The following is a 72,089-nucleotide window of genomic DNA, read 5'->3' on the forward strand; positions in this document are numbered from 1 at the left end:
GAAGTGGTTAAGTAAAATTGATGACTGGCACCTTAATATGAACTTAAGAATTATTAATAATTCCTAAAGTTCTTATTAAGTAAGTATACTCGACAGAGTGTACCCAATGCGTTTCAAGTTACAGCATTGATCCTCTTAATCAGGGGTGAGAGGTTATGGAAAAAGCATTTATGTCTATAATCGACAAAAACAAATAATATAAGAATTCTTCCTAAATTAAATTCACAATGTAATAGACATTCAACAACAGTATTGATATACACTGACCGTGTGGTTTGTGTAAAATATTATTGGTATTGCATCATATTAAAAACCAAGGAATATTTGTTGCCATGAGCCATTCAGAGAAGTCCGAAGGGTGATGCACATGATGGATCAGGCCGAGACCATCCACAGAGGGCACTCAGCTCAGGCCCCAGTGGAAGCACCACACCATAGACTGGTACAATAGATGTTTCGAGAGAAAAAAAATGTCTATTAGAATAGATGGATGAAGCAGATAGCAAACATGCCAACTATACTCTGTATTATGTGGTTATTAGTCAGCCATTACATTAGATAATAATATCCAGCGTTTCCCACCAACAAGATGGCCACCGCATCCCAGCATACACCAGCGTCACATCGCCGACTCCTCCTAGGGATGGATTAACCTATGGTGGTCATTGCTGGAGTATCTGGATAAGGAAAGCCGAGACCGGGGTTGTTACATCTGTGTTCCTATGCACTGGTCCTGATTGAGACGCATGGAGATTGAACCCCCTTTGATGAGAAGTATGCTGAACACCGTCTTTGGATTTATTTCTTATGGACATATTGATTTGGTAAGCGCTGCACCACCTTTACAACTGTATAAACATACCAAGAGATATTAGCAAAATATTATACATAAAATGACAGTGCCCTTCAAAAAATCTCAAACAACCCTTAATATGAAATGAAAAAAGAAAACACAAATCCCATGAAGTGCAAATACATAACGTGGTATTTAAACCATATTATTTATATATATAATGCACACTCATATAATATAACACCAAACTTAACACCAAAATGGTTTAACTAGTTGCAAATCCATCCACTGTATCAGTGTCCATATAATAAATTCCACAGCTGGACAAGTGAACAAAATTCCACTTTCAGGGAAAATAAAGTGCTTGTGCTTCACAGCCTTCCAGATGCACCCCAGTGGCTCAAAACACTCAACAAATTTATTTGACCCCTTTTTTCAAAGATGCACACAGTAGCAAATGCCCAATATTCAGAGGACAGTCGGCTCCTTAAATGCTTTCACATACCCCTATTAAAGGGGTTGCAAACCCTCGTGTCTTTTCACCTTAATCCATCCCATGCATTAAGGTGAAAAAAATTCTGTCAGTGACCAGCCCCCCATTTTACTCACCTGAGCCCCGTAACTCCTCCGCTGGAGATGCGCTCACCTTCTCTGTCTGTTGTCTCAGCTCTTGATTGGATAGATTGATAGCAGCACAGCCATTGGCTCCCACTGCTGTCAATCAAATCCAATGATGTGGGCTCCGGGGGTGGGGCCGAGTTTGGCATTCTGTGTCTATGGACACAAATGCTGGACTCGGGAGCACGCCCGCACGGGGACCCCTAAGAAGAGTGCTTCTCCTAGGTGGTTTCCCAATGTGGGAAGGAGCTGTTGGGGGACCCCAGAGGATGAGGATTGGGGCCATTCTATGCAAAACAATCTGCACAGTTGAGGTAAGTATGATATGTTTGTGATTTAAAAAAAAAAAAAAATCAAGGGCTTATTAACCCTTTAAGGAAAGCACAGAGAAAGAAAGGCGCATTGACTGTATATCAGGGATCCTCAAACTACGGCCCTCCAGCTGTTGCGGAACTACACATCCCATGAGGCATTGTAAAACTCTGACATTCACAGACATGGCTAGGCATGATGGGAATTGTAGTTCTTGAACTACTGGAGGGCCGTAGTTTGGAGACCCTTGCTGTATACTGTATCTTTATTAAAACCATCAATGATAAAAACAATCCAGTTTACCTGGTATGGTCATTCATTCCCATGACTGGCAAATGGCGCTTATGCTTATACTAAAAAGCCAGAACACTCCAGTCACCATTCAGATGGTATGAAGATATCCACATGTGGAGGAAAATAGAGATAACGCCTCCAATAGTGTAAAAACCTTAAGGTAGCCACTTTTTTTAAAATTAATGCACTTACATCAAGACTCCAAAAAAAAAAAAACATGCCCATAATTGAAATCAGTGTCAGGCGTCACAGTACTGCGATCTCAGCGATCCCTCATGGATCAGAGCGGACGCTCGCACTTCCTGAATCAACGTCCTGACGTCACATATGGTTGCCGCGTAGCCACACCCCATGCAAAAAAAAAAAAGAAAAGATGTGAGCCCCCCCAATGCTATACTAGACCATTTGAAAAAAGCAAAGAGTGAGGCCCTCCCAAAAATCTACACTAGACCCTTTTCCGAGCATACATCCTAGCAGACCAGGAAAGGAGGAGATTTTTTTTTATTATCGGAGCATGCGTAGAAATACAGTATAGTAGAGAGTTGTCTTTTTAGAATAAACAATTTTTTTAGACTTTTTTTTCTTGTTCAAATATTATATTGAGTAACAAATATGCCACCACATGTGTATATAGTACAGAAAAACAAAAAAACTTGCACATAGGGAGAAGTCTCATTAGAGTTCACAATTTACAGTGCATAATGTCATAAAAATCCCCTCTGAGGACTGTAGGCAGGTCAAGGTCAATTGGAGTCTGCAAGGTGATGGCCTATGTAAACAAGGCAGACCGCCGTTCTGTGAGAGAGGAATGTACTGACCCTGTGTTCCTGCTAAGCAGGAACACGGATCTTTACATTTCCCCAGTCAAAGCACCTTCCCCACACAGTTAGCAAGCACTCCTAGGGAACACATTTAACCCTTTGATCGCCCCTGATGTTAACCCCTTCTCTGCCAGTGTCATTAGTACAGTGACAGTGTATATTTTTTAGCACTGATCACTGTATTTGTGCCACTGGTCCCCAAAAAGTGTCAAAAGTGTCAGTTACAGCTCTAAAATGTGCCCCTTTTTAACAAATCAAACCACCAAGTTCCTCATTCACTCCCTTGTTATCTCTCGCCTTGACTATTGCAACTCCCTTCTCATTGGCCTGCCTCTCCATAGGCTATCCCCTCTTTAGTCTCTCATGAATGCTGCTGCCAGACTTATACACCTTACCAACCGCTCAGTGTCTGCCAACCCTCTCCTCCAATCCCTACACTGGCTCCCAATCACCCAGTGAATTAAATTCAAAATACTAACCATAACTACATAACTACAGAAGATTTTTTAATTTTTCCCTCACCTTGCCGGGTTCATCTGGCCAGCCGAATAGGTTCAGCCTCTTTCCTGTAGCGAAGCCCCTCTGTTCGGTTGTTAATCATCCATAAGAGGGAGCCCCCCTCCAGACCCAGGTGCTGGAGGGGCCAGGATACTGGTCTCTAGGACAGGTAGGACACAACCCCCCCCATACGCTCAGGCAGCATGGTTCCCCTGTTGCTGGCACTTTACTCCATAAACAGGACATCATTCTGGTAAAAACAAGCACTGTTGGACATTCACTGAATGGCCAGGAAGCAAACTACAGCAGAAACATGAAAACATGAAAATGAGGGCAGCGCCCTCTTTCAAAATGGCGGTTCAAAACTACCGGTCGGCGGAGGTGAACCAAGATGGCGTCAAGGCTGACTTCCTGTTAGCTAGGAGAGAAGCTGTAAGTAATCAAGGAACACCTGAGAGAGGTAGAAATCCTCCCCCCATGCACTTCTAACTAGAGAGATACAACAGTATGGTGTACAAACAGGAGAGAGTGCACACAGCAGACACCAGGTAAGGGGAAACCAAAGGCTGCAGAGGGGAGGAGATGGGAACTGTAACACTGCATAGCAAAGCATTGAAATGTCATTATCTAACAGGTTGCCGGTTTGTGCTGTGTATGGGTCATTACATCTACAGAGGTAGAACACACTCCTAAAACTTACTAATGTTGCAGCAGTATTAGAATCTATAGCACAAATGTCTGTGTATTGCAGTTTCCTCAGAAACAACATGAGTTCTCCCAGAGACCAGCCACACAATATAAGGTGAGTGTTAGGTAAGTAGGGAATACATAATTAAAGAGAGCACTTGGGGTAATCAAATGTAAATCTTTGCAGCCCCCACAGCCCATACCGTTCCTCAAAGAGGACAGATAGAAGCCCAAGCTCAGCAACAGCCCATTTAAAGACCTGCCAAGAGAGCCGGCATAGAATGGAGGATATGCAGGCTGAGGAAGATACAGAGGTCCAATGTCTAGGATGCAGTTTTAAGGCATTACCACAAAAGGTTTTTTACGCTGGGCATGCCTGCTGGAAGCCGCAGGAGATAAGGAGACAGAAAAGGCTGACATGATTGCATTAATCAAACAGACAATACGAGACTCCCTGCAGGACACAGCCAGGGGCAGTGTCCAGCCCATCATTAGCACAGAGAAATACCACAAGAGAACCTTCACTAGCGTCAGGCTCAGAGGATGAATCTCCAGCAGGAGAAGAGTCATTTGCTGGAGTTGACTTTGCTCTAGTACAACCACTGGTAAAGGCAGTAAGAGAAGCCCTTGAGTGGGAGGAGGAAATCGCACAACCTGTGAAAACCAGGAAATACTATCCACAATTAAAAAAGACAATACTCTCATTTCCCTTGTCGTGTATGACGAGTGGAAGAAATTTTGACAGAAAGCCATCTCTATCAAACAGGTTTGAGAAAATGTACCCCTTCAAGGAGGAGGATGTCCAGGCATGGGAAGAACCACCATTAGTGGACGCAGCTGTCATCAGACTAGCTAGGCACGTTACAATGTCGATGGATGATGCAGTCTCCTTCAATGATGTGTCAGAAAGGAAGATAGACATAGAAATAAAGAAAGTCTATATGGTCGCAGGGATTGCCTGTAAGCCAGCACTGGCACTAACGTCAGTAGCCAAAGCCATAACAGCATTGGCAGAGAATGGGGAGGCAGAACTGATGACAGACACAGGAAACACGTTAGTAACAAAGGTACAAAGATGGCAGGCGACTTCGTTGGCAAAGCTGCGATCGATATGCTGCGGAGAGCAGGCAGAATAATGTTGTCATCAGCAATGGCGAGGAGAGCGTTATGGCTCAAGCCTTGGACGGCAGACGGGTCATCGAAAACCAATTGGTGCCGTATTCCCTTTGATGGGAAACCCTTATTCGGTAGCAAACTAGAAGCTTCTATCTGAAAAATTAACAGGTGGTAAGTCAGGGTTGATCCCGCAAGACCTGAAAACCATACGTCAGCGATAACCAGAAAGAAGACAATTTACAAATAAATCAAGAGACAGAAGGTCATTTGGAGCAAACAGAAACATCAGAAGAAATTGGAGAAACCCACAAACATCAGTAACACGGGTGAACAAAGATAAACAAAGCACGACGCAAAAACCTTTTTGAGGATCCCTCCGCCCAAACTGGCCCGGTTGGTACCCGACTGTGCCACTATGCGCAAGTTTGGGCTGAGCAGATCCAGGACCCTCGGGTCATGAAAATAATTCAGGAGGGCCATCGTTGGCAATTTCTGAATCCTCCAGAGCTACCCCGGTTTACCCGCACAAAACTTTCCTGATGCAAACACAAAACACTTATGCCCTGTACACACGGTCGGATTTTCAGACGGAAAATGTGTGATAGGACCTCGTTGTCAGAAATTCCGACCGTGTGTGGGCTCCATCACACATTTTCCATCAGAATTTCCGACACACAAAGTTTAAGAGCTTGCTATAAAATTTTCCAATAACAAAATCCGTTGTCGGAAATTCCGATCGTGTGTACACAAAGTGCCACGCATGCTCAAAATAAATTAAGAGACGAAAGCTATTGGCTACTGCCCCGTTTATAGTCCCGATGTACGTGTTTTACGTCACCGCGTTCAGAATGATCGGATTTTCCGACAACTTTGTGTGACCCTGTGTATGCAAGACAAGTTTGAACCAACATCCGTCGGAAAAAATCCATTGGATTTTGTTGCCGGAATGTCCGATCAATGTCCAACCATGTGTACAGGGCATAATAATTCTCGAATATGTTCAAACACTTACAGAAAAGAGCAATAGAACCAGTGCCGGACCGAGAAAGATACCAGGCATTCTATTCTCCTCTTTTCTTAATCGAGAAAAAAGCAGGTGATTTAAGGCTGGTATTAGATCTCTGAGAATTGAACCAGTACATAACAGTGCAGAAATTCCAAATGGAATCTCTACAATCAATCATACAAGCTATCGGCCAGGGGGAGTGGATGTTGTCCTTGGACTTGAAGGACGCATATCTACATGTTCCGGTCCATCAACAATGCCACAAATATTTGCGCTTTGCGATAATGAAATACCACTTTCAGTTTGTATGCTTACCATTCGGCCTATCGACATCCCCAAGAATATTTTCCAAGGTACTACTCCCGGCCATATCCAAATTACACAAACAAGGCCTGCGTGTGTTCCATTACTTGGACGACGTCCTACTAGTAGCCCCAACACCTCAAGTCTTAGTGGAACATCGGGAAATCCTAGTCAGAACCTTGCTAGGTCTAGGTTGAAAGAAGAGTCAACCAATGCCCACACGAAGAATGTTATTTTTGGGGGCCATTCTGGACACCGAGAAAAACATTGTGGAATTCCCTCTAGAGAAGGCAACAGCGTTAATCTCCTGACTAGAAAGAACAGCAGCTCAATCATGCATCTCACAGCCTCAGACTACTAGGATCATTAGCAGCCACTAGGGATGAGCTTCGTGTTCGAGTCGAACCTATGTTTGACTTGAACATCGTCTGTTCGCCTGTTCGCCGAATTGCGAACGATATGGGTCGTTCGCACCAAATTCGTGTGGCGCGTCACGGCCCATAATTCACTGCGGCATCGCAGTGCATTGCTGGCTGATGATTGGCCAAGCATGCACTATGACCCCCATGCTTGGCCAATCACAGCGCCGTCTGTAGAGAGAGATGTAATTGGCCAAAACCAGGGTGGCTTTGGCCAATTATGGCTCAGGGGTTTTAGTACACGCCCCACACTGTACGGCGGCCCTGTGTAGTGTGTTCCGGCATTGAGAGACTGAGACAGAGAGACAGTGTCATTTGATTTAAGTTAGATTAGGCAGGACAGTCAGTCAGTTAGCTGCACTTACAGTGTATTGTGTATATATATGCATCCCAGGTGTTGTGTGTGTGTGTGTGTGTGTATATATATATATATATATATATATATATATATATACACACTGTATTCAGTGCATCCCAGGTGTTGTGTGTGTGTATATATATATATATATATATATATATATATATATATATATATATATATACTGTATTCAGTTTAGCTAGATCCATTCCTGCTATTATCTTCCTACTGACAGGCAGGCTTGTGTTGTTACAGTATTTATAGCTACCTGAAGAAAAATGCTGGTGTTCTTCTGATCCTATTAGTACCACAGTCAGGCAGCTAGACTATTTACAGTTAGCGTAGTGCGTCCTCCTCACAGTGTTCAGCTAAAGCTACAAGTTGGTTTAGTTCGTCCTCCTCACAGTGTTCAGCTAAAGCTACAAGTTAGTGTAGTGTGACCTCTGCACAGTGTTTAGCTAAAGCTACAAGTTAGTGTAGTGCATCCCCTGAACAGTGTTCAGCTAAAGCTACAATTTAGTGTAGTGCAACCTCTGCACAGTGTTCAGCTAAAGCTACCTGTAGAAGGTTGGTGGTGTTTTCCTGATCCTATCACTACCGCAGGCAGCTACATTATTTACATGTTAGTGTAGTGCGACCTCTGCTCAGTGTTCAGCTAAAGCAACCTGTAGAAGCTTCTAATCCACTCCCTGGTCATCTCCCGCCTCGACTACTGCAACTCCCTCCTCATTGGTTTACCTCTAAATAGGCTATCCCCACTTCAATCCATCATGAACGCTGCTGCCAGGCTCATCCACCACACAAACCGCTCAGCGTCTGCTACACCCCTCTGCCAATCCCTCCATTGGCTGCCAGTCACCAAATTAAATTCAAGATACTAACTATAACTTACAAAGCCATCCCCAACCTGGCCCCCAGCTACATCTCTAACCTAGTCACAAAAAATCGTTCTCTTCGCTCCTCCCAAGACCTCCTGCTCTCAAACTCCCTTGTCACCTCATTCCATGCTCGCCTTCATGACTTCTCCAGAGCCTCCCCCATCCTCCGGAATGCTCTACCCCAATCCGTCCGATTTTCTCCTACTTTTTCCACTTTCAGACGATCCCTGAAAACTCATCTCTTCAGAGAAGCCTATCTGGCCCCCACCTAACAACTGTACATTTATCTTCTCAATCAGCACATCACCCACAGTTATTACCTCTTGTATCTTTTGACCTTCCCTCTTAGATTGTAAGCTCTAAGGAGCAGGGCCCTCTGATTCCTACTGTATCAAAGTGTATTGTATTTGTACTGTCTACCCTCAAGTTGTAAAGCGCTACATAAACTGTTGGCGCTATATAAATCCTGTATAATTATAATAATAATAATAATAATAGAAGGTTGGTGGTGTTTTCCTGATCCTATCACTACCGCAGGCAGCTACATTAATTTAACGTTAGTGTAGTGCGTCCTCTTCGCAGTGTTCAGCTAAAGCTATCTGTAGAAGGTTGGTGGTGTTTTCCTGATCCTATCACTACCGCAGGCAGCTACATTATTTACACGTTAGTGTAGTGCGACCTCTGCACAGTGTTCAGCTAAAGCTACCTGTAGAAGGTTGGTGGTGTTTTCCTGAAGCTATCACTACCGCAGGCAGCTACATTAATTTAACGTTAGTGTAGTGCGTCCTCTTCATAGTGTTTAGCTAAAGCTATCTGTAGAAGGTTGGTGGTGTTTTCCTGAACCTATCACTACCGTAGGCAGCTACATTATTTACTCGTTAGTGTAGTGCAACCTCTGCACAGTGTTCAGCTAAAGCTACCTGTAGAAGGTTGGTGGTGTTTTCCTGATCCTATCACTACCGCAGGCAGCTACATTATTTTAACATTAGTGTAGTGCGTCCTCTTCACAGTGTTCAGCTAAAGCTATCTGTAAAAAGTTGGTGGTGTTTTCCTGATCCTATCACTACCGCAGGCAGCTACATTATTTACACTTTAGTGTAGTGCAACCTCTGCACAGTGTTCAGCTAAAGCTACAAGTTAGTGTAGTGCGACCTCTGCACAGTGTTCATCTAAAGCTACCTGTAGAAGATTGGTGGTGTTCTCATACTACAGGCAGGCAGTTGATTTTGCTAGCTGCAGTATCAGTATATATCTACGTGCAATGCTATAAATCTATTGATTTATAGCATTGCTTTCATAATATTGTGAGCACTTTCTGCTGGCACTGCATTCCTTTTGTCACAGACATTGTGTAATACTTGAGCATTGGTTATCACATTGTATTTTTGGTTTTAATTTATTTAATTTATTCTTTTTATATTTATTTTTGCACCACAAGCCAAGTATTTACATTGCATATACTTATGTTGATATTCAACATATAGCTTTATTTAGGATTATTTAGGTGAGCTTGACTCTTTCTTATTGTTTATGTACATACTGTTTGAGCACAACACAGTGTTACACCTTCTGTTTGTTTGAGACTACTACCATATGCTTGATTTAGGGCAGGAGATAAGTCCCCCGCCAAGTAAATTGTAACACACCTGCACCTAGTTATTAGAGCTTATTTTAGGATTAGCACAGCACCATTCCCACTTGTCAGTGGATTTGAGAGCCGCTGGCAACTTTATGGACTGGAGAACTGCATCTTCCATGAACCTTACCCTTTTACCCCTCACCACTCCATTGATGGTCTCAGCGATTGATGGCACTGTTCTTCCAGGGGGCCCTATCCGCTTCCAGACCCCTCCTGTTAAGATGTCGGTAGGGATATTCCACCAGGAGTGGATATCCTTTCTTATGCTTTCTAAGGTCTCAACCCCTATCGTATTGGGGCTTCCTTGGTTGCAGCTCCACTCTCCACACATTGACTGGACTTCTGGGCAGATCCTGGCTTGGGGTCCCTCCTGTTTCTCTTCCTGCCTACTCAAGGTTGCCCCTAAGGGGAGACTTCCCATGGCTACCACCTCAGTATCCTCTGCCCTTCCCACTGCATATAGCGATTTACGGGATGTGTTCTGTAAAAAGTCAGCTGAGGTGCTTCCTCCTCACAGGTCCTTTGACTGTGCCATTGACCTTGTTCCCAGAGCAGCTCTACCCAGGGGTCATACCTACCCTCTGTCCATCCCAGAGACCCAGGCCATGTCTGGGTATGTTGCGGAAAATCTAGAAAAGGGATTCATCCAGAAATCCTCATTGTCTGCAGGAGCAGGGTTCTTTTTTGTTGCCAAAAAGGATGGTACCCTAAGACCCTGCATTGACTACCGAGGCCTAAACGCAGTAAGGATCAAAAATCGATACCTCCTACCCCTAATATCAGAACTATTTGACAGGTTGAAAAGTGCCTCCATTTTTAACAAGTTGGATCTCAGGGGTGCATACAATTTGATCCGAATACGGGAAGGGGATGAATGGAAAACGGCGTTTAGCACTGGAGATGGGCATTATGAGTACTTGGTCATGCCCTTTGGTTTGTGTAACGCCCCAGTGGTGTTCCAAAACTTTGTTAAGGAAATCTTCAGGAATCTGCTTTACCAATTTGTTGTCATCTACCTGGATGACATTCTCATCTTTTCCGATAGTCTGTCGGTTCACAGAGACCATGTCCAGATTGTACTTCAGCGCCAACGAGAAAAAAATCTGTACGCCAAGCTGGAGAAATGTTCTTTTGAATGTTCTGAAGTCCTGTTTCTGGGATGCTTCGTCTCAAACTTCGGTCTTCGTATGGATCCTGGGAAGGTCTCAGCCATTACCAACTGGCCTCTTCCTGCCGGCCTCAAGGCCACGCAGCGCTTTCTTGGGTTCACTAATTATTACAGGCAGTTCACTAGGAATTACTCCTCTATTGCTAGGCCAATTATCACCTTGACCAAGAAGGGTGCTAATGCCAAGGAGTGGTCCCCCGAAGCTGTCTCTGTCTTTCATGATTTGAAACAGGCCTTCATTTCTGGACCTTTGTTGAGGCGACCTGATCTGGGATATCCATTTTTTATTGAAGTGGACGCTTCCTCAAATGGGGTGGGAGCTGTGCTTCTTCATTCCTTTGGGAAAAAATGTCTACAATGTGCGTTTTTCTCCAGAAAATTTTCTCAGGCGGAGAAGAATTACACTATTGGCGATCGGGAACTTCTTGCGATTAAATTGGCATTGGAGGAGTGGCATCATCTCTTGGAGGGTTCCCCACATTCCATAACAATTTTCACTGACCATAAAAATCTGCAGTACTTACAGAATGCCAAAAGATTGAATCCCAGACAAGCGGGGTGGAGTCTCTTCTTTTCCCGTTTTAACTTCAACATTACATTCAAACCTGGTTCCTGCAACAGTCGGGCTGATGCACTCTCTAGATCTTTTGACATGCAAGATGAGGAGCCTACCATTAAACCTGAGCCGATTATCCCTACTTCATGCATCCTTGCCCATTCTACCACCCTGAAGTCAAAAATTCCTCCTGGCAAGACCTTCGTCCCCACTGAGCTAAGAGCGAAGATCTTTCATTGGGGACATGACTCCAAGGTGGCAGGTCATGCTGGGTTTCTTTGATCCTTCCTCCTCATCAGTCGCCACTACTGGTGGCCTACTCTCCGTTTGGATGTCAAAGACTATGTTAAGGCTTGTCATGTCTGTGCCCAGTCTAAGTCCTCCACGCAGGCTCCTGCTGGTCTTCTCATGCCCTTGCCCATTCCCAAGGAGCCCTGGTCTCACATAGCCATGGACTTCATCACAGATCTTCCACCCTTTGAGAAGAATACGGTCATTTGGGTGGTAATTGATTGATTCTCCAAGATGGCCCATTTTGTTCCTCTTCCTGGTCTCCCTTCTGCTCCTGCCTTGGTTCCCATTTTCGTACAAGAGATTTTCCATCTTCATGGTGTCCCTTCCCATGTCGTTTCAGACAGGGGTGTTCAGTTTACTTCTCGCTTTTGGAGAGCCTTTTGCAAATTCCTCATCATTACCTTGGATTCTACCTCTTCTTACCATCCCCAATCCAATGGCCAGACTGAAAGGGTTAATCAGGAGATGGAGGTCTTTCTCTGTACCTTGGTCTTTGCTCATCATGATGATTGGGCATCATTACTCCCGTGGGCAGAGTTCTCCCACAACAATCATATCAACGTCAGTTCTCAGAAGACACCCTTTGTCACTGTTTATGGAAGACAGCCTCAGCTCCCTCTTCCTATGACCTGTTCTTCTGACATCCCAGCTTTGGCTACTGTTCAGGAATCATTCAATTCCATGTGGGTTGACGTTTATCATTCCCTCCAGAAAGCTGCCAGCAAGTTCAAAAGTTTTGCTGACCGTCGCAGGCGTAAGCCGCCTTCTCTACAGCCAGGAGACAAAGTCTGGCTTTCTACCAGGAACATCAGACTCTGGGTTCCTCCTCTCAAGTTTGCCCCGAGATTCATTGGTCCTTACAATATAATTTCTAAGCTGAATCCTGTTTGTTTTAAACTCCAGATCCCTAAAAGCCTCAGGATCTCAAACTCCTTTCATGTATCCCTTCTGAAACCTTTAGTTTTCAATAAGTTCTCTCGTCCTCTCCCTACCTTGGCTCCAGTCTCCGAAGATGATCAGGAGTACGAGGTTAGTCAAATTTTGGATTCTCGCTTCTGTAAAGGTGTCCTTCAATATCTCGTGGTTTGGAAAGGTTTCAGTCCTGAGGAGAGATCGTGGATTTCTGCATCTGAAGTCTTCGCAACTCGTCTTCTGAGGAAGTTCCATTTGAAGTTCCCCTCCAAGCCTGGTCCAAAGCGGGGGAGGGGGAGGCCTCATAAGAGGGGGGGTACTGTCATGACCTTGCAGTAATACATTCATGACCTGTCTGTCTCTTACCTGGTCTGTGTATCAGCCTTGAGGCTTGTACTCTCACGCCTGCATGCTTAAGTAATCTTCCCTCAGCATGGCTCCACCCTAGCCTCAACAGGAACCACTATTTAACACCGTATTCTCCAAGCCTGCCTTGCCGTGCAATATTGTGTGTTTGGCTTCCTGTTTGCCGTGTGCTCCAAGTTTGTCTCTGTTACCTATCTTGGCGTGTTCCCGACTATCCCTGTCTGCTTGAGACCCTGACCTTTGGTGGGTTCTCGACTATCCCTGTTTGCCTGTGACCCTGACCTTTTGCGTGTTCTCTGTTATCCTTGTCTGCTAGTTGCCCCCACATTTGGCTACCTCCTTACTATCCCTTGCTGTCCTGGGCTACTGTTTCCTCTCCATCGTCCTGTAGCCTACCGTGAGCATGAGCTGGGAGACCCTGGGGGCCGCCACCTGGAGCCAGTTGCAGCCCAGTCCATCCTCACCACTAGAGGCTCTGGTGAACACCTGCTGGCTCTTAGACTCCGCGCCCCAGGGAATCTATGCTCTAACTCCCTGTGGGATCCTTGTTGGTGCTCCAGGGGACCTGCCTTCCTGAACCACCCCGAGTTCCATCCGCAACAGTCAGCCTTAGGGTCCGCTATCTTAGTGGTGCACTCCTGACCCCAACAGGGTGCATCTGTCACCTGGACTCAGGTGACCTGACATCTAACAGCCATATACATTCCGGCCCCAAAGAACTACCTAGCTGATACACTGAGCCGGAAAACTTTGGACAACAATGAGTGGGCACTAGACCAGATGGTCTTTCAATGGATCTGCGATCAGTGGGGTCAACCAGGCCTCGACTTAATGGCATCTCTGACCAACAGCAAATGCAAACGATTCCTGGCAAGGGTGAAGTTTCTGCAGGTGGAAGCAGTGGATGCACTCAGCTCCAAATGGATCTGCACACTGGCATAGGCATTTCCACCAATAGCGATAATTCCCAGACTACTGAACAGAATATGCAACCATCCAGGAACAGTGATAGCAGTCATACCTATGTGGCCACGCAGACCATGGTTCCCATTACGACTAACAAAACGTATTCTAGAATATGGGAAAGATTTGACGCCTTTTCAAAATCCACAGGATTCGATCCTCTGGTGCCTCAGGAAGCGCAGGTGTTGGAGTTTTTACAGGCAGGCCTGGAAAAGGGCCTACAAACCAACACATTGAGGGTGCAGATATCAGCACTGACAGGAGTGAGATGGGCTACCCACCAGTTAGTACAACTATTTTTGAAGGCCTGTGACAGACTCTGACCTCAAGCAAGATCATTTGTGCCCCCATGGGACCTACAAGTAGTGCTGGAGATGTTTTCCCAGTCATCATCTTTAGAGACTCAAACAACTTCACTATTGGACATTACAATGAAGGCAGTCTTTCTCACTACCATCACATCGGGCAGAAGGATGTCAGACATCCAACCTTTACGGTACAAACTCCCTTACTGTTGTCACCTACCCAACAGAGTGGTATTAAGGACGTTACCACAACATCGACCGAAGGTAAATAAACAATTTCACAGAAAACAGGACATTGTCCTCCCAACAATGCAGAAAGAAGCATCCAATCAAAAACATGAGTTAGTCGGGGTCACTCTAAAAACATACATACAGAAAACGGCCTCTTTCAGAAGGGCTGAAAATCTGTTCATTATTCCAAATGGGAAAAGAAAAGGGCTAGCAGCATCCACAAAGACTCTGGCAGTGTGGCTGGTCAGGACCATAGTTACATAGTTACATAGTTACATAGTAGGTGAGGTTGAAAAAAGGCACACGTCCATCAAGTCCAACCTATGTGTGTGATTATGTGTCAGTATTACCTTACATATCCCTGTATGTTGCGGTCATTCAGGTGATTATCTAATAGTTTCTTGAAGCTATCAATGCTCCCCGCTGAGACCACCGCCTGTGGAAGGGAATTCCACATCCTTATCGCTCTTACAGTAAAGAACCCTCTACGTAGTTTAAGGTTAAACCTCTTTTCTTCTAATTGTAATGAGTGGCCCCGAGTCTTATTAAACTCTCTTCTGCGAAAAAGTTTTATCCCTATTGTGGGGTCACCAGTACAGTATTTGTAAATTGAAATCATATCCCCTCTCAAGCGTCTCTTCTCCAGAGAGAATAAGTTCAACGCTCGCAACCTTTCCTCATAACTAAGATCCTCCAGATTCTTAGCTTTGTTGCCCTTCTTTGTACTCGCTCCATTTCCAGTACATCCTTCCTGAGGACTGGTGCCCAGAACTGGACAGCATACTCCAGGTGCGGCCGGACCAGAGTCTTGTAGAGCGGGAGAATTATCGTTTTATCTCTGGAGTTGATCCCCCTTTTAATGCATGCCAATATTCTGTTTGCCTTATTAGCAGCAGCTTGGCATTGCATGCCATTGCTGAGCCTATCATCTACTAGGACCCCCAGGTCCTTTTCCATCCTAGATTCCCCCAGAGGTTCTCCCCCCAGTCTATAGACTGCATTCATATTTTTGCCACCCAAATGCATTATTTTACATTTTTCTACATTGAACCTCATTTGCCATGTAGTCGCCCACCCCATTAATTTGTTCAGGTCTTTTTGCAAGGTTTCCACATCCTGCGGAGAAGTTATTGCCCTACTTAGCTTAGTATCGTCTGCCAATACAGAGATTGAACTGTTTATCCCATCCTCAAGATCGTTTATAAACAAATTAAATAGGATTGGTCCCAGCACAGAACCCTGGGGAACCCACTACCCACCCCTGACCATTCTGAGTACTCCCCATTTATCACCACCCTCTGAACACGCCCTTGTAGCCAGTTTTCAATCCAGGTACTCACCCTATGGTCCATGCCAACGGACCCTATTTTGTACAGTAAACGTTTATGGGGAACTGTGTCAAATGCTTTTGCAAAATCCAGATACACCACGTCTACGGGCCTTCCTTTATCTAGATGGCAACTCACCTCCTCATAGAAGGTTAATAGATTGGTTTGGCAAGAACGATTCTTCATGAATCCATGCTGATTACTGCTAATGATATCATTCTTATTACTAAAATCTTGTATATAGTCCCTTATCATCCCCTCCAAGATTTTACATACTATTGATGTTAGGCTAACTGGTCTGTAATTCCCAGGGATATTTTTTGGGCCCTTTTTAAATATTGGTGCTACATTGGCTTTTCTCCAATCAGCTGGTACCATTCCAGTCAATAGACTGTCTGTAAAAAATTAGGAACAACGGTCTGGCAATCACCTGACTGAGTTCCCTAAGTACCCTCGGATGCAAGCCATCTGGTCCCGGTGATTTATTAATGTTAAGTTTCTCAAGTCTAATTTTAATTCCGTCCTCTGTTAACCATGGAGGTGCTTCCTGTGTTGTGTCATGAGGATAAACACTGCACTTTTCTTCTTCTCCTCAGACCATCAAGAGATCTTATGAAACAAGAGGCCTGGAGCCTCCAACAAATGTAAACCTGGCAGCATCATGGGCAGAATTCAAGGGTGTATCCCCAGAAATTATTCGCAGAGCCGCAACATGGTCAACATATGATACATTCCTGACTCACTATAAAGTGGATCCAGCAGCGTTAACGACCATAGAGTTCGGTCGTTCTGTACTAAGCAGAGTAGATAACTAATAAATTTTCTTTTGCTTCAGCATACCCTCCCTTGTGGTCCTTTTAGGGCGTGCTACATCCCATACGTGTATGCTTTCATGCTTTGTGTCAGGAAAATGGAAAATTTTATACTTACCTTACGGTAATTTTCCTTTCCTGTTGCAAAGCATGACCACATAGATGTCCTTCCATTGTGGGTCTCGCATTTGAGTAAAGTTACTAGAATGCCGTCTAGGGGGAGGCGACTTATTTAAATATAGTATAACCAGTCCTGATTGGGCGAGAGGCGAAACCTATCCTATACGTGTATGCTGTCATGCTTTGCATCAAGAATGGAAAAATACCGTCGGGTAAGTATAAAATTTGACATTTTGTTTCTCCTTTTGTTTATCTCCTGTGTAATCCCCCCCCCCCCCAGTGTTATCCCTGCAGTGTAATCCTCATAGTGTAATCCCCTCAGTGTAATCCCCCCAGTGTAACCCCCTAGTGTAATAACCCCAGTGTAATCCCCTCAGTGTACTCCCCACAGTGTAATCCCGCTAGTGTATTCCCCCCTCTGAAATACCCCAGTGTAATCCCCACAGTGTAATCCCTCAGTGTACTCCCTGCAGTGTACTCTCCCTAGTGTAATTCCCATAGGGTAATTCCCTCAGTTTACTCCCTCTCAGTGTAACCCCCCTAGTGTACTCCCTGCAGTGTAATCCCCCTAGTGTACTCCCTGCAGTGTAATCCCCTAGTGTAACCCCCCCAGTGTAATTCCCATAGTGTAATCCCCTCAATGTACTCCCCCCCCCCCGTGTAATCCTCTCAGTGTAATCCCCCTAGAGTACTTCCTGCACTGTAAACCCCCTAGTGTAATTCCCCTAGTGTAATCCCCCCAGTGTAATTCCCATAGTGTAATCCCCTCAGTGTACTCCCCCCCAGTGTAATCCTCTCAGTGTAATCCACCTACTGTACTCCCTGCAGTGTAAACCCCCTAGTGTAATCCCACCACTGAAAACCTCCCAGCGTAATCCCCCCAGTGTAATCCTCCCAATGTAATCCCCTCAGTGTAATCCCCTCAGTGTACTCCCCACAGTGTACTCCCCGAAGTATAATCCACCCAGTATACTCCCTGCATTGTAATCCCCCCAGTGTACTCCCCCAGTGTAAATCCCCCAATGTGTGATCCTCCCAGTGTAATCTCCCCAGTTTACCCCTACAGTCTACTCCCCCCAGGTTAATTTCCCCAGTGTACTCTCTGCAGTGTACTCTCCGCATTATAATCCCCCCAGTGTACTCCCTGCAGTGTAATCCCTCTAGTGTAAATCCCCCAGTTTGTACTAATAAATATATTATATACACTGCATTTATATGTATATACATATATATATACATTATCTCACAAAAGTGAGTACACCCCTCACATGCTTGTAAATATTTTCTTCTATCTTTTCATGTGACAACACTGAAGAAATGACACTTTGCTACAATGTAAAGTAGTGAGTGTACAGCTTGTATAACAGTGTAAATTTGCTGTCCCCTCAAAATAACTCAACCCACAGCCATTAATGTCTAAACCGCTGGCAACAAAAGTGAGTACACCCCTAAGTGAAAATGTCCAAATTGGGCCCAATTAGCCATTTTCCCTCCCCGGTGTCATGTGACTTGTTAGTGTTACAAGGTCTCAGGTGTGAATGGGGAGCAGGTGTGTTAAATTTGGTGTTATAGCTCTCACTATCTCATACTGGTCACTGGAAGTTCAGCATGGCAACTCGGCTATAAGAAGATTGCCAAGAAACTGAGCTGCAGCACGGTGTCCAAGACCATACAACAGTTTAACAGGAGAGGTTCCACTCAGAACAGGCTTAGCCATGGTCGACCAAAGAAGTTGAGTGTACATGCTCAGTGTCATATCCAGAGGTTGTCTTTGGGAAATAGACGTATGAGTGCTGCCAGCATTGCTGCAGAGGTTAAAGGAGTGGGATGGTCAGCCTGTCAGTGCTCAGACCATCCACCACACACTGCATCAAATTGGTCTGCATGGCTGTCGTCCCAGAAGGAAGGCTCTTCTAAAGATGATGCACAAGAAAGCCCGCAAACAGTTTGCTGAAGACAAGCAGACTAAGGGCATGGATTACTGGAACCATGTCATGTGGTCTGATGAGACTAAGATAAATATATTTAGTTCAGATGGTGTCAAGCGTGTGTGGCGGCAACCAGGTGAGGAGTATAAAGGCAAGTGTGTCTTGCCTACAGTCAAGCATGGTGGTGGGAATGTCATAGTCTGCAGCTACATGAGTGCTGCCGGCACTGGGGAGCTACAGTTCATTGAGGGAACATGAATGCCAACATGTATTGTGACATACTGAAGCAGAGCATGATCCCCTCCCTTCAGAGACTGGGCCGCAGGGCAGTATTCCAACATGATAACTACCCCAAACACACCTCTAAGATGACCACTGCCTTGCTAAAGAAGCTGAGGGTAAAGGTGATGGACTGGCCAAGCATGTCTCCAGACCTAAACCCTATTGAGCATCTGGGACATCCTCAAATGGAAGGTGGAGGAGCACAAGGTCTCTAACATCCACCAGCTCCGTGATGTTGTCATGGAGGAGTGGAAGAGGACTCCAATGGCAACCTGTGAAGCTCTGGTGAACTCCATGCCCAAGAGGGTTAAGACAGTGCTGGAAAATAATAGTGGCCACACAAAATATTGACACTTTGTGCCAAATTTGGACATTTTCACTTAGGGGTGTACTCACTTTTGTTGCCAGCGGTTTAGATATTAATGGCTGTGTGTTGAGTTATTTTGAGGGGACAGCAAATTTACACTGTTATACAAGCTGTACACTCACTACTTTATGTTGTAGCAAAGTGTCATTTCTTCAGTGTTGTCACATGAAAAGATATAATAAAATATTTATAAAGATGTGAGGGGTGTACTCACTTTTGTGAGATACTGTGTGTGTGTGTGTATATATATATATATATTGTATGGATAAATTAATCTATTATCTTTTCTTAAGGCAAAGTATGATAAAGTCACTGGTGAACAAACAGCTCAAACAGCAGAAATGTAAGAACTGCTCTGGTCCATAGGGGGTGTAAAGATGTGAGAGCCAAAATTGTTAAGGATCATTGTGTGTTTATGCTAATAAATAATATTTTTTATATGTATTGCTAAAAAAAAGAATGAAATAAAATAGAGAAGATTTAAAATGATGTATTTTTGGAAAGTTCAGCAAGAAAAACAGCTCAAAGTAGAAGGAGAATAAAAAAACATATTCAGTACAATGAGAAATTGAAATACATAAAAAGAGAGAGGAGAGGAGAGATGATTACATTGTCACTAACTTACTGTGGGAATGTCACTAATTAATGTTCAGCATCAGGTCACAGAATTATGTACACAGTCTGTGATATTCAGAATGGCAGAGATTGTTTTATTTTCTATGTATATGAAGAACAAAACCTTATCTTCCTCTAATTCCTATAAAAGCTGGCTCTTCTGGATTGTTCTGTGGTTGACATTTTTTATATACAAGACCCAGAGCTCAGAATCGATCTTTAAGGTCCAGTTTGGAATCAGAGAATTAGAGATGGATTTCTATCAGGAGGGTGATCTTATCATTGGAGGAGTGTTCACAATATCCACAACTACTATACATCACACACACATAGAAGACAAATCCAGGACACTTTTCTGTCAAACGTAAGTTGCATTTTACAGTTTAGTTTACATTTTTCTTTGTCCTCCCTTCTATTTTTTTTTTTTGTTTTGTTTGAATGTAATTGATGACATCCTCATTTTCTAATCTAGTGATTAGAAATTAAAGGGATTCTGTGAAAATGTAAAAATAGGAGTTGCCTTTAATGACGTGTTTAGAAACCTGTATTGTGGAAGTATTGGACTGTCATTGGTGACCTCTCCTTCTACAAATATTAGTTTCCTGTCCTAAATGCTGATCCTCCATTTTCAGTTATTCATTGATCACAAACCTGGGACAATATGAGGCTCAAGAATTTTGACTTTCCTAATTTGAAGGCTTGTCTCTGTCTCCTTCCACAGAAAGGTTTTACCAGTTCGGCACCACAGAAATTTTTTTCATTTTTTGCACACATGTAAAAAGCTTAATTTTAGCAATAAAATCACTTAAAGTGATTGTAAAATCTTGTTTTTTTCTAGTTATAAATAACAAACATGTTATACTTACCTTCCCTGTACAGTGGTTTTGCACAGAGCAGCCATGTCCTCCTCTTCTGGGGTCCCTCTTTGATGCTCCTGGCCCCTCCATCCTGTTGGGCGCAGCTTGCTATTGGAGCACCCGAGCCGAATCACAGCTCCATGTGTCCATTCAGACAGGGAGCCGAGGCCCGGCCCTTCCCCTTTCTTTTCTCATTGGCTGACTTTGACAGCGGTGGGAGCCAATTGCGCTGCGCTGCTGTCTCAGCCAATGAGGAGGGGAGTCTTGGGCAGCTGAGACACTACTGCAACATCCCTGGATAGAGATGGGGCTCAGGTAAGTATTAGAGGGGCTGAGGGGGCTGCTGCAAACAGAACGCTTTTTATCTTAAGGCATCGAATGCCTTAAGATAAAAAAAACCTTCCGCCTTCACAAAAACGTTCAACCCCCAGAACATTATATATTTTCTAAAAGCAGAAGCCATGTAAACTAAAAAGATGATAGTTTCATGTGCCTGTGATATTGCAAAAAACGATGGTAACCACAAATGGTCATAGATGATGCTTTAAAAGCCTTTACAGCTCATCAGTTTAGAATTAACTAGAAGCTCTTATGCTAGAATTATTGTGGCTCCCTCTGATGTTCACAGTGACACCTCACACATGTGGTGTAACCGTGGTTTATATACCCGTGTGCACCCTGGGTGTGCATTTGCGCATGTATGCAGGCAACAGATGTTACAGCAATTTGTTTTATTTTTTTTTTAAAAAACTACTTTTTGTCTTTTATTTATTTATGTTTTTATTTATTTATGGTTGTATTTTTCCTTGATTGCCATAACAAAGGGTTATTAATCCCCCATGTGATAGCAGTGGGAAGGTGACAGGTACTCTTTATGGAGACATTAGGGGTTTAATATCTCCCCTGTCCTGCACACCATCAGAACAGCTTGGTTAGATCACTAAGAAACTCACAAAAAAATCTCAGTTTTAATATACTGTAAATCAGTAATAAATATATCAAATGTAATGGCTATAACCTTTAAAGTAAAACAAAAAGAGCCTTGGAAGTATCAATCATCTTTGACTCTGCCTACACTATATTAATGCACAGAAAACACACATTTATTGTTCAATAAAGATTTATTGGGAGCTGCAAAAGATTTTTTAGGATATTTATGATTTATAAATTTACATCGGTACTTTGACGTAGAATACCGGATAGCTGCCATAATCCTGGTATATTCTTAAATGGCAGACGGTCCTCTTTCTGATAAAAGTTGTCTCCGTGGCAGTTTCACCGCAAGATCTCCGGAGTCATCGGTAGAGGCGGAATCGGTCGGGTCCTCTCCCATCTGAGACATGGACCCGAGTGAGGGAAAGATGGTCCCCGCTCCATAACATTGGATGACGCAAGCGACGTCAACCGTCACTTCCGCCCCAATGGTCTTAAAGGGAAATTTTTTTTTATTTGAAAGCCTTTTTTTTTTAATTGCATTTACGTGTAAATATGAGATCTGAGGTCTGTTTGACCCCAGATTTCACATTTAAGAGGCCCTGTGTGTTTTCTGGACATTGCGGTGCGAATTACAAGCCTATTATCTTCTATAGGAACGCATCTGAATTGCAGATGTATTGCGTTCTGAACATGGATTTTCTCCTTCTCCTCACTACACCTCCCTCTCCCCCCCCCCCCCTCTCCCTTCTCACTGATCCGCAGCTAAAACGCAGAGGAACCTCTGAACAACTGATTTTTATCTTCCCAGTGAAACCTGAGCTTCAATTCGCACCGCACATGTGTGAACCCAGGCTAAATCTGCTAAAACCTGGAGTAGTGCACCTGGAAATATTGTTTAGAGGATGATATAATTGCCTAAATAGTACTGAAATATGTGGTATATTGTGTGTGTATTGTTCCTGTCTGACCATGCAAACATGGTTTGTGAGCATGTGCTGACCTTCTACTCTTTGATCTCATTGCTTAATCATGTACACAGAAATGCAGCTTCCAGCAGAACATGGTCACCAATGTATGTATGTGTGTGGATTTGTGGGGTGGTGGCGGGTGTTATATTTTGAACATGTGGCTTTTTTAACCACTTCAATACCAGGCACTTATGCACCTTCCCGCCCAGACCAATTTTCAGCTTTCAGCGCTTTCACACTTTGAATGACAATTACTCAGTCATGCTACACTGTATCCAAACAAAATTTTTATAACCTTCTTTTCACAAATAGAGCTTTCTTTTGGTGGTATTTAATCACCACTGGGTTTTTTATTTTTTGCGATATAAGCGAAAAAACAGGGAAAAATTTTGAAAAAAAACACACCTTTTTTTTAGTTTCTATTGTAAAATTTTGCAAATAAGTCATTTTTCTTCATAAATTTGTTGCAAAAGCTATACTGCTACATATCTATGGTAACAGTAATCCAAATTAATGTATATTATTTGGTCTTTGTGAAAGTTATAGAGTCTACAAACTATGATGCCAATCACTGAAAATTGATCACATCTGATCACACCTGATGTACTGAAGGCTTTTCTTGAGACACTAAGAAGCCAGGAAAGTACAAATACCCCCCAAATAACCCCTTTTTGGAAAGTAGACAGTCCAAGGTATTTACTAAGAGGCATGTTGAGTTTTTTGAAGTTGTAATTTTTTTTTTTTTTTTACACAAACTGGTCATATTAACAGGTTATTTCTCTCACACAGCATATGCATAATTGCAACTACACCCCAAAATACATTCTGCTACTCCTCCCGAGTATGGTGATACCACATGTGTGAGATTTTTCCACAGCCTTGACATATACAAAGGCCCAACACTGAAGTAGCACTTTCAGGCGTTCTACAAGCATAAATTGCACATATCCTTTCTCAACCACCTATTACACTTTTGAAGGCCCTGGAGCACCAGGACAATGGAATTGTCCACAAAATGACCCCATTTTGGAAAGCAAACACCCCAACGTATAATCTATGAGGCATAATGAGTCTTTTGAACGGTTCATTTTTTTCCAGAAGTTTTTGGAAAATGTGGGAAAAAAATTAAAATGCATTTTTTTTACACAAAGTTGTCCATTTATAAGATATTTCTAACACATAGCATGTACATAGCAAAAATGACACCCCAAAATACATTCTGCTACTCCTCCTGAGTATGGTGATACCACGTTTGAGACTTTTACACAGCCTGGCCACATACAGAGGCCCAACATCCAAGTAGCACCTCCAGGCATTCTAGCAGCATTAATTACACATATTTTCTGACTACCAGTCACATTTTTGAAGGCCCTTCATATTTCTAACACATAGCAGGTACATACCAAATAACAAAAGATTACCTGTGGTTTTAGAAGTGCAGTGGTCCACAGAGGAGAGCATCGGTCCAGGCAGCAGGCAGGAATGAGGTCACCGACAGCAAAAGCAATCATCCAGGCAGCAGGCAGGAATACTGTCCATAGTTCGTACAGGCAGAGATACTGTCAGCACAGCCAGAGCACAGCCCGAGGACAGGTCCAGGTAGCAGGCAGAGGTGTCCTGGCAGAAATACTGTCCAAAGTCAGTAGAGGCAGCAGGCAGATATATGGTCAACACAGCCAAAGTCTATTAACAGGCCAAGGTCGGTGCACGTGGAAGTCAGAAACATGGTTTAAAATCGGCAGGCAGAGGCATCGTCGGTAAACAGGCTGAGGTTGGTGCACCTGGAAGTCAGAAACGTGGTTTAAATCGGCAAGCAAAGACATCGTCGGTAAACAGGCCAGAGTCAGTTAATTAACATGGTAGCAGGCAAATGGGGAAATGGCAGTCTGTTAATAATAAGGGGAACTAATATTGGATGGATGTATGATAATTTTTGAAGCAATCTCCGATGCACAGGCCAGGTTTGGAGGGACATTGGGGACAATAATAGCTGGTATGTCTTCTTACTCTTCTTCTGCTGCTTACACGGCATTTCTTTTGGCGTCTTCTTCCAGATTCTGTGGGGGGAATGTGATAGGGAAAGTGTTGCTCGTGTGAATGCTTACTGGGATGGGACCTTGTTGGTAAATGAGGGCAGTGACGATATCTTCAATATACTTCAGGTAGGTTATTTGTTGGTTTTGAGTTGCTTTTTGGTAGCAGATAAACAAATTAAAAAGGGCCATGTGAAACGCAACTTTCTTGTACCAATAACGGGACTTTCTGGTTGATAAATAGGGCTGTAGCATCTGATCGTTTAAATCCACCCCCCCATGTACATATTATAATCGTGAACACATTCGGGCTTTACAATGAGGCCACCTCTTCTTTGGATCTCCACCACGGTGTCATTGTGGATGGTAGAGAGGATGTGGACATCTTTCTTGTCCCTCCACTTCATGGCCAACACCTCCTCATTCCTCATGAATGCCGATTATCTGTTTTGCAATTTTTTTGTCAACAAATTTTGTGGGAATCCCTTCCGTTTTTTTTTTAAAGTACCGCAGGCCGGGGTTTTTTTTACTATAAAGGTGACGAAAAAGGGGCAGGCTGATATAATAGTTGTCGACATATAAATGGTATCCTTTGTCAAACAGGGGGTATGCCAGCTCCCAGACAATTTTACCACTGGTTCCAATATATGTGGGGCAATCATGGGGCTGGAGCTGGGAGTCTTTGCCTTCGTAGATCCGGAATGTGAAGACATATCCAGTGTCTCGATCGCATAATTTATTTAATTTCACCCCATACCTGGCTCTCTTGCTTGGTATATACTGCTTGAAGTGCAGTCGGCCAGTGAAATGTATGAGGGACTCGTCCACACAAATTTTTTGGTCTGGGATAAAAACTTCTCCAAATCGCTGGGAAAAGGAATTGATTAGGGGGCATATCTTGTACAATTTATCATGGTTGGGATGATCTCAGGGAGGGCACTGTGAATTGTCACTGAAGTGGAGAAAATGCATAATCATGTCGTATCTTGTCCTGGACATGACAGCGGAATATATGGGCATGTGGTGGATGGGGTTGGTGGACCAATATGCATTGACTTAGTTCTTTTTTGTAAGCCCCATATTAAACGTAAGGCCCAAAAATAATTTAAATCGGTCCAGTGTTAAGCGTCGCCACTGGAACATGCGGGCATAGGAAGAATTGGGGTTGGAAGCAATAAATTGGGATGCATACAGGTTAGTTTGATCCACCATATTCTGCAGCAAATCTTGTGGGAAAAATAAACAAAAATAATCAAATTGAGAAAAATTTGTAGTGTCGGGCTGCACGCCTGCTGTACAGTGAAAGGGGGCATGATAGCGGATCCTGAGTTGGCAGGCAACCATAAGGGGTTTGCCAGGGCATCGAGAAGGTAGGACTGGGGCTGGGTTCTTCAGGTTGGGCGTGTGATTCCAGTACTTGTACTGGGCTCCTCTTCCTGGGGTCTGGCGCTTCTGGTGGTGGGCAGATCTCCTGGTCATGGTCCTGATCTTCGTCCTGATCTCGGTCCTGATCTCATTCTTTTGGGAGGGACGGTTTCCTCTGAGGACTCGGACTCCGATCCACTATCCTCCGCTGGCTCGTATTCCGAACCAGAATCTGATGATGGGAGCTCCCCGCTGCTCTCATCATCCGACATGGTAAGAAGGGCATATGCCTCCTCAGGTGTGTAAACCCTTTGCGATATTATGGTAGTGCTTTTTGGCGGGCCTATGTAATGGTACTGCTGGTGGTAGTGGTGGTACAGATGTGGTATTAGTGGCGGGCCTATGTGGCAGTACTGATGGCGATACTGATGGTGGTACAGGTGGCGGTACGGGTGGTGGTGGTACCGATGGCGGTACAGGTAGTGGTACGTGTGGTGGTGGCGGTGCCAATGGTGGTACGGGTGGTGGTACTGGTAGCAGGCCTCTGTGGCGGGCCTGTGTGGTGGTATAGATGGTGGGCCTGATGGCGGTACTGATGGCGGGCCTGATGACAGGACTGGTGGTGGTACCGATGGCAGTACTGGTAGCCTGTGTGGTGGTACCAATGGTGGTACTGATAGCGGTGGGCCTGTGACAGATGATTGACAGATGGGATGATTGATTGACAGATGGGATGATTGATTGACTGATTGACAGATGGGCTGATTGGCTGGGCTGATTGATGAGATGGGCTGATTAATGAGATGGGCTGATTGACAGATGGGCTGATTGACAGATGGGCTGGACTGTGTGACAGGTCCTCTTTATTGGGGGGGTCGTGTTGTGCACTGTGGTATGGTATAGATAACACACTAGCAATCTCACTTACTGATCCCTGCTCTCTCCTCACACGATTGGTGTGTGAGGAGAGAGCAGAGATCAGATGGTAACTGCTTCTCTGTGTTTACATTTGTGACCGGCTGTGATTGGACACAGCCGGTCACGTGGTAAACAGCTTACAAGTAAAACAGGTGCAGAGCAACAGTACCTCTATAGAGTATACCTTGATAGTCCAGGGGGGTCGGAAACTATATATGATGATTATTGAATTTCATTGGCTGTTTACCTTGATCGGAGAAGCGCTGTGTCCAAGGGAAACCCGCCTTCCTCGATCCCTGCCCTGCACTCCTCCGGCAGCGCGCACGGTGCACCCCCGTGGCGCACTCTAGGGGATTATCCTGCTGGAAGTCATATGACGCCCAGTCAGGATAACACAACCAAAATAATATTAACCACTTCCCGCCCAGCCCATAGCAGATGACGGCCGGGCGGGAAGTGGTTAATATTATTTTGGAATGCTTTGTAAGAATAATGACTGTTAAGTATGTTTTTATATAATCTTGTAGATAAAAAAGCTGTGTCCACTCCAAGGTTTAGACAAATTTTAGATTGTAAGCTCCTATGAGCAGAGCACTTAAAACCCAATTGCTAACTGTTTTGCTAAATGTAGCACCATATATCCTGTTGAAATTTTTTTGAAGCTAGTAAATGAATGTACAGAATTTTGTTTTTGCTGGCAAAATAAAATTACATTATTGAGCTTGTTTGTTGTGTGTTTTTTTTTTTCATTTCTTTCTTCTTTTTAATTAGTTTTGGGGGTGGTGGTTTTGTGGAAGTGTAAGATCTTTTATATCTTAGGCTGTTTTTACACTGGAGGCGCTTTATAGGAGCTATAGCGCTAAAAATAGCGTGTGCATAATACTTGTAAAGAGCCTCTCCTCTCACTCCGATGTGAACTGGCCTTGACCCTATGTTTTTTTTACTATATGATTTTTTTTAATTAATCAGACATAAGATACATGGGACATAACATTACAATAGTGGTTGGTCATAGAGATATTGTCAGTTTTTTGGCTTGAGTAGATTTCTCAAACAAATGCGGCTTCATACAATGAGGTTAGATACCATTGTTGTATTACAGTTTGAACAGGCTATTGTCTCTATAGCTACAGTACACAAGTAAGAGATTTACTTGTTTGAGTTTTTTCAGCTCTCAAACTGAAAGAATGACTGTTAGATTACTGTCAGGTGTTGGCTTGATTAGACAATGGGTACGTAGATACAGTTTTCAACAGTCCATTGTCTACACAGCTACAATAAACAGGTATGTTTTCCGTTGTTTGGTAACTATGGTAAACAGCCTGGCACATAAAAGGGGGGTTCAGGTATAAGCTAGGGACACACACACACACACACCATCATGCTGTTACATCAGGAGCCACCCATGATAGAAGAACAGTGCCTGATGCTCCCGAAAAATTGTTGCCAATGGAGATCACGAACATACAGTAACAGAAGATAAGTAACCTTTAAGTGTATTTGTACTATTATAGACCATAGGCTGTTCAGTTTGCTAGGCATTTTGCTTGTTATAGATATCTGTCAGTCTTGTATTCTATTCCTAATATTGTAATAGTTTTGTATGTACAGCATCTTTGTATAGTAAAAGCACATTTACACACTGCAGAAATCTCAGCTTCCTTGCTACCACGGAGTAACCTTGCTAGATAGACGCAAGCAAAACAATCCATGCGTATTGCGGCAAGTGCATTTTTGAAAATGGTCGGGGACTTTTTTTGGGTAACAGATTTCAATGGAATCACACCAACTGTTGCATTGGTGATGTGATTTTTGATGTGTTTTGCGGTTATTATTTTAACACTGTATATACCTGGTTGCTAACCAGGGAGCCGGGAAGCCAGCCGTTGCATCCTTAACAACCAATGAATCTTCAGCTGTCAGCGGCTTCCCCACTGAAAGTAAAAAAAAATGCCAGCCAAAAAAAAATCGCAAAAAACTGCATGGGATCCCCCCAGGTCTATACCAGGCCCTTTGGGTCTACTATAGATTCGGAGGGGACCCCCCATGCCAAAATTTAACAAAAATGGTGTAGGATTCCCCCCAGTCCATTACCAGGCCCTTCAGGTCTGGTGTGGATTTTAAGGGGAACCCTGCATCAAAATAAAAAAAAGTGGCGTTGGGGTCCCCCTCAAAATGAGAGAGCACACCCCCTCCTCCTGAACCGTACCAGGCCACATGCCCTCAACATGGGGAGGGTGCTTTGAGGTCCCCCCAAAACACCTTGTCCCCATGTTGATGGGGACAAGAGCCTCATCCCCACAACCCTTGCCCGGTGGTTGTGGGGGTCTGTGGGCGGGGGGGCTTATCGGAATCTGGAATCCCCCTTTAATAAGGGGCCCCCAGATCCCACCCTCCCTATGTGAATGGGTATCAGGTACATTGTACCCCTACCCATTCACAAATAAAAAGCAGTGAAATGTGACAAAAAACATTAGCCAGTTTTGACAAATCCTTTATTGTAAAATAGTTCTGAGTGGTCTTCTCCCCTGAGCCGTGTCTCCTGCTGTCATCTTCTCCTAGAGGTGTCACTGTTGTCGCCATCTTTCCCACCACCTCCTACTTCTGCCGCTGCCGTGTTCTTCCTCATCGCCGTGTTCTTCCTCCCCCGCCATCTTCATCATTTGTGTTGTCCCTGCTGTCTGGCATCTCTTACACAGCCATGAGGCGTGACCATCCATTGACGTCACACGGACTCTGCGTGTCACGTCAATGGATGGTCATGCCCCATGGCTGTGTAAGAGATGCCAGACAGCGGGGACAACACAACGGAGGAAGACAGCGGGGGAGGAAGAACACGGCAGCGGGAGAAGTAGGCGGTGCCAGGAGAGACAGGGGACAGAGAAAGGGAACTTCCAGATTCTGATAAGCCCCCCACCCGCAGACCCCCACAACCACCAGGCAAGGGTTGTGGGGATGAGGCCCTTGTCCCCGTCAACATGGGGGCAAGGTGTTTTGGGGGGATCTCAATTAGGATCATATAGTAAATCTTGCAAATGATACAGGTAAGAACTAAGTATGTATATATTACCTTATCTTAAAGAATACAGAGGGGAACAGGGGGGTTTGCACTTTCTTTTTTGTTTAAGGGGAATTCCACGCTAAAATGTAAAAAAAAAATGGCGTAGGGGTCCCCCCCAAGGTCCATATCAGAAGGGTCAGGTATGGATATTAAGGGGAACCCTGCACCAAAATTTGAAAAAAAATGTCATGGGGTCCCCCCAAAATTCATACCAGACCCTTATCCGAGCACGCAACCTGGCAGGCCACAGGAAAAGAGGGGGGACAAGAGCGTGGCCCTCCCCCTCCTGAACCGTACCAGGCCACATACCCTCAACGTGGGGAGGGTGCTTTGGAGTAGCCCCCCAAAGCACCTTGTCCCCATGTTGATGTTGAGAAGGGCCTCATCCCCACAACCCTTGCCCGGTGGTTGTGGGGGTCTCCGGGCGGGGGGGGCTTATCGGAATCTGGAAGCCCCCTTTAACAAGAGGGCCCCCAGATCCCGCCCCCCATGTGAATGGGTATCGGGTACATTGTACCCCTACTCATTCACCAAAAAAAGCAGTGAAATGTGACAAAAGACAATAGCCGGTTTTTGACAATTCCTTTATTTAAAATGTCTTCTTTCCCTGCTCCTTCCTCCGGTCTTCCTCCAGCTTCTTCTTCCCCCCGCTCTTCCTTCAGTTTTCTCTTTTTTTTCCTCCAGCTTCTTCTTCCCCCATTTCGTCCTCCATCTTCCTCCGCTTCTTCCTCCCGTCTTCTCCATCTTCCTCTGACTCCGGTCTTTCTCCTCCACCGCACCCGCCACCGACCTGCTATGAAAACGAACCTCCTCTGATGCTGCGGCCAGCGGTGTCTCAGAGCTATGTCATCCGCCCCATCGGAGCATCGGAGGAGGTTCGATTTTTGAATGTTCATCGGGAGCGGCGGAGGAGAAAGACTGGAGGACAGAGGAATTTTGGGGGACCCCAAATGCACCCTCCCCATGTTGAGGGCATGTGGCCTGGTACGGTTCAGGAGGAGGGGGGTGCTCTCTCATCATATTGGTCTAGTATGGATTTTTGGGGGGGACCCCCCATGCCACTTTGCCACTTTTTTTTTCAAATTTTGGTGCAGGGTTCCCCTTAATATCCATACCAGACCTGAATCTCCAAACACTGGCTCTGGATATCAAAACCACCCTATCAGCAGCAATTTCTGACTTGAACATGGACATCAAGGCTATTTTGTCATGCCTGGAAGCAGTGGAGGTTACTACAGAGGTGCCTGAGATGGCCATCACGCAAGTGTAGCAGGTCTCGAGCTCTCACACCCAGCATCTCATTGATCTGCACTGCCATATTGAGAACCCGGACAACAGGGGACAGAGGCGCAACCAGCGAATCCGGAAGATCCCTAAGTCAGTGGAAGGGCCCCACCTTGAGCCGGAAGTCTGGACGATTTTCAACTCCCTACTGGACAGACCGCCAAACTCACCTATTGATATGGAGTGCTGCCACAGAATGCATAGATCCAGAAGCCAGGACACCGACCCTCCACAGGATATAGTCTGTTGCCTGGTGACCTTCCAGCTAAAAGAAGATATTGCTCGCAACCACAGTCACCTACTCCATGATGGCTCTGAAATTTAGATTTATCAGGATCTGTCTGCCATTATGCTCCAGCATTGAAGGAAATTGTGTCCCCTGCTTAACATCTTGTGGGATTGGAGCATTGTATATTGCTGTAAATTTTGCCTTTTGGCAACAGTTGCTAGACGCACAGCTCTCCTGCAAAGGCTGGCAGACCTGCAGCCCTTTTGTGACACCTTGGGCCTTCCAACACTGGCCAACACCTTCCTTACTGGATTGGTACAGCTCCTTTCTCCAACCCCAGCCTTGGATCCCCACTCAGCCTGATTCCACTCCTCGTTCTCAGCAACACAGGCCGCGTCACCTTAGATCCCCGTCTGCCTCTTCTGTGAGAGATTTGAACAGGGTGCCTCTGGATCACAGCCCAAAGCCTTCAACTTCAGCCTCGTGAAGACAGATGCATCACTGAGTGCCTTTTGGAAGATTGTGTAAGTTTATTCTGACCCTATTTGTTTCCAGTTTGTTGACTATACAGTCTGTGGCTTTCCTATAGATGGGTGGGCTGCCTTGCTTTCCTGTAGAGTGTATTGTTGCCCTGAGGAGATTTGTCCCTTGCTTGCTATGCAAAGGATTAACTTCGGAGTGTTCTCTGCCTCTCTATTGTCCTCTTGTGTGGTAGGCTTTGTTATAGCTATGGGAAAACAACATCAGAGATCTAGTCTCCTTGGGCTATATATCTTTTGTCCACAGGGACTGAACTTGCCTGTTTATTTTTCTTTGTTGAATCCCCTAACTTGAACTGCTTTTGACCTGTTTCTGCCACTTTCTTTAGGGATCCTCCATGCTATGGGGGTTTATGCTGGCTCTCTGCTAATTCGTACTACTGCTTAATAATGTCACTGATATGGCCGTCTAGCTATACAAACATTGTTTTGATATGCTCTCATGTTTTATATATATATACTATGCCTTTTGTTTTCCCTTGTATGTTTGAGCTGGGGCTGTCCCACTGAGGATACTTCACAGGGAGCTGTGTGGGCCTGAGCGGACCTCAAGGGGGTGTAGCTGGTTATGGTGGCCCTGGATCTTGGGTAAGGGAGGCTTTTGCCTGGCCCCTATGCACACAGTGGAGTTGCCAAGGGGCTGCTTTAATGGCTAGAAGTTCCCGATCTCCCACGTCGTAATTCTTCTCAGAAGGGGAGAGTTTATGTGAGAAGAATCCCACAGGGTACAGGAGTGCTTTGGCGCCTTGTCTCTGTGAGAGCACAGCTAAAACTGCAACTTCGGAAGCATCCACTTCCAGAACGAAGGGCAAGGCAGGGTTGGGATGCTTGAGAATAGTGGCTGACGTGAACAGCGCTTTGAGTTTTTCAAAGGCCTCTTGTGCCTTAGGGGTCCAGCAGAACCGGCTTCCTTGTTTAATAAGTTCTGTAATGGGAGTTATGATCAAAGAGAATCCCTTAATAAATTTCCTATAGAAATTGGCAAAGCCAATAAAACGCTGTACTCCCTTCTTGTCTATAGGTGCAGGCCAGTCCAGGATAGCGGATACTTTTTGTGCATCCATTTTAATGCTGTCAGGGGAAATGATCAGGCCTAGGAACTGGATAGATTGGAGCTCAAACTCGCATTTTTCAAGTTTGGCGTAAAGCCCATGTTGTCTAAGCCGGGTGAGTATGTTTCGTACGTGTTGGCGGTGTTCCATCAGGGAAGCAGAGAAAACCAGGATATCGTCCAGGTAGACGATGACATATAAGTCCAGGAGGTCATGAAAGATATCGTTGACAAAATGCTGGAATGTAGCCGGTGCGTTGCACAGACCAAAGGGCATGACGAGGTACTCGTAATGTCCGAATCGAGTACGAAAGGCCGTCTTCCATTCGTCCCCCTCTCTTATGCGGATCAAATTATAGGCTCCACGGAGGTCTAGCTTAGTGAAGACGGTAGCAGATCCTAATCTCTGAAATAATTCGGGAACCAAGGGTAGTGGATATCTGTTCTTTATAGTGATCTTATTAAGCTCCCGGTAATCAATGCAGGGACGTAAGGAATGATCCTTCTTTTCCACGAAAAAGATGCCTGCCCCAGCTGGAGATGTGGAAGGACGGATTAACCCTTTCTTCAGGTTTTCATCTATATAGGTTTTCAAGGTGCCCAGCTCCTGCTCAGTTAGAGGGAAAATCCTCCCGAAAGGGACTTCAGTAACCGGTAAAAGTTCTATTGGGCAATCATAGGGTCTATGTACTGGAAGGGTTTCTGCCCCCTTTTTACTGAACGCATCCAGGAAATCCCGGTAAGGTTCGGGAAGATCTTGGTTGGACTTAGTTTCTGAGTCCATGCACAGGCATTGGGAGGAAGTTAAAGGAGTCCCCCGTAAGCAGTGTTGTTTGCAATATTCAGAAGAGAACTGGATCTTGCCCGTAGACCAGTTGATACTAGGATTGTGAGCCTGTAGCCAAGGTATTCCTAGGATAATTGGGAAGAGGGGAGAGGAGATGACATCTAGGCGTAAAAGTTCCTGATGTTCCGGGCCAATGGTGGCCAATAGGGGAACCGTTTCTTGGGTAACAGGTTAGGAGCGGAGGGTGGAGCCGTCCGCTAAGAAAACTGCCAGTCCCTGGGCTTTAGTTTGAGTAGGGATGTGATAGTTTTTGACGAAAGTCCGGTCAATGAATCCACTACATGCTCCCGAATCAATGATGACCGGTACTGGGATGCTCCTTTCAGGTAACTGTAATACAATGGAAAATGTTAGGTGGTTACTGACACTGGGTAAGACAGGTGCACACAACGAGGAGGACGGCAGGAACTTACGTCTTTTATTGGGGCATGCTTTTGCAAAGTGTCCAGGCTCCCCACAGTACAGGCACAGATTGAGTGTGCGTCTGCGTGTCTTCTCCTCTAGGGTCAGAGAGGGACGGAGCAGTCCCAACTGCATGGGCTCAGGTGCTTCCTGGGCTGGAGTAGACGAGACAAGCGGAGCTTGGTTCGGGGCACTAGGGGCCCTGGGCAACATCCAGGTGAGGCGTGGGTGGCCAGCAGATCTCTCAGAGCGTCTCTCTCTGAGGCGGCGGTCAATCTGGATTGACAAGTTGATTAGTTCTTCAAGTGTCTGAGGTAACCCCACCCGTGCTAATTCATCCTTTAGGGGGTCCGACAGCCCCAGCCGATATTGGTGATGCAAGGCTGCGTCATTCCACTCCGTATAGGAGCTCCAACGCCTAAATTCCACGGCGTAATCTTCGGCCGCTCTGCGGCCTTGTTGAAGGGAATGCAAGGCGGCTTCTGCCGTGGCTGTTAGCTGAGGGTCCTTATACAGCTGAGACATGGCTAAGAAAAAGTCACTCAGAGAATCTAGAGATTGGGCCTTTTGCTCCAGCAGATGGTGGGCCCAGGTCTGAGGCTTGCCTGTCAACAAGGATATGACGAACCCCACTTTGGTAGCCTCCAAGGAGAATGTACGGGGTTGTAATGCAAAGTATAGTTCACATGCGTTACGGAACGCCCGGAACTTGCTACGATCTCCGGAAAACTTTTCAGGTGTAGGCACCCGGGGCTCTGGTGGAAGCATAACTACAGAAGGTGCTGAGGCAGGATTAGCAGATACTGCTCCCGGAGGAGAGGCCGAGAGGGCCTGGACCTGTTCTTCCAGTCTGGTATAGCCCTCCTGTAGGCTTTTGACAGCTTGGGTAAAACCCGCTAGATGTCTGCACAGTTCATCCATGGGGGAGGCCCCCTGCCCGGACTCACTCATGGCTGCCTGATACTGTCAGGTCCCACACTTACCAGACAGATGAGTCCGCTTGGGCAGAGGGTAGGCTCCCTTACGTATCCGATTCGGGGCCCCTGGTAGAGTAGACAGGAGGCCCACGAATGCGGAATGGTATGAGGGCCTGAAGTTAGGGTCCTGGAGCAAGATGGTCTGGCAAGCAACCGGTAGAGCTTCAAGGCTGAATGGAGCAGATGCTGAGCAGGAGCTAATCAGGCTGGTCACACACAGGCAGAGGTCGGCAACGGGCTGGCGGCAACGGTACAAGGGAGAAGGCAGAAACAAGGTCAGACAAGCCGGGGTCGGGTTCAGACAGCAATCAAGGGAGGTCCAAAGGCAAGCCGGGTCACAACGGGTAAACACTACGGAGATACAGGAACACAAGATGATCACGGAACAAGACACAGAGCTGTTTGATCAGGCAGCACCGGATCAGTGTAGAGGCAGGCTTAAATAGGCTGATTGGAGCCAAAACACCGCGCTCGTGCACGCGCCGATTCGCCAAGGCGCGCCGCGCCCCCGCACGCGCCCGAGCGCGCCCCGACACCGGCGTGCACGCCCACACTACCGGGCATGTCAATGGTAACGCTCACAGGCGGACGCGTGAGCGCCTGGACGCCACCCCGCACGCCACGGCCGGTCAGCCCAGACACGCCAGCATCCCCAGGGACACGCGCCCCAGCACGCACAGAGGCACGAGCGCCAACGCGCCCCGGCGCGCACTGGCGCCAAACCAGGTAACCTCTCTGACATGGATGCTACAATGGCCCGCACTAACCAGAACACGGACCGCATACAGGACATTCATACTCAATTTAATGCCACCATGGCTAAAATTGATGACCTCGAGAACAGGTCTCGACGATACAATTTTAGAATTAGGGGTCTACCCGAATCGATCACAGATATTCCTGCTGCAGTCAATTCTCTCATCAAAGAACTTATCCCTGACATTCGCCCCCACAGAGCTGAAATTGATCGAGCCCACAGGGCCTTAGGGCCCCCACGATCTGATGGACTCCCCCGTGACATCCTTGTTAAGCCTCACTACTATGTGGTGAAGGAAGATATTATGAAAAGGGCTAGGTCAGCCTCCCAACTCCAAATCATGGGGCACCCGATCCAGCTTTTTGCCGACATCTCTCCCTCTACAATCCAAAGGAGACGGGCTCTCAAACCACTGCTAACGGCTCTGACTCAGCAAAATATCAAATACTGGTGGCTATTTCCCTTCAGCCTGAAATTTGAGGTTAACAACAAGTCATACAGATTCTCCACATTTCCTGAGGGAGAGGAATTACTGCAGAAGCTCGGCATAATACCCAGGGACCCTCCATCCCCGATGCAAACCGCCTCATCCATCTCCTCCAAGAGACCACCCCCGGTGAGCCCCCTTACCTCGCAGTGGCAGAAACCTAAAACTAAAAAAGCTAAGGAGGGACGACTCACATGAACTGGAACCATGGCACTTGCTGTCACCTTGCCTTACCATCTTGTTTGGGTCTAGCCCCTGAGAACACTGCCCTACCGACGATGACCACTCCTTATCCTTTACTGCTGTCCTGGAATCCCTCTCCGACCCTCAGACGGTTATCCTCACATTTTTCCCTAATGCCTTCTCTCTATACCCAAGTGCATATTCTTATCCTACATGGGAGAAGACGTATCGGTGATCACCTCTACATGTGAGACCCTGCCCACAGAAGTCACAATGGAATTCCGTAATCACAGCTGTGTGCTGTTGCATGACGTCGCCAGGCCGTGCTTCTTGCTGTCCTGATGCTCCGGTTCTCACACCACACCAATGCGATGCACTTGGACAGGGCTCCTCATTCTCCCTAGGACATTGGCTAATACGTTGCACTGCCACGAGACTTAACATACCGATCTCACTTGGTCCTCGCCTCCTCCCCAACTTACCAGCTTCCAGATCTCACTCTCCTCCCCCACCCCCCTTTTCTTTTTTTTTTTTTTCCCCCGAGCCATGTACTTTACTCATCTCAAATTGTTTTAATGCTTTAATGTGTTCTTACTGTAGTTATCTCCTTTACAGATGTTTCAGACTCCTGTTTTTTTAGCCCTCATTAGTTTGATTTGGGGGGGCGCTGTGTCCGGAGCGGAGCTCATGCACCACCTCCTGACCCCGGAGAAGCGGAATTTTCCTTTCTCCCGGACAGGACGTTCCCTCTTTCTAGAGGGACAATCTGTGTGTACATAAGAGAAGAGTGGATTTTCACCACTGCTTTTCTATAGTTTTCTCCATGTTTCTTTATCTTTTTCCTCTACAACCTCTTCTCTTTCCTCGCACTAACTTTTCTTCTCCCCTAGTGACCCGGTTGAACTCGAACCCCTCCAGACTCCCTTACCACAATGGAATGAAATATCCCAAAATGCCATCCTCCACATCCGATGATTGCCTGAAGGTAGGTGACTGGTACTCATTGGCGTTCTCTCTTCTGCTGCTCCATGGCTGACACTACCACACCAAACCCTTCCCTGCGCATTGCCTCACACAATGTTCAGGGAATGAACCCACCTATTAAACGCAGGAAAATCTTTCAATATTACCATAACCAAAAAATTGATATTCTTTTCCTCCAAGAAACACACTTACCTCGCTCCTATAACCCATCCTACATACATACTAAATTTCCTAAATTCCATCTTGCCAGTGCGGACACGAAAACGAAGGGGGTAGCTATATTTTTCTCTCGTAACTGCCAGTTCTCCTTCATCTCTGAATTCAAGGACCCTGAGGGGAGATTCATACTTGTTAAGGGGCTCATTGATAACCACCTCTATTCGTTGGTGTCATATTATGCACCGAACAGGGGCCAATCCCAATTCTTTGCTTCCCTATTTCGCATCTTGAATCCTCTGACTGAAGGTACTGTCATCTACGGAGGAGACTCCAACATAGCATTTGACATGGGACTAGACAAATCTCGCCCCTTGGGTAAGGGACTTATCCGTCCCACCAGGCAGAGCCTTAAGGTAGCTAAACAGATCTACAGACAGGGATTAGTGGATATCTGGAGGGAAGTTAACCCAACTGTACGTGACTACACTCATTATTCAAACCCCCACAATTCTTTCACCAGAATCGACCACTTCTTCATTTCCACCTCTGATATACCTGCAGTGTCTAAATCCTATATAAAAGACTCTGCCTGGTTGGATCACTCTCTTCTCTTCTTGATAATGGGTCCCTTAAGACAGAAAAAGAGTCCCTGGTGGAAACTCAACGCTTCGATTCTTAGCAATCCGACCCATGTTAATGAGATTGAACAAAACATCCGAGAATACTTTCTCTTGAATGACACTGGAGACATTTCCCCAACTATATTGTGGGCAGCCCATAAGGCTACCCTTAGAGGAAAGCTAATTCAAATGTCTTCGAGGCTGCGAAAAGCACGCAAGTCGGATATAGAAAAGCTTGAAAAGGATTTCTTGCTCCTTAATAAACAACATAAAAGGGACCCCACTTCTGTTCCGATGGAGAGACTAGACGCTGCACGCACGGCTCTGAATTTAGCTCTAACGGCGGTTGCAGAAAAAAACCTGCGATGGAGTAGCGCCCGCTTCTATTATCAAGGGGACAAAGCGGGGTCCATATTGGCAGCCAGATTGACTCCTAAACTGTAGACGCACACCTTACCTAAAATCAAGATAGGAAGTAATAGCTACTCCCAAAACCCCCATAAGATCATGGAAGCTTTCCACGACTTTACAAGAAACTATATAATGATAGACAAGTGACCCAAGAAAACACCTTAGAAACCTTTCTCCACTCAATCAAAATTCCTGAACTTAAGGACCACCATAGAGATAGACTAGAGGAACCAATAACAGTCGAGGAAGTTACGCAGGTGATTGTGAATCTAAAAAACCACTCCGCTCCCCATACCTGGTCCGTTTCTTTAATCAGATACGTAAAGGAACCCAACTCGATGAATCCCTGAACTCAGCCTTTATCACAGTAATCCCCAAACCAGGCAAGGACCCCAGTTTAGTAGCTAACTACCGCCCCATATCTTTAATAAATAACGACCTTAAGATTCTCACCAAAATTATGGCAGACCGTATTTCTTCCTTCATTAGTCTTTACGTCCACAAGGACCAGGTTGGCTTTATACCAGGACGTCAAGGCCCTGACCAAATTCGGAGAGCAATTGACATTATCTCTCTTTTAAGGTCCAGGTGGGATGGCAAACCCCCTCAAACAGGCTTCCTGCTCTCACTAGACCTGAAAAAGGCATTCGATTCTGTATCCTGGTCCTTCCTTACACCTATCTTGCATCGCTGGGGGTTTGGACAAACCTTCATGAACGTAATAGGAGCCCTCTACTCAAACCCTGTAGCCAAAATACGCCTGCAAGGATTTTACTCCGACTCTTTTCCGATATTTAAAGGCACGCGACAGGGTTGCCCCTTATCCCCTCTAATCTTCTCTATTATCATTGAAACGCTAGCCATTGCCAGAGATCACCCGGATATACACGGAGTTCAGTGTGGCACGCAAACTCACAAATGTGCCCTTTCTGTGGACGACATCCTACTCTTTATCACCTCTCCCTTAATTTCGCTTCCTACTTTATGCAAACTTCTAGATACCTTTGGAGATGTGGCAGGTTTCCAAGTTAACTATTCAAAATCTATGGCTTTGAATGTAAACCTTCCTGAATACTTAGTCGTACGTTTGAAGGATAAATTCTAATTCATATGGAGTGACTCACTTATACCTTACTTGGGTGTCAACCTGGCTGCCGCAGTGGACCGCTTATATGAGGCCAATTACCCCCCGATGTTCCGCAAACTGGAGGAGAATCTTTAACATTGGGGCAATTTGGGGCTCTCTTGGCTGGGCAGGGTTAATTCTGTCAAAATGACTCTACTGCCACGCATTCTGTATCTTTTTAGGTCGCTTCCTATTCCAATCCGACGGGACCAACTCAAGAGATTCCAATCCAAAATTCTTAGATTTATTTGGGGGGCCAAGGGACACAGAATTGCAAAGGGGACCCTTAACCGAAAAAGGCGTACGTGAGGTGTAGGCCTTCCGAAACTTCTCTGGTATTACCAGGCAGCCCAACTCACCCAGCTTTCAACAATCTATTCCAAGTCGGCCCATCCAGACTGGGTCCATATGGAAAGACAAGCGATCCCTCACTTTACACTAGATTTCCTTCTCTGGTGTTCCCCTAAATCCAGACCCGCAATTATGGTCCCTACTCTCTCCCACTCTTTAGTAACATGGGACTCTCTCAAGCACAACCCACATTTAATCTCCAACTGGCACCCACTCTCGCACCTCTTCCGCAACCCCCTATTTCCCCCAGGTAGGGACATAAAAGCATTTAAATGGTGGCTTGATAAAGGACTATATAGAATCAGTCACTTTGTCAACTCCTCTGGCCCCCTCTCTTTTGCTCACTGTGTAAGCAAACTTGACATGCCAACCTCCAAAAGATTTTGACATTACCAAATTTCCCACTTTATCCATACCTTATGGACGACAAAACCTGACCCATTAACACTCACAGAATATGAACTCTGGTGTGGACAAGCCATGGAGCAGCGGGGAGGAATATTGGTGATCTATCGGGCACTTGCTATGGTAGATTCTAAGACCCCATTCATGCTTGCATGGGAGAAAGATCTGGGACAAACCTGGAGCTTAACAGACTGGCATGGGGCTTCTAAATCGGCTTCCCAGGGGATCCTGAACATAGCCCTGGTGGAGGCAAATTTGAAAGTCTTAATGAGATGGTATCTTGTTCCACTGCGACTTGCTAAAATATACCCATCTTCTTCCCCCATGTGCTTCCGCAATTGTGGACATGAAGGATCAATGTTACATACTTGGTGGGAATGTCCCAACATTAGAAGCGTATGGAACAAAATCTTTCACATACTCCGGAAAATTTCTGGCCTTCCCATACAACAATCCCCCCAAATAGCGCTACTCAACTTCCCTGTAGCGGGGGGCTCCCAAACTTATGCAATGCCTTATTATGTTTATACTCATGGGAACAAAAATAACAATTGCTAGGGCTTGGAAACAACCTCACGTCTCACTCATTACCATCAAAAGAAAAATATCATGGATTATGGTCCAGGAAAAAATGGTCAGCATATTATTAGATACTACCAAGAAATTTGAAACTATATGGGAACCATGGGCACAGTATATGCGACTGGAGCTCTCTTCATAACCTAGCCTTTGCCCACGGAGTAAGGACGAGACTCACTCGGTCACTTGGTCTTCTCTCCTGTCTTTCTATTCTCTATCTCCTCACTTTCCTTTCTTTCCTTTCTACTTCTTCTCACTCTTCAATCCATAGTCCACTTAGCATGCTGAGGGATCTTTATGTTATGATGCCACTGCCTGGTATAGTTTCCCTCTTCACTATGGGAATGCAGATGAATCAACTGGTACGGAGGCCTAGATTGTGACCCCATTGTAGTATATACTATATGATCTATATAACTCATCCTACTATGGAGATTGCTCTTATACTCTCTATGCACAGGGGTCCTCTCCAACATATCGTTTCCATATCTGGGACACTCAGGATACCACACAATTGGACAAATGGTCCATACAATCCTGACCGATACAACATAACGTACTACTTTAACTAAGTGTCCCAGTAACCCCTTGTATTAACACAGATTGGTATTTCTGGTTGACAGACATAAGCCATGTCTCGTTATAATTGTTTACGCTCTCTCAGGCTTTCCCTCCTTTATTAACTTTTCGGCCCACTGTATGCCACCTATGAGCTGGGTCTACTGTCCCCCTCTTCATGACACAGTTAGTACCCATTGGGGTGTCTGGAGATGAGGGGCTTCCTCCCTACTCCGGTATGTGTGGGGGAATATCTTTCTTATCTTTATTTGTAGATGATTATTGCTTTGAAAACTGTTAAATTTCATACTTTCTGTACTATGGATTTACTATTTTAATATGAAACAGACTGTACTGCTATTGTTTTATACCTTTTATAAACCTCAATAAAAACTATTGAAAGAGAAAATTCTCTCTTATAATATCCGTGGACTGCGTTTGGCTCAAAAATGTAGTAAAGCATGGCAGGAACTCTGCCATCTTGCCCCGCACATTGTGTTATTTCATGAGACCCACTTCATTGGTCCAATCTACACCTAAACTTCCACAGTCTGTATTTACAAAATAGTTTCTTTGCACATCCCCTATATCTAAAGCCAAGGGAGTAGCAATTTTTATTCATAAGACCTGTCACTTTGTTCAGTTATCACAACTCACCGAGTATGATGACAGGGCACTGTCAAAGGCAATATTTTTACCATAGTCAATATTTATGCCCCTAATACTCGTTCCATTAACTTTTTTGTCTAATACCCTGAGGAGGTTGACTGAGTTCCAGCAAAGTCTCTTAATTTTTTGGGGGGATTTTCATTTACCTCCAGACCCCCTATTGGATACATCCTCTGGGAAAACTTCCTTTTCTTTTAATGCTCTCAAAGAGTTTAAGAAAATGCTTGCTACCCTGTATCTGGTGGATTGCCTCAGAGCTAAACACTCCTCCAATAAGGACTACAGCTATTATTCTAGTGTACATGATTCCTACTTTAGACTAGACCTTATTTTTGTTGATCATTATTACCTGCATAGCGTCCAGGACAGGAATCTCAAACTGGTGGCCCTCCAGCTGTTGCAAAACTACAAGAACAGGCCATCAGGTTTTCCTTGATGACATAAGGCAAAATGTTTAGCCAATGGTTTCTCTTGAACATTCTCTGGATCTCTCTCCTTTTCCCCCTTAATTTCCCGCAAATGCTCACCAATCTGAGTTTTGAGGGGTCTTTTGGTCTTACTGATAAAGATTTTTGGACAGGGGCAGGTAAACATGTAAATTACTCTACTCGTAGAGCAATTGATAAGACCAAAAGACCCCTCAAAATTCGGATTGGTGCGCATTTGCAGGAAATTAAGGGGAAAAAGGAGAGAGATCCAGAGAAGATTCAAGAGAAACCATTGGCTAAACATGTTGCCTTATGTCATCAAGGAAAGCCTGACGGCTTGAGGGTTAAACACATTTATGTGCTTAAACTACCATCGAGGAGAGGGGACTTCAACCGCATCCTTCTTCAGAAGGAGAAGTGGTGGATTTATCGGTTGGGGTCCTTTGCCCCTCAAGGACTTAACACTGAACTGAATCTCCAGGTTTTCCTTGAAACTTGATCTCCTTCACCAGCCCCCCCCTTCCCTCCTTCTCCTCTCCCCCTCTTCCCCTTTCCCTTCATTCCCTTCATTCCCCTTTATCCCTCACCTGCCAACTTCTACCCCTCCCCCTTCTTAACCTCCTCCCTTCCTTGCTCCCCTTTTTTTTTCTTTCCCTCCCACCCCCCCCATTTTCATCCCTCTCCTCCCCTCCCCTTTTTCCCCCTCCTTTCTCCCTCCCCCTCCTCTCCCCTTCCCTCCTCCCCCCTATCTCCCTGCGTCTCATGTTTTCGTGTTCTCCTTTTCTTCTCCTCTCTTCTCTCTCCCTCCTTTTTCATTCCCTCTTTTCTCTCTACTATCCTTTGGTTTTTGTAAATAATTTAAATTCAAATTTTCTCCTCCTAACCTAATATTGCTTTTGCATTATTTATTATCTTCATATGTGGGCTTATTAATAGCCCTTACTGCTCCTACCTCTTCTTTCCTTTGTTCTTCTGCTTTTTCGTCTTCTTGATCCTCCCTCCCTTTGTGTTTATTCCACACTCATGTCTGTTTCATTGTTTGGATCAATGTGGTCCTGAGAAGTATTGTAGTAAATGCATTGACAGAACATGTGAGTCATTTTACTCTGCTAGGTTCTCTTTTTAATGCGGCTTTAAATACATAGGAAGGTTTGGTGGAAAATCCAAAGTGAGATGATATAATTACGCATTGAATTGGAAAGAAATGGCAACTTGCAGGAGTAATAACTTTGTTCAGATTACGTGTGGATTACTTCATTCAGAAAACTGGAAAACAACATGTGTGTATCCTCTTTAGAAGATTTAGGGGGGTGCTGTTGGAACTTGGACTTGCTGATAAAAGGGGCTGACAGCCCCTAGTCCCACCTAGTTCAGACAAAGCTACGCTACCTTTTTAGCAAAATGCGTTGATGTCACAGCAGTCACGTAACGCCAGGCTACGATATGCCCCATTCAAACTGAACCATGGGATAGGAGACGTCTGCTCAGCATCCACCCTACCCATACATCTCGCATGGCGAGTGCCGCGAGTATTGTGGACCCAGCGACCTTGCTCTGAATGACAGGTTTTTCCATTGCGGAGCTCTTATGAGCCTAAAGAAACATCAATGTGATATAATTCCAGTCCGTGCAAGGATCCAACGGGATATAACGACTATTGAATTCAACAGGGTGGCAATGTATGGGCGTGCCTTTTCCTTGAAATACCAGATTGCTCTTGTTGGAAAAGACTGACTTTTGAAGAAACATCCTGATTGCCAATGAGCAGTTTGCTCAGATTATTCATCTTTGGAGAAAAGTCGGTCATTTTGTGCACTGAAGCTGTTTTTGGATGTTCATTGCATTTTTGTTGTGTTATTTGCTGTGGATTTGGGCATACAGCCCTGATTGATACATTATTTATAAGGCATTTATCAACCAGTTGGGACCTCATTGCAGATTCCAGTGTTGGTCTGGATAACATATCGGAGTGTATCTCCAAATGACCAATATCTCAAATGGGACTACACAGTGTCTAAAGGAGTGATGTTAAGTCAACTATTCAAAAAGTGTAATGATCCACAACTTAAGGATACAACATCCCAACAAATTAACGACAAGATTTGACCATAGGTCATCTAGTGATAGAAACATTATTAATTTTTAAACCAACTTGCAATTTTCTGATTCAAGGTTATCATATCATGATGAGATCCCCCGGGGGTCATTTACAGTGAAACTGTAAATATTTTTTTATTTGAATGGGAGAATTTTCTTCATTCATTTTTTCATATGCATTTTCGCATTAATGTAATTTAATCGCATGTCAGTTTCTCTGTGAATGGTATGCTAGTGTCCGGACTTTTTGTGTTTGTTTTTTGATTGTATATGTGTATTGTCATGTGTGTGTGTTTACAAATTTTTGACTGTTTTTATAGAATCATCTTCTCAGGGGTTTTTTCTTTTCAGAAAAAAACCTTTAAAAGTACTGTGAATGAAGCTGCTTCAATATTTATAGTCGCACCATGAATTCATGTAAATTGCGCCCCTACATACATTTTGTATTTTTATAGAATCAAGTATCCGAGGAGTACTGATAGCACATGGTTCTAGAATTATAAAGCTTAAATTACAGAAAATTTATGGTCTCCTAAAAGAAATAAAATATAATTGATCATAGACACTAAACCATCCCAAGCTACAGGAGTTATGGTCTAGGCTCTCCGATTGTCTTGATCATAAAGCCAGAAATAAGCTAAGGTACTACGCTCATAAATGTTTTTGAGCATGGAAACAAATGCCGCCTTTTAGCAAACACGTTGCAGAAAAATCTGCACCATATGCATAAGCTGATGATACACAACAACTCCATCATGGACACCACTCACATCGCTCAGGAGATTTAGTCTTTTTTTATCAGCCTCTGTATAACCTTAAAGGGGAGTTCCACCAAAAAATGGAAATGTAGCTGCTGAATTTTATATGGGTGGAATTTCACTTTAACTCCCCTCTGCATCCTCAAAGTGAACATCAAAAACGCACCCTCATACAACGTTACCTATGGGAAGTTGATTATCTTAGTCTATCCCAAGAGATTGTTCAAGATATGGAATGCCCATTCGCCTCTCTAGAACTGGCTTCCATGATTTCAGAATTTCCCAAAGGAAAAAGCCTGGGCCCTGATGGTTTCCCTGACACTTATTATAAGAAACTGTCACACCTTCTGCTGAAACCCATCTGCAAAAATTTTAATACTATATTTGTTGACAGCTCCTTCCCCAGAGAAAGCTTTAGCTACTTGAACCCCAGAAGGTTTTACCCCTTCCTGACCAGAGCATTGTTTGCTATTTGGCACTGTACTACGTTAACTGGTAATTGCGTGGTCATGTAACGCTGTACCCAAACTTATTACAAAATTATGTCCTTTTTTCCCACAAATAGAGCTTTCTTTTGGCCCTATTTGATCACCACTAGGATTTTTATTTTTTGTGATATAAATCAAAAAAGACCAAGAAAAAACAAAACAATATTTTCTACTTTTTGTTATAAAAAAATATCCAATAAACTCAAATGTTATCATACAGTTAGGCCAAAATGTATTCAACTACATGTCTTACCTCCTCTTTTACTTTCTGATTGTCTATCACGTTTCTTGAGGTGCTAAAATGCCAGGGCAGTACAACCCCCCGCCCCCCCCCCCCACCCCCAAATTACACCTTTTTTTTAAAGTAGACACTCCAAGGAATTTGCTGAGGCATGCTGAGCCCATGGAGTATTTTATTTGTTGTCAAAAGTTTTTTAAAATGACAACAGAAAAAAATGTTTTTTTATCTTTTACACAAAGTTGTCACCTAAATTATATGTTGCTCACATATGCCATGGGTATATGTGGAATTACACCCCAAAATACATTCTGCTGCTTCTCCTGAGTATGGGGATACCACATGTGTGAGAGTGTTTTGGATCCATCTGTGTCCAGGTGCCAAACACCTAATCACCGCCTTCAGGATTTCAAAGGGTGTAGTTTGCTCATTTCACTTCCTCACTAGCTATCACAGATTTGGAGGCCCTGAAATGCCAAGATAGCGCAACCCCCCCCCCAAAATGACTGCTTTTTGTAAAGTAGACAACCCAAGCCATTTGCTGAGAGGCATGTTGAGCCCATGGAATAATTTATCTTTTGCCTCAAGTTTCTGGAAAATGTCAAAAAAAATAATTTTTTTCTTTTTTTTCTACACAAAGTTGTCAGTTAAATGATATTGCTGAGACATGCCATGAGTATATGTGGAATTACACCATATAATACATTCTTCTGCTTCTCCTGAGTATGGGGATACCACATGTGTGAGAGTTTTACGGACCCTAGTGTAAATTGGCTGTCCCCTCAAAATGACTCAACAGACAGCCATTAATGTCCAAACCACTGGCAACAAAAGTGAGTACACACCTAAATGAAATGTCCAAATTGGGCCCAATTAGCCATTTTCCCTCCCCGGTGTCACGTGACTTGTTAGTATTACAAGGTCTCAGGTGTGAATAGGGGCAGGTATGTTAAATTTGGTGTTATCACTCTCACTCTCTCATACAGGTCACTGGAAGTTCAACAGAGCACCTCATTCAAAGAACTCTCTGAGGATCTGAAAAAAAAGAATTGTTGCTCTACATTGCTCTAGGCTATAAGAAGATTGCCAAGACCCTGAAACTGAACTGCAGCACGGTGGCCAAGACCATACAGCGGTTTAACAGGACACGTTCCACTCAGAACAGGCCTTGTCATGGTTGCCATGGTTGCCCGTGCTCAGCGTCATATCCAGAAGTTGTCTTTGGGAAATAGACATTTGAGTGCTGACAGCATTACTGCTGAGTTTGAGGGGTAGGGGGGTCAGCCTGTCAGTGCTCAGACCATCCGCCGCACACTGCATCAATTGGTCTGCATGGCTGTCGTCCTACAAGGAAGCCTCTTCTAAAGATAATGCACAAGAAAGCTCGCAAAGAGTTGCTGAATACAAGCAGACTAGGGACATGGATTACTGGAACCATGTCCTGTGGTCTGAAGAGACCAAGATAAAACTATTTGGTTCAGATGGTGTCAAGCGTGTGTGGCGGCAACCAGGAGAGGAGTACAAAGACAAGTGTGTCTTGCCTACAGTCATTCCAACATGATAATGATCCCAAACACACCTCCAAGACGACCACTGCCTTGCTAAAGAAGCTGAGGGTAAAGGTGATGGACTGGCCAAGCATGTCTCCAGAACTAAATCCTATTGAGCATCTGTGGGGTATATTCAAACGAAGTGTGGAGGAGCGCAAGGTCTCTAGCATCCACCAGCTCCATGATGTTGTCATGGAGGAGTGGAAGAGGACTCCAGTGGCAACCTGTAAAGCTCTGGTGAACGCCATGCCCATAAGGGTTAAGGCAGTGCTGTAAAATAATAATGGCCACCAGTGGCGGCCCGTCCATAGGGGCACTCGGCGCTGCCCCCCCCAATCTGTAAAAAAATAAAATAAAAAAAAATGGTCACTTTAAGAGTGACCGGGTGCCGGACATGCGGCGGTCTATGGGAAGCTTCCCAGCCTGCAATCAGATGATTGCAGGCTGGGAAGCTGATTTGCCCACGTTTAGGGAGTGTCTGGGGTGCAAGAGATGTGCCCGCAAACATTCCCCCATTCTCCAATGTCCAGTAAATTGCCATTGCAGGTCCTGTTCTTTTCATTTATTGTCCGAGACCGGAGGATGGTGGGTGGTGCTTTTCGTGGCACCGTGTCACTTCCGGTCTCCCGGCTCACTGTGTTTGGTGTGAGATGAATGGAGGAGTGGACAGAGATGGAGCCGGGCGCGTGGTGTGACTGTGTGGAATGAAGAAGCAGCCAGGCCTGATTGACTCAGACTCCTGAGCTTTGCTGGCACAGCTTCTGGTATGTAAACCACAGTGGTCTCTCTCTATGGCCGCATCACACAAGCGGGGCTCTGCTCCACACACACTAATCACTGGAAGCCTGGCTGGACCCTTCATTCATCCTTCCCTGCACTTCTCTGCAGTGCTCTGCCCCTCCCCCCAATCTGCACAATTACCCCCCATCTGTACAATTACCCCCCCGTCAGCACAATTACAACCCCCCGTCTCCCCAATTACATCCCCGTCTGCACAATTACCCCTTCGTCTGAACAATTACCCCCATCTGCACAATTACACCCCCTGTCTGCACAATTACCCCCGTCTGCACAATTACCCCCTCTCTGCACAATTACCCCCCAGGTAATTGTGCAGGGGGGTAATTGTGCAGATGGGGGGGTGGTAATTGTGGCGATGGGGGTTGTAATTGTGCAAACGGGGGTAATTGTGCAGATGGGGGTGGTAATTGCACAGACTGGGGGGTGGTAATTGTGCAGATGGGGGTAATTGTGCAGATGGTGGGTGGTAATTGTGCAGACTGGGGGTTGTTAATTGTGCAGACTGGGGGTGGTAATTGTGCAGACGGGGTGTGGTAATTGTGCAGACTGGGGGTGGTAATTGTGCAGACTGGGGGGTGGTAATTGTGCAGAAGGGGGTAATTGTTCAGACTGGAGGGGGTAATTGTGCAAGATTTGTGAGAAATGCTATATACCAGGCTTTGTGCGAAATGCTATATACCAGGCTTTGTGAGAAATGCTATATACCAGGCTTTGTGAGAAATGCTATATACCAGGATTTGTGAAAAATGCTATATACCAGGATTTGTGAGAAATGCTATATACCAGGATTTGTGAGAAATGCTATATACCAGGCTTTGAGAGAAATGTTACATACCATGCTTTGTGCAAAATGCTATATACCAGGCTTTGTGAGACATGCTATATACCAGGCTTTGTGAGAAATGCTATATACCAGGCTTTGTGCGAAATGCTATATACCAGGATTTGTGAGATATGCTATATACCAGGCTTTGAGGTCTGATGGGGCAGGAATTGGAGCTGATCTGAGGGGTGGATTGGATTGATGGGCACAGGGGCTTCGTTTGATGGCACAGTGGCTGCATTTGATGGCACAGTGGCTGCGATTGATGGCACAGTAGTGGCAATTGATGGGCACAGTGGCTGCATTTAATGGCACTGTGGCAGCAAATGATGGGCACAGTGGCTGCATTGGATGGTACAGTGGCTGCAATTGATGTTTTTTTCAGAATTTTTCAGTTTGTGTCCCCTAAAAAATTTTGAGCACCAGCCACCACTGGTGGCCACTAGGGACGAGCTTTGAGCTCGCCGAACAGCGAACAATTTGGGGTGTTTGCGGCAAATTTGAAAGCTGCGGAACACCCTTTACGTAACGGGTGACCCCATCCCCCTCTGACGTCACGGGAATACCACAGGGAAGTCCCCGTCAAGTCCACCTGCATCAGAGGGGGGCAGGGTCACCGGGTGGCCCCGCCCTCCATTATTTAAGAACCGTCAGAAGACGAGAAGTGTCACAGAGTGGGAGCCTCCAATAATGGATGCGGAGCGGCCCGAGAAGAAGAAGGGAAGAAGACGCCGCAGAGGAAGATGCTGGACGAGAACACCGGAGGAAGAACCAGAAGAACCAGAAGAAGAAGATGGAGGAAAAAACCGAAGGAAGATAGAAGATAGAAGGAAGAAGATAGAAGATAGAAGAAAGAAGAAGCATTTAAATAAAGGAATTGTCTCTTGTCATTTTTAACATTATTGACACTTTTTTTGTGAAATGGTAGGGGTAAAAGTACCCCCTTACCATTTCACACAGGGGGGAGGGCGGGGATCTGGGGGTCCCCTTGTTAAAGGGGGCTTCCAGATTCCGATAAGCCCCTCGCCTGCAGACCCCCACAACCTCCGGACAAGGGTTGTGGGGATGAGGCCCTTGTCCCCATCAACATGGGTACAAGGTGCTTTGGGGGGGCTACCCTAAAGCACCCTCCCAATGTTGAGGGCATGTGGCCTGGTACGGTTCAGGAGGGGGGGCGCTCTCTCGTCCCCCCTCTTTTCCTGTGGTCTGCCAGGTTGCGTTCTCAGATAAAGGTCTGGTAAAGATTTTTGGGGGGACCCCACGCCATTTTTTTTTTAATTTTGGCGCGGGGTTCCCCTTAAAATCCTGAAGGGTCTGGTATAGATTTTGAGGGGGACCCCACGCCATTTTTTTTCTTAATTTTGGCCGGGGTTCCCCTTAATAAAAACGAATTTCGGGAGTAACTAAATAAATGTATTTTTCAGACGAAAATGAAATTCCAAAACGAAATATTTCAATGTGCACATGTCTACTTTTTATTTTTAATAATAAACAAGTGTGATTTTACTGTACTTCTGTCTTAGTCTGGTTCATGGTTTCTGACAATCTCAAGTACATCACTAAAGAGCTAGCTGAAGACAAAAAGGTTTCTTTCTTCTGTCTACAACATACCCCCCCCCCCCCCCCCAATAAGGGATTAATGCAGTTAGTGCCATAACGACAAGAATCTTCACCCAGGACTCTATTTGCTAATTGAGTGGGTTCAAGTACCTAAGGGTTTAATAATCTCATTAATTTAAGAACAGTGTTGTAACTTCCTGTCTTATCTGATCTGTGGTGTTGAGGCACAGGAGGGAGCGGTATAAGATAGGTAATTCCTTTGCCCTCTTCCTGCCTGTTCACATAGGTTTCCAACTAAACAGAGTATTGTGTGAGTAGCCTTTATATCCTGCAATCAATTACTGTTTCTGTTCTACTGTCTCATATTACTGTTATCACTTGTTCTAGTGAAACTTTTTCTAGGGCTAAGCTTATGTTACTGGAATCTAATGTTTCTAACTTTTCAGTAAACAAGAGTCAACTATTTCACTTAAATTGTGTATGTGTCTCTAATTATCCTGATTATCACCAAAAATGTCTGAATCCAGGGTGTCAGAGGTGTCGGAGGACTTGTAAGGTCGGGTCAACCAGTTGGGTACAGATTCGGTAAGCATCCCTTACGGGGGTAGCACTACATAGTATTTAGTCTGTAGGAAAGTTATAGAGTCTGCAAACTATGGTATATATATATATATATATATATATATATATATATATACAGTATTTGAAAGTTGACCAATCCTGATGTACTGTTGTGGCAGTGATCAGGGGGACCAACGGGAGACAGTATATATACAGCATATATTTTTTTTAATTTTCCAACTTTTTTCTTTTTTTCCTTTTTTTTTTTTACACAATGTGACTACTGTGATAGCTGTGATTTGCCACAGTTATTACATGGTACAGATGCACTGTGATTGGTCCTGTTTGTACCATATGACCAATAAAATCATTCACAGAGATCATCACAATAGTACACAATGAATGGATATAAATGAAAGCCAATCATTGTGGGCAACTTACATGTGATTGGTCACGGCAATCACATGGTAGTGCGGCTGCTAGAGCATGCTGGAGGCGATCGCTTGGAAGACGTTATATGACATCCACCCAGAATAGCAGTTCTGTCACTTGGCCATTTTTTTTACAATAGGTTGGGTGGGAGGTAATTAATGTTTAGGATTCATCTGAGTGTCCAAACAGCACATGTTCTATCCGAACTTAGGTTCCCAATTCATCCCTAGTGGAGGAAAAGTTTGTATTTGAGGCTGGTGGACTTTAATGGTACCATAACAATTAGGATACACGTTTATAAAAAGAGTTTTATTGAACTGACATCAACAAATTTAAAACATACAAATTTAAGAGAGCAACTCTGAACCTAAAAGGTGCAACTGAAATGGATGGTAATACCAGTTCACCAAATTTTAACTATGCTGACATGCTCAACATGTTTTGAGGAAATTCACTGCTTCTTCAGGAGCTTTAGTTTACATAATAATGTATTAAAGGAACAGAGATAGTGTATAGTCCTATAGGATAGAAAAAGAAAAATACACTAATCATAATAAACAGGCTATAACATCAAATAAAAAAATGACAACATAATCACAAAGTAATGGTGAGCACAATATCCCTCCCCAAAGGTGATCATGGCCCTTACCCGAAGCAGCAACATGAGTCGCGGTCAAAAAGAGTAGGCCCGCTCCGGAGAGCATGGAGGCCCCCGCAGACAAAAGAGGGATGCAGCAAAGAAATCTGCCCAAACAATATAGTAAACATGATTTTGGATGCTGGAGTACTTTCTAAGTGTATTTCCTATTGCTATCTCAATGTACATCATAAATAGTAAACATACCAGAATATATAGCTTGGATTGACATACGAAGATTATTTCAGCCCCATGGTCCTCACAGATCATGTATCAAAACAGGCAGGTATACCGAGATATATAGCTAACATAGGTATATGGAGATCACTTCAGACTCACAGCTATCGCCAGCTATAAGGAAAAAAAGGGATATATGTACCCCAATCTATAAAGCATACCTAGTGTAATAATACTCCTTTATAAAGAAAGGAGTATATAAAGCACCTGTGGGCCTACTCTTTTGGACCATGACTCACGTTGCTGCTCCGGGTAAGGGCCATGATCACCTTTGGGGAGGAATATTGTGCTCACCATTACTTTGTGATTATATTGTCATTTCTTGTGATGTTATATCCTGTTTATTATGATTAATGTATTTTTCTTTTTCTATTCTATAATACTATACACTATCTCTGTTCCTTTAATACATTATTATGCAAACAAAAACTCCTGAAGAAGCAGTGAATTTCTGAGAAACACGTTGATCATGTCAGCATAATTAAGATTTGGTGAAATGGTATTACCATCTATTTCAGTTGCACCTCTTATGTTTAGATAGACAGACAGAGTTGCTCCCTTAAATTTGTATGTTTTAAGTTTGTTGATGTCAATTCAATAAAACTCTATTTGTTTTATATACGTGTATCTTAATTGTTACGGTACCATTAACGTCCACCAGCCTCAAACACAAGCTTTTCCATCGGGGACATATCCCCCAGAGGAAGACACATCATATCCCTGTGCGATACGCGTGGGGGAGGGGACAGGACGGTGTAGGAGTCAGCAGCTGGTCTGTTTAGATTGAGGGGACACACAATCTCAACATTTTTATGCTTGTCACAGAGTGGTGTACTGGAACACCTGTACCATGTGAGTACCCCGCATAGGGGCTTTTGTTTGAATAAATATACAGTGGGGACGGAAAGTATTCAGACCCCCTTACATTTTTCACTCTTAGTTATATTGCAGCCATTTGCTAAAATCATTTAAGTTCATTTTTTTCCTCATTAATGTACACACAACACCCCATATTGACAGAAAAACACAGAAATGTTGACATTTTTGCAGATTTATTAAAAAAGAAAAACTGAAATATCACATGGTCCTAAAGGATTCAGACCCTTTGCTGTGACACTCATATATTTAACTCAGGTGCTGTCCATTTCTTCTGATCATCCTTGAGATGGTTCTACACCTTTATTTGAATCCAGCTGTGTTTGATTATACTGATTGGACTTGATTAGGAAAGCCACACACCTGTCTATATAAGACCTTACAGCTCACAGTGCATGTCAGAGCAAATGAGAATCATGAGGTCAAAGGAACTGTCTGAAGAGCTCAGAGACAGAATTGTGGCAAGGCACAGATCTGGCCAAGGTTACAAAAAAATTTCTTCTGCTCTTAGGGTCCTAAGAGCACAGTGGCCTTCATAACCCCTAAATGGAAAACGTTTGGGACGACCAGAACCCTTCCTAGAGCTGGCTGTCTGGACAAACTGAGCTAGCGGGGGAGAAGAGCCTTGGTGAGAGAGGTAAAGAAGAACCCAAAGATCACTGTGGCTGAGCTCCAGAGATGCAGTTGGGAGATGGGAGAAAGTTGTCGAAAGTCAACCATCACTGCAGCCCTCCACCAGTCGGGGCTTTATCGCAGAGTGGCCTGACGAAAGCCTCTCCTCAGTGCAAGACACATGAAAGCCTGCATGGAGTTTGCTAAAAAAACACTCCAAGATGGTGAGAAATAAGATTCTCTGGTCTGATGAGACCAAGATAGAACTTTTTGGCCTTAATTCTAAGCAGTATGTGTGGAGAAAACCAGGCACTGCTCAGCACCTGTCCAATACAGTCCTAACAGTGAAGCATGGTGGTGGCAGCATCATGCTGTGGGGGTGTTTTTCAGCTGCAGGGACAGGACGACTGGTTGCAATCGAGGGAAAGAAGAATGCGGCCAAGTACAGGGATATACTGGACGAAAACCTTCTCCAGAGTGCTCAGGACCTCAGACTGGGCCGAAGATTTACCTTCCAACAAGACAATGACCCTAAGCACACAGCTAAAATAACGAAGTTGTGGCTTCACAACAACTCCGTGACTGTTCTTGAATGGCCCAGCCAGAGCCCTGACTTAAACCCAATTGAGCATCTCTGGAGAGACCTAAAAATGGCTATCCACCAACATTTACCATCCAACCTGACAGAACTGGAGAGGATCTGCAAGGAGGAATGGCAGAGGATCCCCAAATCCAGGTGTGAAAACTTGTTGCATCTTTCCCAAAAAGAATCATGGCTGTATTAGATCAAAAGGGTGCTTCTACTAAATACTGAGCAAAGGGTCTGAATACTTAGGACCATGTGATATTTCAGTTTTTCTTTTTTAATAAATCTGCAAAAATGTCAGCAAGTCTGCATTTTTCTGTCAATATGGGGTGCTGTGTGTACATTAATGAGGAAAAAAAATTAACTTAAATGATTTTAGCAAATGGCTGCAATATACCAAAGAGTGAAAAATTTAAAGGGGTCTGAATACTTTCCATCCCCACTGTATATATTTTTGTAAATGGTATCACACTATCCAGTCCTCATTTCTCATATACATGTGGAGACTACGCCATTTTACAGCATAGGACAGTGATGGCGAACCTTGGTACCCCTTGGAACTACATTTCCTATGGTGCTCAACTGCATGCTTTGGAAATGTAGTTCCAAAACATCTGGGGTGCCAAGGTTCACCATCACTGGCATAGGATATCACAGGTCCATCTACACAGAACCCAGAGTTGGTTCACTGGCGTGTTTAGATCAAGCTTACCGTAATTGCGAGGTCAAATGCCCCGAGGTGAGCATACTCACACAGGGGAGGAGCACAAGAGTTGTGTCACTTGAACACATGTGGATTATCACTACAGTGGTGGAGGAATTGTGGATGAAATTTTCACAAGCACTACAGCACTTTATCATCACAGCAAGATTTAAAGCATATTATATGGACTTTAATGCAATTTTTGTTTAATATACTAATTGATTATGTCATTTAGCACTTTGGCACTCTATTTTTTATTGATTTGATCGATTTATGTCTCATTATTGATTTTTTTGGCACTATATTTAGCACAGTTAATTTATTTATTTTTTTTGGTATTGCATATTGACACTAGCTTAGCGCAGTATTTTCATGTTTAGATTGTTTAGCATGGATGTATGGGACGTGATCAATACCAGCAGCTGATTATCCGGTCTCAGATTTATTATATTTTGGTAGCTTGGGCCCAGTTTATACATCAGTACATTACAGTCCCAACCTGCCCGGGGGATTAATATAGAAGAGGCTGGGACTGTATTGTACTCGTCTGGCACAGGAGAGTACTACACCTGCACTCAAAAGTGAAGAAATAGTCCGCTTGTCTGGGGAAAGTTTTTTTTAATTTTATTTGCCACAGCCTGCAGATCGCAGTGCCCAGAGTCACCTCTCTGTCTCCACCCACCCCCCTTCTTTCCCTGCTGAATTGGCCGGGCTGTGGGGCCGGACCTGGAAAGTATCCCCGCACAGCAGCCAAAGCAGCCTGAGGGAGCTCCAGAGATAGATGGGGCCCGAGCGGCTGGTTTGTTTAGGAAACCCAGGCCCCCTACATGTGTATGTGTGTATGGGCTGTCCCCCTCTGATGGCGGCCCTGGCTCCACTGCAAACAAAGACAGCTTTTCAGGTGTCACCAACAAATTCACACTGCTTTTACTTCTGTTGAGCCCATACAAAATACTAAATGCAAGGCCTTAACAAAATAAAAACAAATAAAATAGAGCTGAAGGATAAAAAAAAATAACAAAAAACAACACAGAAACACTACAAACAAAATGTTACTAAACCCAGGACCCTGAATTCACTATATCTGGTCTCCCACAGTACACAGAACATGGAAATGTTATTATTTTAGTAAATATAAACTGCTAAATACATTTTCTAATCAGCAGTATATAGCAGTCTTATGACTTCTATCAGTCTCTGGTTAAAGCTTATAGGAGGAGTTTTCAATCTCCTCTGATTGTCCTATGAGGCTGCAGGACCCCTGACCCTCTGTTTGGACAGTGCTGATTGGCTCTGTGCTGTTCACCTGCACCCTCCCAAGAAAAAAAAAAACTCTCTAGCAATACACACCAAACTGAGCATGTGCAGAGTGTCTCCAAAGGCTCTCTACTATCAGGATATATATTGGGGACAGTGAAAGAAAAGGGGGATCAGAGATGACAGGATCAAACAGCCTTTTTACACAATGCAAAGGATTAACCCCTTAGGTTCCACAGTGACAACAAGCATGCATTACTGCATATACAGACTGATTCTACTTTAACTCCAACACATCTACAAAGGACATATAGTGTGTGGAACTCATCACCTGCCAAAGCATTGGCCAGTGGTCATTGACAGCTATTTGTAATGCATTATGGGATGTTCAGCAGAGTGATTCTTACTGAATGTCCCAAAAGTTGTGATTTTGTCTGAACAGCCAAAAGTTGGTTTGGATTAAACTCTTGACTCATCCCTTCTGGAAAGCGATGAATTAGATTCCCACTCCCTTTTCATGGAGGAAAGTTATATTAGTAGCTCTTTTCTCTCACTTTGGTGTTGTTTTTTGCTAAGCATCTATCTGGATCAAGTGGCCTCTGAGTTTCGCCTTGTAAGCTTCCCATAGAAAAGCAATGATGAATCAAATGCAAATGATTAACCACTTCAGCCCCGGGAGGATTTACCCCCTTCCTGACCAGAGCATTTTTTGCGATATGGCACTGCATTGCTTTAGCTGACAATTGCGCGGTCGGGCGATGTTTCACCCAAACAAAATTGATGGCCTTTTTTTCCACATAAATAGAGCTTTCTTTTGGTGGCATTTGATCACCTCTGCGGTTTTTATCTTTTGCGTTATAAACAAAAAAAGGCCGTCAGTTTTGAAAAAAGGCTGTATTTTTTTACTTTTTGCTATAATAAATATCCCCCAAAAATTATATAAAAAATGAATGTCTTCCACAGTTTAGGCCGATATGTTTTCTTCTACATATTTATGGTAAAAAAATTGCAATAAGTGTATATTGATTGGTTAGCGCAAAAGTTATAGCTTCTACAAAATAGGGGATAGATTTATGGCATTTTTATTATTAATTTTTTTTTCACTAGTAATGGCGGTGATCTGTGATTTTTATCAGGACTGCGACATTATGGCCGACAGATTGGACACTTTTGACACTATTTTGGGTCCTTTGACATTTATACAATGATCAGAGCTACAAATAGCCACTGATTACTGTATAAATGACACTGGCAGGGAAAGTGTTAAACACTAGGGGGCAATCAAGGGGTTGTGTTCCCTGGATGTGTTCCAACTGTAGGGGGGATGGGCTCACTACAACATGACAGAGAATGCCGCGGAACACCCTTTAAAAGTCTATAGGAGAAGTCAAAAGTGCTAATTTTAAAGGCTTATATGCAAGTTATTGTCATAAAAAGTGTTTGGAGACCCGGGTCCTGCCCCAGGGGACATGGATCAATGCAAAAAAAAGTTTTAAAAATGGCCGTTTTTCAGGAGCAGTGATTTTAATAATGCTTAAAGTCAAACAATAAAAGTGTAATATCCCTTTAAATTTTGTAGCTGGGGGGTGTCTATAGTATGCCTGTAAAGGGGCGCATGTTTCCCATGTTTAGAACAGTCTGACAGCAAAATGACATTTCAAAGGAAAAAAAGTCATTTAAAACTACTCGCGGCTATTGCATTGCCGGTCCGACAATACACATAAAAGTTAATTGATAAAAACGGCATGGGGGTGTTCAGCTCATCCCTACTAGGAAGAACAGAGAAATGCCTTGTTTACATAGGCATCTCCCCATTCTGCCTCTCCTCACCGTAATCGCGGGACGCCGACGAACATCGAGCTTGCGGGACCCGCGGGCACGCTCCCGCACGTGCGCCCGCTAGATGGCAAATTCAAAGGGACGTACAGGTATGCCCTTTTGCCTGCCCGCGCCATTCTGCTGATGTAAATCGGCATGCGGCAATCGGCAAGTGGTTAAAGAGGAAATTCTGTATGTGGTTTGGATGTGACCAGGGATTTATTCAATCTCCATTTAAAAGAGGGACAGCTTCTATGCAGAATAAGGGGGTTATCATCAGGCCAGGGTCTGGAAAAGATGTCCACTTTAGAAACTAAAGATAATTGTTGGAGTAGCACAAAGATGTGGTCTATCTGATAGAAGTTTGAATGAGGGCTAGAATAATACATACAAGTCCCTAGTTTGGGGAGGGGGGGGGGGGGGTGAACTTCCTGCCAGGTATCTGTTTTTATCATTATTTGTTTGTCTGTCTTCATAACAAAATGTATTAATTAATTAATATAGGTTGACTTTGTTCTTCAAAGCAAAGCCAAACTGTCAAACTTGACTGAATTGATTTGCCCAATCTTCAAGTGTGAGTCAGAATTGATTTTTAAATGTTTGTTCATTGCTTATTGAACATGAATATTATTGCTGAATTTAAATTTGATCTCTAATATTTAAAAGTGTAAGACCAAATTTAGATGAGTTCTGCTTTTCCCATGAAGACATTTTGCAACCTCTACTTCTTCCAGAGGAAAGTTAGTATCTTGCTAATTTCAATGGCACAAGGACAGGTAAGTACCTGTCTTGTCAGGGGTGCAGAAGAGGCCCATTGAAGGTTACTAAATGTAAGATCAAAATAATTGTAATGGTAATTTCTAAATGTTCCCTCCTCTGCCATAAATATTTTTGCCTTTACAGTCCAGCTGAACAATCACCTATAAATGTTTTGGCTTTTATTTCTGCTATCCACAATGTTAACCGGAATCCAGAAATTTTGCCCAATATTACACTGGGACTTCATGTGATAGATTCATGTTTACATCCATGTTTGGCTGTAAAGGATGTTTTAAGCATTTTATCTGGGCTACAGAAGACAGTCCCTAATTACTCATGTTCTGGAGAAGCTGAACTGGTGGGTTTTATTGGAGATCATTACTCAGTTACAACAATTCCAATGGCACAAATACTGGGAATTTATGGATATACACAGGTAGGTCTTTCATCTTTGCCCTCAAGACCATCAAGTGCAAAATTCAAATATAACATAGCTACAATGAAACAAAAAAAATGTTTCTTAATTCAAATATATTATTGTGAAGAATATTTTTTTTGTGCATGGAACTCCTTCCAGCTCCATATAAATGTTTATCTTATGTAGCGCACCCTCTAAGGAGCTACAGACGAACTGGATCCCTCACTCCTGCACAGCCAGGCACACCAAACCCCAACAGGCACTCCAGAGTCAGAGAACAGTCTGTGACCCTGTTTTTGTTATTTATTGAGTGTTAATAAGTTGGATAGGGATGGGAGGTCATGGGATGTCCACTTGGCTTCAGCAACAAATATTAGGCAGCAGCTTCAGGGACATCTTCCTATACACAGTCTATATACAGTCTCCTTGACTCTTTCTGCACACACTAGATTGCTGGCTCCAGCTGAATCACTGTTGGAAGATATGACAAGGTCTTAGTCAGTTTTTTAGCAATGGCTCACAATGGTGGAATGACAACTCTTGGGGCCCTCGGGCAATAGGAGTTTATGGGGCCCCCTGTATCCACGCTGTAATGTATTAGTGTGTTATACTGCTCTCCATCCAGTAGGGGGAAGCATTGTAAATATGTTCTTTTTATTGTTCTGGTAGAGCTATGTACTTTAGAGCATCTTTGGTTTCTGTGTGTCTGTGTTGGATTAAGTAAAAGAGTCCTGTGAATGCCTGTCCATGCCGATGGTTCAAATACATTTTAAAATACACAAAACTGGTGATGAGGATGGGATTTCAGTGAATGGACACTGCAAAAGTACAGGTAATCAGCTTGAGTGAAGAATCAGAACTTGTGTTTTAGAGACACATCTATAAATATCTCCAGCAAGGCTTCGCTGGGACAGATGGAGGAATTTGATGTGGTTAATTCATCCTCATGGGACTTGTATGCTGACAGGTTAGAGTTTTTCCTGGAAGCTATGCAGAAAAGAGCTGTGTTACTGAGTTTTATTGGATCTAAGATTTTTTTTTTTCAAATAACAGTTTTATTAGTTATCTCAGCAGGTAAAAGAACATAGACAGAACACACTATGTTCCAGACAGTGCTAGATCAGGGATATAGCCGGTAAAGACATTGTGGCAGTAATTGGTGCAGGATCATTGCTAAATCATACTATGAGTTAGATAATAATTGAAATTTGCCATTGGCTAGGTGAGAGCCTCTGGAATGTGAGAGAGAACATAAAAGAAAAGATAGAAAGGAGAGAATGGATATAGAGAGTTAGAAAAGTAAGATAAGAAAGAAGAGATGGGAAAGTAAGGTAGTATCTCAACCATCGGCTTAAGGCGGGTCCTCTCGGCGATGCTGCTCCACCCAGAGCTTATCGTGCATTTCCAACTTATCCTTTATTCTAGCTGTCATTTTTCCATTAGCTCCACATCTTTTATTCTGACGTACAGAGCTTCTTGGGAGTGTGGGGAGCGCCGATTCCAGTTGAGGGCGACCAGACATCGTGCAGCTGTCAGAACATGTCGAAGTAGCTTCTTGGATGGTTTGGCAATTTGTAATGTTGACACACCAAGTAGGAAACATGTTGGCGTCATGGGGACCTGTAGCCCAAAGAGGCAGGACAACAAGCGCTGTGTCTTCGTCCAGAAGGGCACTATAATGGGACAACTCCAGTAAATATGGTAGAGGCAGGGTCAACTTTAATATTGATTTGGACCCTGGACAAAAATTTTCTTGGGCTCCACCCTCCATGCAGTTTCCCTCTCCGCCTGCTCTGAGACAATAAATAGCAGCTAGACTCAAAATGTGTTTACTGAATCTGATCAGGCAGCGATTGCAATTGGTTGCCAGAGGTTACAGTGTATCATCACCATGCACTGACTGGTTGCTAGAGGTTACAGCAGGGCCGGACTGGCCTACTGGGATACCGGGAAATATCCCGGTAGGCTGCCTGCCTTGGGGCTGCTTTGAGCTTCGGCTGCAGCGCTCCGCTCCCTCAATCTCTCCTGTGTATAAGAGCTGGGTATGTGTTCCGCAGCCACGCTGTTACAAGGCCCCGCCCCCCTAGATCGTGTGATGGTAGATTGAAGGTTCCACCTATCACACAAGCCGATCTAGGGGGCGGGGCCTTGTAACAGCGCGGCCGCCGGACACATACCCAGCTCCGTGATACAACGTGGGAGATGTCTCTGTGTGTCCTACAATGGTGAGCCTGCAATGGTGGGCCCAGTGAGGCTGAATGCACGGGCATAGGCTGAAATGGTGGGCACAGTGAGGCTGAATGCACGGGCATAGGCTGAAATGGTGGGCACAGTGAGGCTGCAATGCTGGGAAAAGTGAGGCTGAATTCACGAGCACAGGCTGCAATGGTGGGCACAGTGAGGCTGAAGGCACGGGCATAGGCTGCAATGGTGGGCACAGTGATGATGCAATGGTGGGCACAGTGAGGCTGAATTCCTGGGCACAGGCTGCAATGGTGGGCACAGTGAGGCTGAATGCAGGGGCACAGGCTGCATTGGTGGACAGAGTGAGGCTGCAATGGTGGGCACAGTGAGGCTGCAATGGTGGGCTCAGTGAGGCTGCAATGGTGGGCACAGTGAGGATGAATTCACAGGCACAGGCTGCAATGGTGGGCACAGTGAGGCTGCAATGGTGGGCAGAGTGAGCCTGAATGCACGGGCACAGGCTGCAATGATGGGCACAGTGAGGCTGAATTTACGGGCACAAGCTGAATGCACGGACACAGTGAGGCTGCAATGGTGGGCACAGTGATGCTGCATTCACGGGCACAGTGGGGATGCAATGGTGGGCACAGTGAGGCTAAATTCACGGGCACAAGCTGAATGCACGGGGACAGTGAGGCTGCAATGGTGGGCACAGTGATGCTGCATTCACGGGCACAGTGAGGATGCAATAGTGGGCACAGTGAGGCTGCAATGGTGGGCACAGTGATGCTGCATTCACGGGCACAGTGAGGCTGCAATGGTGGGCAAAGTAATGCTGCACTGACAGGCACAGTGAGGCTGAATTCACATGCAAAGTGAGGCTGCAATGGTGGGCACAGTTAGGCTGCGTTCACAGGCACAGTGAGGATGCAATGGTGGGAACAGTGAGGCTGAATTCATGGGCACAGTAAAGCTGCATTTGATGGGCACAGTGATGCTGCATTAATGGGCAGTGAGGCTGCAATGATGGGCACAGTGAGGCTGCATTCACGGGCACAGTGAGGCTGCATTCACGGGCACAATAAGGCTGAATTTGATGGGCACAATAAGGCTGCATTTGATGGGCACAGTGAGGCTGCATTTGTTCAGAACTGGTGAGGCTGCATTATTCTCCTGTATCATGTCTGCAGTCACTGACCATCTCTTGTAGCATGTCTGCATTCTCTTACCATCTTTGGTATCATGTCCTCAGTCTCTAACCATTTCTTGTATGATGTCCGCAACCTCTGACATCTCCTGTATCATGTCTGCAGTCTCTGAGGGAATCTGGAGAGAAGTCAAGAATGGGAGCAGGATGGGGGTCGTGGGAGAAGTCAGACATGTGTGGACTGTGGTGAGGAGACTATAGAATAAAACCAGAGCCACCGAGCTGGAGCCGACTGACTGAGCCCTGCACGGTGCACCTAAGAGGAGGTCAGTGACAGAACCGCCAGGCCAGTCTGAGGGGGGGTCACTGATGTAAGGGGGCGTGAATACGATAATGTAAGGGGGCATTGATCTGATATAAAGGTTTCCCCCCTATATCAGTAACCCCCCCCCCTTACCTTAGTGTATTCTTTCTGCAGAAGGTGGTCTCTGGTCAACAGAGTTCCCGCCCCCCCCCCCACGTTTTCGAGTTCATGGTGTCCCCCTTGATGATTGACCACTTTCAACTGGAATTTGCTTTTATACATATGTAAAGCCCTATGTGCTTTCATATCTGCCCTATGTGTTTTAAACTACATGGTTTTCCCTTTCATGAACAAGAAAGTTATGCTGTTGGGCTGGTATAATAATGCTATGGGGCTGGTATGAAATTTTTTCCAGGGCTGGTTTTTATGCCCAGTCCGGCCCTGGGTTACAGCACACATTGTGGCTCACTGATTAGTTGCTAGAAGTTACAGCACATGGTTTCTGCTTGTTGATTGGGTGCTAGAGATTACTGTACATCAATACTGCTCACTGATTGGTTACTAGAGGTTACTGCACATCATTACTGCTTACTGATTGGTTTCTAGAAGTTACTGCACATCATCTCCTCACTGCCTGCACACCATGGATTGGGGAGGTGAAAGACCCATTAATAGACAGAAAACTCCTAGAGATCCTAGGACTCCTGGGATCAGTGGCAGTGCTGGGGGGAGGGTGTGATCAATGACAATGCTGATACCGACTACCAATATAAGGAATTTCAACACTGGCCACCAAAGTAATAGGGGGTTTACACTGACCACTAATGTAATAGAAGCATTCACAGTAACCACCAATGTAAGGAGGATTTACACTTTACACTGACCACTAGGGATGGGCCGAACACCCCCCCCGTTCGGTTCACACCGTTAAAGTCTATGGGACACGAACATGAAAAATCACAAGTGCTAATTTTAAAGGCTTATATGCATGGTATTGTCTTAAAAAGTGTTTGGGGGCCTGGGTCCTGCCCCAGGAGACATGTATCAATGCAAAAAAGTTTTAAAAACGGATGTATTTTCGAGAGCAGTGATTTTAATAACGCTTAAAGTGAAACAATAAAAGTGTAATATTCCTTTAAATTTTGTACCTGGGGGTGTCTATAGTATGCCTGTAAAGTGGTGCTGTTTACAACAGTCCGAGTGCAAAATGACATTTCTAAAGGAAAAAAAGTAATTTGAAAGTGCTAGCGCTAGCGGCTATAATGAATTGTCGGTCCGCCATTACACATAAAAGTTCATTGAAAGAAATGGCATGGGATTTCCCCACAGGGGAACCGCGAACCAAAAATTAAAAAAAATGCGTGGGGGTCCCCCCAAATTCCATGCCAGGCCCTTCAGGTCTGGTATGGGTATTAAGGGGAACCCCGCACCAAATTCTTTAAAAAAAATGGCGAGGGGGTCCCCCTCAAAATCAATACCAGACCCTTCAGGTCTGGTATGCATTCTAAGGGGAACCCCGCGCCAAAATTAAAAAAAATAAATGGCGTGGGTCCCCCCAAAAATCCATACCAGACCCTTATCCGAGCACGCAACCTGGCAGGCCACAGGAAAAGAGGGGGGATGAGAGCGCCCCCCCTCCTGAACCGTACCAGGCACATGCCCTCAAAATTGGAAGGGTGCTTTGGAGTAGCCCTCCAAAGCACCTTGTCCCCACGTTGATGGAGAGAAGGGCCTCATCCCCACAACCCTTGCCCGGTGGTTGTGGGGGTCTGTGGGTGGGGGGGATTATTGGAATCTGGAAGAACCCTTTAACAAAGAGAACCCCCGGATCCTTCCCCCCTGTGTGAATTGGTAATGGGGTACAAATACCATTTCACAAAAAAGTGTCAAAAATGTTAAAAAAGACAATAGTAAACAGGTGACCCCGCCCCCCTCTGACACCATGGGGAAAGCCATAGGGAAGTCCCCGTGCATCAGAGGGGGCAGGGTCACCGGGTGAACTGTCACCTGAACAGAAGCGTCACACAGGGGAAAACCCAATGAGGTGGATTGTATGGAGGATGAAGCGGAGAAGAAGAAGCCGGAGGAAGGTGCCGGATGAGAAGACCAGAGGAAGAAGTGGAGGAAGATAGAGGAAGAAGTGGGGGAAGAACAAGATGGAGGAGGCAGAAGAACACCAAGGGAAGACCAGAAGAAAGAAGATGGAAGAAGAAGCGGGGAAAGAAGAAGACATTAATAAAGGAATTGTCAAAATCCATCTATAGTCTTTTTTAACATTTGGTAGGGGTACAAATATCAATTAATATGGGGGGCAGGATCTGGGGGTCCCCTTGTTAAAGGGAGCTTCCAGATTCCGATAAGCCCCCCGCCCGCACACCCCCACATCCACTGGGCAAGGGTTGTGGGGATGATGCCCTTCTCCCCATCAACATGGGGACCAAGTGCTTTGGGGGGCTACCCAAAAGCACCCTCCCAATGTTGAGGGCATGTGGCCTGGTACGTTTCAGGAGGGGGGGCGCTCTCTTGCCCCCCTTATTTTCTGTGGCCTGCCAGGTTGCATGCTCGGATAAGGGTCTGGTATGGATTTTTGGGGGGACCCCATGCCATTTTTTCTAAATTTTGGCTCGGGGCTCGCCTTCAAATCCATACCAGACCTGAAGGGCCTGGTATGGGTTTTGAGGGGGACCCCAATGTCATTATAGCTGCTAGCGCTAGTACTTTTAAATTACTTTTTTCTTTAGAAATGTCATTTTGCACTCGGACTGTTCTAAACACAGGAAACATGTGCCACTTTACAGGCATACTATAGACACCCCCCAGGTACGAAGTTTAAAGGAATATTGCACTTTTTTATGTTTCACTTTAAGCATTATTAAAATCACTGCTCCCGAAAAAACGGCCGTTTTTAAAACTTTTTTTTGCATTGATCCATGTCCCCTGGGGCAGGACCCAGGCCCCCAAACACTTTTTATGACAATAACGTGCATATAAGCCTTTGAAAATTAGCACTTTTGATTTCTCCCATAGACATTTAAAGGGTAAGGGTAAAGACATTCGAATTTGCCGCGAACACCCCAAATTGTTCCCTGTTCGGCGAACTTGCGAACAGCCGATGTTCGAGTAGAACATGAGTTCGACTAGAACTCGAAGCTCATCCCTACTTCCTAGCAACACGACAGAGATCTACTGCTACCTGTCATCTTTTTAAAACTTTTTTTGCATTGATACATGTCCCCTGGGGCAGGACCCAGGTCCCCAAACACTTTTTATGACAATAACTTGCATATTAACCTTTAAAATTAGCACTTTTGATTTCTCCCATAGACTTTTAAAGGGTGTTCCGTGGCTTTCGAATTTGCAGCAAACACCCCAAATTGTTCGCTATTCGGCGAACGGGAGAACAGCCAATGTTCGAGTCGAACTCATGTTCGACCCGAACATAAAGCCCATCCCTACTGACCACCAATGTAAGAGGGACATTCACACTGGCCACTAGTGTGAATGAAAGGATTCTACACCAAGCACCAATGTAATGAGAGGATTTACACTGACCACCAATGTAACTGAGATGTTTAGCCTGCGTTCACATTTGTGTGTGTTGGGAACGCATGCAAAATCGCTTTCCTGATGCCACAGAAACGTGCTGCCCTTAATTGTTAATAACACCCTCACGCATCTGCTGACATGTGCCTTGGCACTGTGTGATTTTGAAAAAGGGTTTGGGACCTTCTCCCGCATTTGTAGCACATAGAGCAGCCCACTGAAATGAATGGGCTGCTCTACACGTGACCTACATCTTTATCCACCCTGTCAGTACACCTTTGCATCCTAAAACCCCTGCTAACCTCTGCACCCCAAACCTCTCCAACCCCCCCCCTTTAACTCTACCTGACTTCTCTGCTCATCTTTGCACCCACCTTCTTTACCTCCGTACATCCCCTCCTTGCTCACCTGTGCACCAAAAACTGTAATTCCAGTTGTAGGCAGGACTTTCAAGCATGCCCCTTTACCTCCCAGTGGGCAGTATTCAGTATAGGTGATGGTGGTTATGACCTCAGGGGGCATGATATACATATGAATACCGCCTCTATTTACATATATATGCTGCCGGTCCACAACTATTTACATATGAATGCAGCCGCTATTTACATATGAATGCCGCTATTTACATATAAACACAGGGTCTGCTGGTGAGTCATCTGTACACAATAGGGCAGAGCTTGGCAGCATTAGTAACAGAACTTCACACTGAGATATCAGGACATAGCATGGGATTAAAATTTCAAGGGATGAAGGAATTTAAACTGGGATAGTTGGCAAGTATAAGGCAGATGATTCGGGCCCCAGAACAACAGGGCCCAGGGCAGCTGCCCTTTTACCCTGCCCTAAAAATGGCCCTGGGTAGAGGGTACCTTTGTCTCCCTGACAGCGTCAGCACCGAGCAGAGCTCAAGGGGTAGATAACATGGAGTACGTCTGGCGCCAGGTACCAAAAGTAAAGAATTTTATAAGCGGTCTCTTTGTAGAGCGTACAGAAGGAGCTTTTAGCCGCCTGGGACAAGATCGTCTGCCATGTCATCTCAAGGATTTCTTCTCTTAATATCTTTTCCCAGCGGAGCATGTAAGCATGTATACCCTGATTCAGTATAGAGTAGGAGTTAAGTAGCCAGTATATGTCGGAGATCAGACCCCGGCATGCAGATCCCTCTAATATTAAGCTCTTGAAGGGGGATGGCGCTGAGAATTGGAGATTTGGGGCAAAGGATTGAGCATATGCATATTGGCAGATATTCATAAAACACCTGGCGAGGCATGTCATATTTTTCCTGGAGTTCAGTGAATGTTAGTGTCAGGGCTGGGATCAGCCCTTCCTTCTCAAAGCTGGCCACTCAGGTGTTGGCTATTTGTCAGCTCCTATCTTCCACAGTGACTCACCTGTTGATGATATCCTGCTCATCAGTCCTGCCTACTTAAGCCAGATGATCTCTGCCTTCACCTTGGTCACATCTCTAGAGATGCTCTCCTGTGTTCCTGTTAAAGACTTCCTTGGCTGACATTCCTTCTGGCTCCAGATCCAGCTTGCTGTTCTACTACGCTCATCACTGGCTCCCTGACATTTTGACTTATCTGACTATCTGTTTCGGTTCCTGAACTCTGGCTATGTTTTGACTATGTTTACCCTGTTTGCCTTTTTTTTATTATTATTAAACAAGTGGGATTTAAATGTAGTTCTGTCTGATTCATGTTTTCTGACAGTTAGTAATTTGCGTGATCTAGGGTCTACCAAGTGGCCAAAGTGGAATAAGTTCCGCGTTGCCCAGGGTGAAGACATCTGGTGAGTGAAACCAGCAGGCATCTTGGGGTTGCAGAAGTAAGAGGTTAGCAGTGACTTTTCTGAACTGAGCTCGTATGTGCGGGACATCTTGCGCCAGATCGATCTGAGTTGAGACATAGACCCCAAAAGCCTACCAGGGTCCACCTTCGTGTTTGCACTCCAGAGTAAACTATTTGGGTCGGGTGTATAGGCGCGAGCCATATCTTTTCAATCTCTATCCATTTATTATAGGATCATTGAGGGAACAAGGAGATCAAGGCGCACAATTGAGTCACTTGATAATATTTTACCAGGTCAGGGAACGCCAGCCCCCCATCGGAGCGGGACGCCATCAAGACCGAACAGGGTATCCTGTGCCTCCTGTAGTTCCAGACAAAGCGTATCAAACCTGCTTGAAGCTTTCTTAGTTGTACATAAGGGACAGGTATAGGCAGTGCCTGGACAACATACAAGAGTTTAGGGAGAATGTTCATCTTCACAGAGGCCACTCTCCCCAGGAGGGAAATGTCTTCCATTTTTGCAGTAAATCTCTTATGGAGTGAAACAGTGGCGGGAAGTTCGCTTGGTAAAAGGTGGCAAAGGTTGGGGTAATATGAACCCATAGATATTTCAGGGCTGAGGTCTTCCAGTTATAGCGAAGCACTGCTGCAGGTGGTGCACTTTGGCTGCCAGGATGTTAATTGGAAGTGCCTCCGATTTGGTCACATTTATTTTTTAGCCTGAGAGGAACCTATAGGTCTCGAGTTCAGCATGCAAGTTGGGTTAGGGAGATCCCAGGTTGGGTCAGGGTGAGTATGACATCATCCGCGAATAGTGATAGTTTAAACTCCTTCCCTCTGACTGGGATACCCCAAATGTCTGGGTTTCTGCAGATAGATTCAGCCAAGGGTTCGACACAGAGTGCAAACAATAGCAGTGAGAGTGGGCACCCCTGGCAGATCCCATTAGCAATCAGGAATGAGGGAGACAGAGCAAAAGGAGTTTTTACTTGAGATGTAGAGTTGGTGTAGAGGTGTAGATGGCCCGCAGAAAGGGTCAGTGGAAACCCATGTGGCGTAATGTGGCAAACAGGATAGGCCAGCCCAGGCAGTCGAAGGCCTTTTCCACATCCAGACCGAGGACTAAGGATTCCAGACCATCCCTGTTTGCCACATCTATTTAGTCAATAACCCTTCTCGTGTTGTCCCCTGCCTGATGGAGAGGGACAAAGCCCACCTGATCTTTATGTATTAAAGAGGGTAATATCACGTTCAGGTTTATTGAGAGAAGTTTGGTAAAGATTTTCAGGTCAGAGTTTAAGAGTGCTATAGGCCTATAGCTAGCACATAAAGAGGGGTTCTTGTCGGGTTTCAGTATTAAAGTGAGGAATGATCTTTGCATGTCTGAGGGAATGGGGGTTTGTTGAAGGAAGGCATTAAAGAGTTTATACATATGTGGCAGGAGTAGGGTAAGAAAAGATGTATAATACTCATAGGGGAGACTATCTGGACCTGGGGATTTACGCGTAGGTTGAGTGTTGATGGCTGACATGAGTTCTTCTTCCGTGATGGGTGTGTTGAGGGAGAGGAGGTCCGAGGCCTGAAGTCAGGAGATTCCACTCCGTTCTAGATTGTGGTTCATGCAGTCAGTTAGTTTGGGGGAAGGGGAGTCATGAGGGATCTCAGGGTTGTTGTATAGAGCGGTGTAGAACTCCTCAAAGGAGTGCACAATGTCCTGGGGGTGAGAGAGGAGGCTGCCAAATCTGTTTTTAATATGATGTGGGGTAGTCAGAGCGTTCAGGCAATTTCTGAGCTAGTAGAGAGTAAGCTTTGTTACCCTAATCATAGTACAGTTGTTTTAGTCTAGTCAGGGCCTTTTCTACTTGGCCTAGTGCCAAGTCTTTAAGAGTCATACAGAGACGGATGATTTTTTTGAGTAGGGGTAGGGATGGGGAGGTTTGTAGTTGAAGTTCTAGTACCCTAAGTTCCCTCTCAGCTTGCAATTTGGTGGCCCTCATGTCTTTTTTCATAGCTGAAGCGAGCGCAATGCAGCGACCACAGATGCAGCGACCTCTCTCCCAGAGAGAGGAAGAGGATATGTCTGGGGTGTTGTTCTCGATGAAGTAGAGTTTCAGTGTGTGGATTCTAATTCCATTTTGGAGGGGAGGTGTTGTAGGAGGAAGATATTCAGCTGCCAGTGACATGGCTTGCGGTTAGGGGCACCTAAGTCCAGTGTCAGCAGGATGGGGGCATTATCCAACCAGGAGATTGGGAGAATCTGTGCAGCTCGGGTAATGCGGAGCATGGCATTGTTAACAAAGAGGTAGTTAATGCGTGAATGCATACAGGGGGCGGAATAAAACATATACTGTCGATCCCCGAGGTGGAGAGCCCGCCAGGAGTCAAATAGGGCATAGCGCCTAGTGATATGGTGAAAGAGTTTCGAGTCTCTAGAGGTGCGAGATTGTGAATCCCTAGGGTTCACCACGTGGCGATCAAGCACCGAGGAGTAGAATAGACTAAAGTCCCCACCTACTATTAAGAATTCATGGGTGTTCGGAAGAGGTATGCAAACACTTTAGTTAGAAGGTCAATCTGGGTGCAAAAAGTGACTGTCTGCACCTGCCATTGTCCACGCAGTTTAATATAGTGTCCCCGCAGGTCAATGAAGGACTCAGGACATGTAAACGGGGATCCATGTTTAATAGGTAAAGCTACACTGGCCCTATCAGGGCCTGATAGACCTGAGGGTAATGTC

The sequence above is a fragment of the Aquarana catesbeiana genome, linkage group LG01 (assembly GCF_042186555.1).
Source record: "Aquarana catesbeiana isolate 2022-GZ linkage group LG01, ASM4218655v1, whole genome shotgun sequence".
Lineage (NCBI taxonomy): Eukaryota > Metazoa > Chordata > Amphibia > Anura > Ranidae > Aquarana > Aquarana catesbeiana.